This window comes from Microtus pennsylvanicus, chromosome 12 (genome assembly GCF_037038515.1).
Source record: "Microtus pennsylvanicus isolate mMicPen1 chromosome 12, mMicPen1.hap1, whole genome shotgun sequence".
In the NCBI taxonomy this organism is placed as follows: Eukaryota; Metazoa; Chordata; class Mammalia; order Rodentia; family Cricetidae; genus Microtus; species Microtus pennsylvanicus.
This window is the reverse complement of record NC_134590.1, coordinates 26,478,418-26,550,506: the sequence shown is the minus strand read 5'-3', so window position 1 is coordinate 26,550,506 and position 72,089 is coordinate 26,478,418. Positions and strand designations below refer to the sequence as shown.

General features: G+C 44.9%; 1 protein-coding gene across 1 annotated transcript; it reads right to left on the bottom strand.

Annotated features, from left to right (window-relative positions):
• Window positions 1-12,917: 12,917 nt before the first annotated feature.
• Window positions 12,918-56,811, bottom strand: Kdr (kinase insert domain receptor). The gene is made up of 30 exons (XM_075942974.1): window positions 56,406-56,811; window positions 52,632-52,725; window positions 50,551-50,747; window positions 47,164-47,294; window positions 46,759-46,927; window positions 46,056-46,195; window positions 45,200-45,377; window positions 43,768-43,882; window positions 43,518-43,681; window positions 41,734-41,890; window positions 40,675-40,786; window positions 39,698-39,806; window positions 38,554-38,892; window positions 36,096-36,242; window positions 35,382-35,513; window positions 32,575-32,681; window positions 32,014-32,149; window positions 31,549-31,653; window positions 30,021-30,134; window positions 29,432-29,520; window positions 28,705-28,858; window positions 26,798-26,895; window positions 24,288-24,410; window positions 24,037-24,148; window positions 23,689-23,788; window positions 23,177-23,282; window positions 21,682-21,833; window positions 16,955-17,054; window positions 16,406-16,491; window positions 12,918-14,692 (listed from the first exon to the last, which is right to left on the bottom strand). Exons 1-30 carry the CDS (start codon window positions 56,470-56,472, stop codon window positions 14,497-14,499), a joined length of 4,029 nt encoding a protein of 1,342 aa, XP_075799089.1. The 5' UTR covers window positions 56,473-56,811; the 3' UTR covers window positions 12,918-14,496.
• Window positions 56,812-72,089: the final 15,278 nt, after the last annotated feature.

Genomic DNA, 72,089 nt, shown 5'->3' with positions numbered 1-72,089 from the left:
GCTATTCATTGATCAGTAGTTTTATGATCTTGGTATTTGATTTTTGCAGTTTTTAATTTATTTTTGCTATCATACCCCATCTGGGGGACAGCGGGCAAAGATGCTCTCCCCATCTGGGGGTCATTTGCTCATTCCGCTGGTAGTTGCCCCTATTTTGCAGGAATTTTTCAATTCAATTGTCCTGTTTATTGTTTCTTGGGACTGTGCCCCGTGCTGTTGGGGTCCTATTCAGGACTCTTGTCCTATAACCTCAGGCATACCCCTATGCTTTTGAAAGTTTTGATGTCTCTGTTTTTAGGATAACAGGTTTTATCCACTTGGTATATCGTTGCATGCAATGGCAGACTCTATGTCTATGTCGATTCTTCTGCAGCGGGGTACCTGGTTTTGCCAGCACCGTTTGCTGACTAGGCTGTCTGAGCAGTTGGAGAACACCATCTCTTTGCTGCTCCAAGAGCCCCAAATAAGAATGACAAGGTTCACACTGTCTCCAGCCACCTCTGAAGGAGTACAGCGGGGTGGGAAGATGACCGAGCGCCCTCCAGACACAAGCCCTTCCTAGCCACAGCTTTGACGACTGATACTTTCTGTCAGCTGCAAATAAAACATAACACACTGTCCCTGAAAAGTTTAGGGTTGCTGTGGGAAGGCGGCCGAGCAGCCACAGTCCTGACGCCTTCTGTGCCCTTGGACAGCCAGCAAGTTAATAACTGCAATGGTTTATCTCAGCGTCCCCTGCTGCCTTGGGTGCTTAACTCCGCTGCAATGTTCATCAGCTTCTGCCAGTAGGGCAACAGGGAGCCTTTATGGGGTAATGCAAAGATCACTTGGGGACTTTGTTCTGCTGAGTGGAAAGCTACCCCTAAGTGCCTCACACAGCTTCTACGGGGACATCTCTTGAGGGCTCTGGGAATGAGTACCATGGCATTTAGACTACTGTCCATGCCTGCCCTACTCCAAGACACGTTTTTAAAATTTTAATGCTGGGCTGTCTTAAATCACACAAAATGACAATTGATAAGATATGGAGCTAGCTGCCTTTCTCCAACACAGCCTGGCTGAGTTGGGTACCGCCTGCCCCAGCCCTGCCTGCTCTCTGCTGGGCTCTTCTTTTCCTGCAGTCCTCCATTGGCTGCACCAAATATCAGCATCCTATGTGTTAGATCAAGATGGTCAAGCTGCACCTTTGTGCAGACCCAAAGCCATGATTTGGAGCCGAATTCTCACGGGTTGACAACCTCGGCAGGTTTCAGAGGCTATCAGGAGCCTGGCAGGAGCTTTTAATTATCCTGTGGGAGAATCTCTGTCGTTTAAGAGAAGTCATTAAAACTGCTTCTTACAATGATTCATGTTGTCCAAGTTTTCTGTCGCATGCCAATGACCAGAACTGGCCTCTGCAAAAGAACTGTGATGTCCCCGTTTTCATCTGCAGTCCAGGCAAGCCGAAGGTGAAGAGTCGTCCTTTTTAGGGTCCATATTTCTGATTACAGGATGCCAGGAGGGGTTCAGAAGAGGAAGAAAGTGTCAGCTGGAACAAAGTTAGTGTTCTGGCCGGCCACCCGGAAACGTGCTGTGCTGTACAGCTTGCCTGGTGAGCCTTTCTACCGACGGACGTGCTGGCTCGTGCCAAAGGAAGAGCCGTCAAAAGAAGGGAGTCAAACATCCCCAGGGTTCACTTGCAACCATCTCTCTATCATCCCAGTTTAACCCTTGATAGTGGCCAGAGGGAGGTTGGGAGCGAAAGGGGAATGGGAATATCATTAAACATTGTTATATACATATATGAAAATGTCACATCATTTTATTAATACGTAAATACATACATTCTGTCCTGACCTGGTAAGAGAAAGGAGAGGGGGTACTTTATAAAACAAATCCAAAGATCAGATTACAAGGGGTTCTTAGGGCCAGTCACCAGTTCTGGGTTTTGTTTCTGTTTGTTTGCTTGTTTTTTGTTTTGTTTTGTTTTTCCTTTACAAACAGTTCCCAAGCAGGATTGAAGAGATAGTTCAGCGGTTAAGAGCACCGCTGCCCTGGCAGAGGACCTGGGTTTTGTTCCCAGCAATCACATGGTGGCTCACAAACACCTGTGATCGCAGTTCTGTAGGGTCAGACATCCTCTCTGGCCCCCCTGGGCACTGCATGCACATGATACACAGATATACATGCAGGCAGAACACTCATACACGTGAATACAATAAAAATAAATGATTTTTAGGGTTCCCAAGCTACTTACCATTTATATATATATATATATATATATATATATATATATATATATATGGAAATATATATATGTATATATATATATATATGTATGAGTTTCAAAAGATCAAGCAAGAGAGTAAATAGATTAGTTTTTGAAATCTCTGCCAAATAGTCTTCATAGTTGATTCTTGTGGATCCTGATGCCAGTGTGAGCCCGAGGAATGAGAGACGTGATTGATAAGAGCTCAGTTAGTTTGATGAGCATAAATTCTAGAATCGGCATCTAGAGTCTAAACTGAATCCAATATCTAGGAACTCCAACTTTGGATGGATAATGAACCTGCCTAAATCTCCGTTTTCCTATCTGTACATGGGCAATAGCCAAGTTTATAGAGTTCTTCCATCAAAGGTCAGCTGTATGACCCTTAGTACTCAGTACTGAGCACTACCCTGGATGCTTAGTTCTGGTCCTAGGACAGAGTGATCGCTAACAATAGTGATTGTTTTTGTCCTTGTTATTAACATAAAATTAGTGGAAGTAATTTCGAAGCACCATCGGCATGTAAGATGAGGGAGGGCCTTTGAGTATCTTTCCTTCTGGAAGACTTTAATTGTCTTGTGAAACTACACCTTTCACTGACTTGCTTATCACCCACTTGGCAGTTTTTAAGAGGGAAAGCATCCTTTATCAGAATCCCCTGGCCTCCCAGGAAACCTACATCATAATACCAAACCCTGAAGTCCACAGAAAAGACACATAGCCCCTCACCATATTTAGGCATAATACAACCTGCCAAAGCCTCTCTCGCCATGGAAACAAAAGGGCCAAACACGCTTGGTCCTTCACAGCTGAACCCCCCACCCCCCAGTCCCTGCTTCCTTGAGAGCTCAGTGTTTGCTGGAAACACTCCAGGATCCGCTGCCTAATCCATCACCGGGTGCCACTCTAACAATCTAGCAGGAAAAGATACCTGCCCTCCACTTGGTGCCCCTGGGCAGACTCACGGTAATTTATGAGGTCGCAGAACACCCCTTCCTCACGACTTAATAAGCTTAACAGCTAATTCCATCTGTGTAGGGATTACGCTTTACATTGTCCAGCTCTATGGAAACAAACCCGGGCTTCCTCAGAGTCCCCGAAATGGCTTCTTATCTTGGTGAGCGAGATTGTTATCGGCGCCATATGTTCCACAGCCTGGCCAGGTTCCCAATGACCCCAGGAAGGGCTCCTGGGGCCTAATCTGTCTCCAGACTGGAGGACCTAAACAGGGGTCCCAACCTGAAATGAGAGAAGAGGTCACAGCCAAAACTGGGGAATATTCCCTGCCTTCTGTCCGCCATAAACCTGTCAGGGCAGAGGACCACACATCAGCTCTTCCCCAAGTGGCCAGCTCTACCTGGGCCAACCTTCATCACCGTGGAGCTTCAGTCTGAAACTCCAACGGGAGTACGGCACACAGAAACGAAATGAAGTCTTTGCTTTTCCAGGGGCTCCGTGGAAGGATTTTGGTAGCCCTTGTGCTGGAAGAGGGTGGCTTTGGCTTTTTGGCACAAGTCAGCTATGCCTTTCTACCCAGAAAGCCTTTATTATTATTATTATTATTTTATTTTGCCATGTTGGCTGGTGAACCAGCTCACCTCATACATTTTTCTCAAGGGCCGGGAGTTCCCCAGGCTTGGCAGTCACTGAAAGTCCTCTTTCCCTTGGATTCTAGCAATTCAGCCAAGAAACTAGCTTTAAGAGACTCCTGGGGTGGAGGCAGGGTGCAAAGAGCAGGAAATGTCCCCCAGTGTGAGGAGTCTGGATCCGAGGGACATGGCCACTGGGGCCTTCCAGGCTGTGTGTGACTCACAGGTCCACTTTCCTGCTCTCTGCAGCCTGGATTCAGCTCTTGGCCAGGGCGTCTCAACTCCTCTTCCTGTCTCCATTCCAACCCTGACCCCCAAACAAAGCCAAAGTCTGGAGTCCACTGTGAAGACTCAAGTGCTGTGTACATAGTTGGGCGTCATGCGGGGAAACAGCTATTTTGAAAACAAACCCTGACTTCCCTGCCCTCAGAAGAACTCCGTGCACTCTTACAAGCAGGCACTTTGACCATCTGAGGTGGGAATAGTGGTGATCAGGCACTGAGAGACGACAGGTAAACTTGGCACAATTCCTTTTCATTGATGTGCTCATTGAGTGCTTATGTGCTTATTAAGTATGATGCACCGTAGTAAACACTTAAATGTGTCTGTCCCTTTGATCCTCACGACAGCCTCAGGAGAGGCATGCCGCTATTACCTCCGCTTTATGAATGAGGAAGCTGAAGTTAAGAGAATTTGCACGTGATTACACAACTAGTAAACCATGAAGCCAGGATGCAAACACAGGTCTGTCTCCCTCAAGGCAGATTCTTTGGTCTCTGAGATGCTGCTCTAAAAGGCAGCTTGAAGGTCTCCTAATCCAACTCTTCTTCCTAACTCCTCTCCAACAGCGTTCCTGAACAGTCACCTTTTACTTCAGGGAGTGGACGACCTGGAAGGCACAAGGGAGTAATATGGCCCAGGCGCTGACTCCATCATGGCTTCTGTTATCTGACTTTGCCATTTGACAAGACAAAAGAGAGCTAGGAGAGTTCTATAGAAGCTCTTCATACATAAACGAGGGTCCCTGCAGAGCCCTCCGATCTGCCCTGGTCTATTTCTAGTTTCTCAGTCATTTGTTATATTTCAAGGTCCCGCTAGCCCTCGCTGCCTTTGGACTGCAGCTTTTACTAATTCTTTAACGTGGTTACAGTTATTGAGAGTCACAGTCACAGTCCAAGTGGGTCCAATCAGCTTAGAGACAGTAGGACAGTTCCTGCCTCTCTCCACATGCCCATCAGGTGACATAGTGTGGTTTGAAGGTGACTCCCTGGGCTCTTGTGTTGGAACACGTGGTCCCAGCTGGTGGCTCTGTTTTAGAAGACTGTAGACCTTCAGAAGGTGGAGCTTAGTGGGAAGAAATAGGACCCTGGGGCTCAGCCTATCGACTTACAGCCTGGTTTTGTTTCTGCCCTTTTCTCTCCTTCCTGGTCTGCCAAGATGGGAACAAGCAACTCCATACTCTTCTGCAAGAGCATGGATTGTTTCCACTGCCATGCCTTCCCTGCAATGATGGACCTTTCATCCATGAGCACAGGTAAGTCAGCCTTCCCTTAAGTTGTCAAAGATTTTGTCATTGAAATGGGAAAAGTGACGAATACACATAGCTTAAAAATTCCCCCGCTCCCTAGGAAAAGCCATAATGATAGCCATACCCTAAACACAAGGGACAAAAACTACTTTAAAGATTTCTTGTACTTGCCAGTGCCAAGGAAAGCGTATTGAAATGACAGAAATAGATGTGATGAGGGCCAGTTGGCTCCAATTCTATTCACCAAAGGGCTGATTCTGCCACTGATTCCTGTAGATATTTGCTGGGTGCCTATTATTGTCACACACTGTGTTAGATGGCAGGGAGAAAACCCCGATCAACACAGGCAAAAGCATCCCGCTGTGGCGGAAATGCCGTAACCACTTCTGAGTACAGTGCAGTCATTCTGGCTGCTAGTTTGAATGCTTCAATGTTTGGGCACTGGGGCATTCTTTCAAGATGTGTCAGGTACCACATAGGCATCAATTTGGCATTTCTCGCAACTGGTAAAGAAAACGAAATCAACTTTAACGTTGATGTGATTAGTTTGGGTTTTTCACGGAATTTTAAAGTTAATGAAAAATATCTATTATGATATTCTCCTAAAACTGTATTTTAGTGACTCATTAAAATGATTAACTATATTTATAGGAGATGTAAATCCTTCCCTCATCCTTTGAGAAGCTGCTTCTGTCATAAAACCGTGCTATAGAAAAGAATGAGAATTCAGTCTTTCCCAAACCTCCCTGAGGACTATGGCAGTGGCATGCAGGTCTTGGTAATAAGCAACAGCTCTCTAACTGGACCTAAGGCCCACAGAACAAGAGAGAAGCTATGCTGGTAGTAGAAACCTAGCCAACTACTTGGGGCTAGAAAAGTCATGGGACCTTGGGAAAGAACCTACAGCCACCTCTTCACTAAGCCATCATGATTCCTAGCTACATCCCAAATATTTATCCTTATAACCACAGGTGAGTATAGGTTTCATACCGTGTCAAAAACGAAAACAAAACCAACTTCTTTGAACAGATGATGACCGTTGCAAAAAACCCCAATTAATCAAAATGCAGAAAACCAGTGAGTTTGGGATGCCTAGCCCCAACTGATACATTTACAACACAACCCCTGCTCCTAAGGCTTGGGGATCATTTTGGAAGAGGGAACAGAAATTGAAAGAGTCTGAAGTTGGCTGTGAGATTGTATCTCCAAGAAACCTCAGAGAAGTCCCAGCTATGAAGTCTTATCAACATGTTGTTAGAACAAGGATGACACAAACAGACATGCTGATATGGTACACAGACTTACCTGCAAGCAAAGCACCCACATATAAAAATTTAAGACAGAATAAAATATAGAAAAAGGAATACAAGAATGTCTAACGTTTCCTAGTTGGCATACAAAACTGTGGGTTTGTTATCACGTTCATACATTCATACTGTGAACTTGGCTCATATTCTGTCCTCTCCCACTTGCCCTTGTGACATTTTGACACATACCTTTCATATGGTTAGTTGATTCATCATTATAGGGTAAATTGGCTCATCATTTTCCACTAAGAGCAAAGATCCCATCCTGGTTCTTCATGTGTCCCTGAGGTCTTCAGTAGACTGGATTCCTAGTATGGCTTTTTAGTGAGGTTTAAGTCTTAACTGTCAATCTTCACTTGTAACCTGATGATACGCATACCTAATGCAAGGGCTCATGGCCAGGATTTAATGAGCTCATGCATAGGGCTCAATTCCTGGCATATGGTCAATCATCAACATTAGTTCTCTGCCTTTGGAACGCTCAAGTCTGAGTAACTGCATAACTGCTTACACGTCTATGAAATAAACAGAATGGAAGTTAAATCCATAATCTACAGTTATTCAAAAGTTCCATTACATCACAATTAAATTTTCTCTAACAGATATGCTCAGTCACAGTTAATACTAATGGACTACTGCATCTCTATTTATTTATTTATTCTCTGTGTGCATGCATGTGGTCACAGGTGTGGAGGTCAGTTTGTGAGAGTCAGTTCTCTCCTTCCAACATGTGACCACAAGGATGGAATCCAAGGTCATTAGCTTCACTTGCGGGGCAATCACTGGACAACTTTGCTGTAACTTTTCATGTGAGCATTATTAACAAATTCTGTAAGGTCTTATTTAAGAATGGATTCTGGCATGACACCTTTATCTTGATCCTCTGAGCTCTTTGCTGGTACAAAAGGCGACAATCACAGACGCTAGGCAGAGTGCTCACATCTGCTAATGAATTGTGTGACAAAATGAACATTCTCTCTCTCTCTCTCTCTCTCTCTCTCTCTCTCTCTCTCTCTCTCTCAAACAGATCCTCAAGGTAATTTGCCTGACTACACTAGACATGGCAGATGTGGTAGGATCTATAACATTTGAACTGAAGCAAGTTCAAGTCCACTATGGACCCCCAGGTACCTACTGCCTAAAGGACTCCAAAGCAGTGTATGCAGAAATGTGCTTCATTGGGCGAAATAGATGAATGCAGAGAATGTTGCACGCTCCCTGATAAAATACATTGAAGCAATCAAGGAGAAACTATTATTTGAGACCTTGCCCATCGAGTTCCTAGCAAAACTAATGGCAGCAGTAGAATCTATTTTCTCTGTATTCTGGGTTTTCATCTTCTGGAAAGGCTTTGAATACAGACAGTGTATAAAGGGCAGTGCTGCCTTATCCTAACATCAACAATCCCTACTGGGTTGCTGCTCTGCCAACACGGAATTCTTACAAGGTCATCTTGCCTTACAAATGTAATGCGAATTTGTAGCAGAAGGTGAACCAGGCAAGAGGAAACCCAGTTTTCTCAGCCTTCAGTGAGTGATAAATTTCTTACCTTTGTTTCCTGACTCTAAAATCAACTCAGGGCAGCTGCAGTGACTGAATTACAGCCCTTAAGAAAACCCTGAACTCAGATTAAAATGAGAATGGAGAACGGCCGAGCCGACAATGAGACACAAGCTACAAAAAGAGTTCTTGAACTAAACCGGAGTTCTCTGTGGTGCTGTTCCTAAGCCCTAACTCATGCATCTGATGAAACATCGTGGCCCCCTACCTGTAGAATATCTGTTTGCACACTCGGTCCTTGGTAAACACTGTGGAACCTTTCATGAGGGTCCTCTGTGTATCCTGCCCCAGCTTATCCTCCTGATCCACACTATGATGTTAGAGTACCATGATGGCTAGTCTTCTCATTGGTGGAATTTAGAATCACTTAGGAGACCAACCTCTGGGAAAGGTCTCCCTAGAGAGGGACCCATCTTGCATGAGAGCAGCACCGTCCATGAGGTCCCAGACTGGACGAAAAGGAGAAAGTGGGCTGACCACCAGCATTCCTCTCTCTCTGCTTCCCAGCTGCAGAGCCAAAGTGATCAGCTGCCTCTCGTTCCCCTTCCAGGTGGCTGTGTCATCAGACCCCGAACCAAATCCCACTTCCCCCCTCAACTTTCTTCTTCCCAGGTGTTTTGTCACAGCAGTGTGTAAAATAACTGATACAAGGAGCTGTTACCTTAATGAGATAGCAAACTGTAGGCATTGCATAGATAGAGTTGAATATAAGCAAACCAACAAAAGATCACTCATTTAAAGTTTGATGTTAAGGGCTGAGTTTGGAGCCTTTTTATTTCAAGAAGGAACCTTCTTTTTCATCAATAGATGCTCCAGGATACTATGGACAGTATCTTTGTTAACCTGGGAAATACTGTGGGTTCTTACTGCTTCTCTTCAATCTAGCCTCGTCTCGGCTTCCCTTTGATCTAGGCTTGTACTTGAGTTTTCGTTCTCAGTTATATTTTCTCCATGCAGTGTGGGATGCCTTCAATCCCCTGTATCAGGATAAGAGATTTCAGCTTAGAGAGAGCTCCCACACAGCACCAGGATCCTATTACACTTCTGCTGCCCCTGTCGGTTCAGAGGCCACCCGAGCTGAGTTTTTGTTTCATGTTCTCTGAGCTACACGCAGCCCCAGATTAAACATTGTTGTTGTTTGTTTGTTTGTCTTTGGATTTTTTTGAGCAAGATTTCACTTAGCCTTGGCTGACCTGGAACTGGCTTTGTAGATCAGGCTATCCTTGAACTCATAGAGATTCACCACCTCTGTCTCAGGAGTGCTGGGATTTAAGGCATGGGCCACCAGATTCAACACTGTAAGGAAATCTCCAACAGACAAATCCTGCCCACCTTCCTGGATTCATTCATTCCCCTACTATGGTTAATATAGTCTCTTTAAGCTCATGTGTTAAAAACAACGAATAAATAGCACTCAATCCCCAAAGTCACATGGGGTGGTGATAATTGGAAGGGAGCCATTCAGAGGCAATTGGAATTAGGTGGAATCATGAGATTTGGGCTACCAGGTGGATTAGCAAGAGGTGGGAGAAAGGTGTGGGCCAGCATATTTGCTTTCCCCTACCTGGGATGCATCTCCATAACCTTATCACGAAGCAACAAGGCCGTCACCAGAGGCAGCGCTTTGCTATTAGGCTTTCCAGCCCCTGCATCATGTAAACCGTGATGTCTGTGGCATTCAGCTGTGGGAACAGAAGACAGATGGAAGGTCCTCTAACATATCATCTACTAGAAAAAGGGAAAAGACAATAAAATCAAAGCAAACCCAGAAAGGAGGCCAGTTTTCTTGTTCTCCACCATTTATTTATTTATTTATTTATTTATTTATTTATTTGGCAAAGTGTCTAGAATTTGAGCAATCACACAAATAACGTTTAAGAGGACACTGTCACCATCAAGTTCACTCATCTGGTGCTATAAAGTACTTTTTATAAAAAAAGTAAGTTGGAATTAAACATTAAGAAACAAATTGTCTCCATATCTGCTTATATTTAAACTTCAGTAACAAAACCCAGTGACGCTGCTGAGGTTGATGCTTTGAGGTGCGAAGACGCTCAAGGTTCCACACCACAGAGAAGAATCTCAGCCATCACTCAGCGTCTACTAAGGGTATTTACTTGATGTTGCTGGCAGTTTACTGCAACCTTTGTGTTATCAGTAGTTCTGGCGTGAACACTTTCTCCTAACTCCATGCCCTTATCGCTGAGTTGGGCTCCTCCTGGGTTGGTAATTATGTGTCTACCACATCAGCTCCAGAACCTCAGGATGACTTGGTTGGGAAAGAGCTCTAGCTGCTCCTCCCGGATTCTACCACTTTCAAAAACAAAGTAAACCATTTTATTTCACCTTGTTAATTTCTTTACCATGTTGTTCCTTTACATGGGAGAGATTCATTTAAAAGTGCAATTTTAGTGTGTGTATGTGTGTGTTTGTGTGTGAATGTGTGTATGTGTGAGTGTGTATGCATTTGTGTGTTTGTATGTGAATGCGTGTGTATGTCTGTGTGTATTTGTGTGTTTGTGTGTGAATGTGTCTGTGTGTATTTGTGTGTTTGTGTGTGAATGTGTATTTGTGTGTGAATGTCTGTGAATGTGTATGCATTTGTGTGTGTTTGTGTGTGTATGTGTGTTTGTGTGTGAATGCGTGTGTATGTCTGTCTGTATGTGTGTGTATATGTGTGTGTGTGTGTATGTGTGTGTTTGTGTGTGTAGGTATAGGCATATGCCGTGTGTTCAAGTGTCCTCAGAAGCCGGAAGCCATCACGTCTCTATCTGGGAGCTGAAGTTATCAGCCATGGATGCTGTGTCCTCAGACGTTGAGTCATTTGAGAGACCAGCAGCCCTCTCAGCCACCAGGTAGGTGTCCTTCCATTCTAAAAGCATGGTTTTATAAAAGCGGACTCTAAGCCCTTTTGAGCTGTGCTCGCTGCCCATCCAAGAATGCAGACATGCCCGTTACTCATGGGTGTGGACAGCTATGTAGGGGAAGTGCCTTGTTTTCCCAAAGATTTTCTAGCTTTGCCAACATTTCATCACCAGAGGATACTTGTCTGACTTGGAGGCAGAAAGGGAGATGCTAAGAGATGGGAGAGTTGGGTTAAGTTAGCTGCTTAGAGGTTGTCAGCTATGGCTCTGACCTTTCTCTTTCCATTACAAAGGACAAAATAGTGCGTGTTGATGGGGAAGCCCAACAGGGACCAGAAATGAACCTCCCACTCTCTCTCTTCTCCTGTGATGTTGTGGAGTAGACTCGCAGCTGCAGGAGGAATACGGGCAAGAAGGGGGCTGGTGGGCAGAGGAACGGAAGCTGAGCACACAGGGAACATGGTGAAGGACATGAAGGAAGGAGGGCAGAAGCCTTGGAGGTACAGGCAGAGTCTCATTTCAACATACCAAATGTCTCCAATTAAAGTCTGGAACCTAAGACCATGCAAGAAACACTCTCAAACATGACAGCGATTTTCTTTAATAGCAAGACAGGAGAGGAGAAAGAGAGCAGCTAAGATAGAACACACGGAAGACAGCGAGGAGGAAGAGGCCGCAGCTCGCCTGCCTCTAATCATCCTGCACAGGGCGGGAAAAGTGCTGTCCACAGAGTGTGGAGTTCCACTGGAATCCAAACTCCTGACATCAGACACCGTGCCAGGAGCCACCTGTGTGAAATGAAACCTTTCCCCCCCATAGGGAAGAAAGCCCTGTTTTTCTCTGCGGTCTCTCGGCCCTGGCTTGTCTAGGCTCTCTTTCAGTTCCTTTACTGGAAGAGGCTAGATTATGGGGAGGGGGAGAAACTCCCCACAAGGCCCTGGTGCACCGATCCCAGCCCACACCCCTGGTTGGCAGGAGCACACACATGCACAGCCACTTTCATCCGAAAGCTGGGGAGGAGATGGTAAAGGCTGAAGAGCCGTGCAGTACAACATTCCTCCAGCTTCAGGAGGTGAGGGTTATACTTCATGAAGCGCACTGCTATCTTTGACAATCTGCTTGTAACCAAGCTTAGACCTCGTTTCATCCCAGGTATGAAAAGAAACCTCTGGTAAATGAAAATGTAATCAATAAGGGAAAAAAACATTAATTTTGGTGTTACTTTAGATTTGAGGAAGAGTGCTTAAGATAAAACAAACAAAAAAACCCAAAAGCCATCTAAAAAAAAGAGAGCCATGTTTGATTAGATAAATATTTCAAAACCTTTTGTTTACAAAAACACACTGATAAAATCTAGATATGGTGGTGCGTGCCCAGAATCCCAGCTCTGTGAAGGTGGAGGGGCTAGAATCGTAAGTTTTAAACCATTCTTGGCTGCATAGTTAGCTGGAGGCTAGCCTGGGCTACAGATCCTGTCACCACAAAACGCAAGCAAACAACAGCATTCAGCATTACTGAAGGTAACTCTGGGGTGGGGATTTGCTTTGCCCTCTGAATTCAAGCAAAAGCAGTCATTGGATAATGTCAGCCACGGATCTTACACTCTTACCTTACAGCCAGCCAAGCATCAGCTCCTTGCCTCCAGCTCAGTTTCGGAATCTCTCACCCCTGAGTTCCGAGGTTCACCCGGACAGTCCATGTGTTAACAATGTCACCACTGCCAGGGTGTAACAAGGACGAGTTTCTGTATGGATTATGATTGTAATGAAGATGAAGAGAGGAGAGACCACGGAATAGCTGTGATACTAAGATGCCCCTAGATCGTTTTACTCTGAATACGTTTATTGGTTTATAAAGCATTATAAACATTTGATGAAAATAGTCATCTTTATAAGAATAGAGACCCAGGACAAGTGGAACACACTCACATTATATCTGCTGCCCCCTCCTCTGTTCGAGGTGAGGGAAATGACAGGCATAGCGCATATCCCCTGGGAAAGGATTCCTTCGAGCTTCTCGATGTTTTTAATAAAACGACATTAGCTAATGAAAGCCTCATAACCTTTGTCATGCTACATAATCCTGATACAAAATGTGAATAGTACAAAGTTCATTATATATAATATAAAGTTTTAATATATTACATTTGTTCTACATAACAGACTATAAATATGTGTCCATAGCGTGTTCTACAGCCATTGTTCCCAGCTTTTCACACTATGGCACCAGATGGAAAGGACAGCTTCTTTTCTGAAAAACGCCAAGCACAAGGGCAAAAGCCAGTAGACATAGCTTTCTATGTTAAAACTCTAAGTGATACAGTAGATGTTGCTATAACCTCGGCTATAAGGTAATTTTGAAATCTGGCTAGTGCTTATTTATCCGGAGAGTGAACAAGCCAGTTCAGCGTTTCTGCCAGAAAGAGGCCACAAAGCTAAAATTCTGGGGTGTGAGAGTAGAGTGGGGTTGGGGGGAGAACAAGTGGCTACATCCTGCGTGAGCCTTAACCACCACAACTTGACATAGAACCCTCGGTCCTTGGCCCCAGACACTGCCACCGGGACAGACATGTGGGTGTCCATCCAGCAGAACCCTGAGTCGCGAACCTCTCCCGAACGTCCTCACTTTTGGTGTTCCGAATCAAGGCACAGCCTGGGAGATGAGGAGCAAGCTGCATCATTTCCTTCCTGGGGCCAGGCCAGGAGACACGTAAGAGTGAGGAAGGAACTCTCATTAGGAGGAGGAAACAGCACAGGGAACTCGCCTGTAGCCCAACTGCAGAGAGCACGCAACCTTCTAAAACCAGAACCCTTGCCGGTCGCCTTTGCGTTTCCTGACAGCCCACATGTCCGCCTCCGCCAGAGCCAGCACAATGCATCTGCAGGCTCCAGCCGCTCTCCAGGCAAGCTTGCGCCTTCCTTCCTACCAGTCCACAGCCCACACTTAACACTTGGCTCAGAGCCCACATCCTCAACGAAGCCGTTTAGGTAGACTCAGTCTTTCGGCATCTCACCCATCTTCAACACACGAAGCCCTACCATTGCCCATTTCACACAGTTTTACAGAGGTGTCCGTTGCCCTGGTATGGCTACTTCTTGGAGCATAGAGCCACTGTTTGAATGTCTTTTGTTTCAGCTGATTGTGAGACCCACAGCAGGGCACATTATACACAATTTAAAATGAATGGGAAAGAGAGTACAGTCAACACATTCTTGGGTCATGGGCCATCTTCTCCAGAGATGCCCTGAGGAACTAGCTCCTTGCAGTCTGAGGTCCTTCTTCTGTAATGAAAATCAAATGCGGCTACTTCCGGGTGGTAGAAAGAACAGCACTTGAAAATCTAAGCAGCACCTCTCAGGTGATTCCCGGGAGTTGGGGAGCAGGGTGAGAGCGCCTCCTTTTAAACGGGAGGTGAGCACAACGTGGTCCCAGAGTCGGCATGGTCTGCGGCCTCCATCAGCTTTAAAAGTTCCGCCTCCTCGCTGGAGTACACAGCAGTGTCGGTGTCATCTGAGTGGTACCCAGACTGGTAGCCGCTGGTCTGGTTGGAGCCTTCCGAGGCCACAGACTCCCTGCTTTTGCTGGGCATCATCCCGCTGTGGAAGAAATGGTAACCAGATGAGATGAGAAGGAGATGGCCCCTTGGCTCTTCACCCTCACCCCGTCCCCAGCTCCAAGGAGGTGGGATCTCCTCCAGAGACACCAGCCCCTATCTCTCCTTGCCCTAATCAGACTATCAGGCTCACTCAGACAAGGTCTACTTTCAGGTACTAGCCTGAGTTAGTAGTGGCAGATAAGTCCTCTCATTCAGGTCCAAGTCTTTCAAGCCCAAGAGGAGATAAAAGGCAGTTCTGCTGAGGTATGCAGAGCCCCTAACCAGTGGAACATTTTACAGCCTTGATGATTGACAAGTTTGTATACAATGATTGGAGCCAAGGGGTCTCTTTCATGATAATGAATAAAATTAGGATGGTCTAAAAGTTCATTTGCGGTTTTCCTATTCGGTCATTTAGGGGACTACATGGCTTATGAAAGATGTTAATAAATTTGTTGAGAAAAAAAAACCCTGAAAGACTGTGTGCAGGCAAGCCAAACATGTCAAAAACTGCTTTTTACTCATCAAAACCACATTCTTTGGACAAATTGGGGATTCAGTCACTCAGCAGCAACTGGAGAATGTTTTCAATGACACAGTAATCACGTCAAAACTAACAAATGTAGGCTGTGTGGACCGAAAAGCTCAGGGTTTGCCCTTTCAGGGGCCGTAGCCTCATTATTCATAATAAAAACCGCACAGAGAAGAGTTTATTTATTCTGTGTTAAGATATGGTTTAAAGTAGGTTCTCAAAGAGCTAGAAATACATTTTTCCCCTTTCAATCCACTCCTCCCTCCCCAGACCAAAACCAATTCGTGTTTCAAACAATGGCATAATGTTGGCCACTTAATAGTTCTGGATAAATATGGTTTGAGTCAAAGAAAGAAGCATACAATTGGTGCTCACGGTTGCTCGCTGGACTTTACAGGAAACAGCAAAATTTACTGTCACCATTGTTAGTGTTGACAAGCATAGCTCAAAAACATCTGGGGGTTCCCATCTCACACAGCTGTCCCGTCCTAAGTGGAGCACATCTTTTGTATTCCTACCCAGAATGAACCTCCCGGCAAATAAATAACTACTATTATCCCATTATTCTTTTCACTATAGAATTTCATAAATTTTTATGTTGAAATCAGGTATATTTATTCAAAGCAACTATACGTTGCTGCTGAGCCATGAGAGATGAATGACTCAAGATCACATTTAATACTTTCCCACAACTGAGAAGGATTCAAAGGATAATATTTAAATACACTAAATCAGTGACTTTGTATTTATTTACATAGCATCTTTCTTAATTACAGATAAAGTTAATTAGGAACAGGTTTGGCAATTCTTCAGACTGCAAACTTGTAATTCTTCATGATCGTGGCGTCTGCTGATGTCATTGCTGTTTGGCCAGGGCCACAAACACCACGGATCACAGTCGATATGTCGACCTATATCACATGCTCAGACGCTCCAGAGCCTTCAAAAGTTGGGTCATTAGAAATTGACGAAACCCTCTAACTCACTTCAGATTCTTTTTTCAGACCTATCAATTTCAGTGTTGGGTTTATTTCAGTTCTTTATCAAATTGCTTATTTGGGATATTAATGTCATCAACCTTCAAATGCCCTGAAAAGTAAAACTTCATCTACACTGAATGTCTTTATTAGGTCCTTTCAAAAATTCCCGTTGAAAGGTCTTTCTTATTTGGTTGAGTCTTACCCAAAAGATGGAGATAATTTATTCCTGTCTTCCAGGGTTTTCAGCTCTTCTGATGCCAGGACCATGCCACTGTCTGTCTGGCTGTCCTTTTTAGGAGACAATGAGAGGACAGTGAGTATGCACAGGGCCAGCTCCCTTAAACCCATTTCCAGTCCACCTAGCAGACAATACGTTTAAGTGTCCCGCCAAGGAGGGTAAGGGCATGGCAGCCAGAGACTGTGCAAGTCACAAGGGAAGCAAATGCTCCCAGGAAGTAGACTTAGGCCAGGGAGACACGACCGAGGACACTGGGGTCTCCTGCTCTCTGCACAGTGACACTGTGGGCCCTTGAGTGAAACCGAGCACACAGTTGGACTATCTTGACCCTTGGTCCAGGTGCCTTTCCTACGGCAAAACCAAAGACCCATCTCTGTAATGACCCCATGGCACATACCCTCAAGGAGAACCTTCATGAGGTTCCAAGACTCAAACGCTTGAGCTAATATTTATCTAGCTAGCATTTCAGCCTGAGAATTTATTTCTACAACTGTTTATAAAAGATGGACTTACATCTGGGATTACTTTTACTTCTGGTTCTTCCAGTGGAATATCTTCAAATGTTTTCACACTCACTGGCCGGCTCTTTCGCTTGCTGTTCTGCAGATACTGACTGCAAGAGAACAAACATTTATCTGCGTTGGAGTGGTTGGTATATTTGACCGCAGATGCTTCAAGTGATACCTACGTCCATTATCTTTCAACCACAAGTTTAATAGCAACCTTCAAAACAGCCTTTGGGGTGGAGGGAAGAAAAAGAAAAACAAAGTCTTCCTTTACTAGCACACACAGAAGGTTTAATTTCCTGTGGAAGTCCATTTAAAAGTAAAATATAACTGAAAAGAGTAAGGGAGACCCTGTGCCTTTGACTCATGCTTCTGAGGCCCGGGGCTGAACTCAGGTCAATGGAAGCTGACTCAACAGCAGCTGCCTTCTGATGGGCCCTGCCTGCCTGCAAGGGATTCCTCCAGTGAGCTCCGGATATAGAGCCATGGGCTTTCTATTTTTCTAGCCCATAGAAAAGGTGTCCCCCACAGTATTGACAGTCTGGGCAGAGGAAACGCCTTTGGTTTCTCTAAAGGATACTGTGCTAGGCAGTGATCTCAAGTCAACTTCTTCCTTCACCATGAAATACGGATCTAGGGCACAGAGGGAGGTGGGCTGCGTCTTACTCAGCCATGCTTCAGAGTCTCAAGACACTGCCTAACTTTGAGTCTAACATTGACTGTAGAAATGGGAGCATGGCTATGCTGCTCCATTTTAAACAGGCATAAGTAATAGCTATTCTTTCTAGCTTGCAAGGTTGTCAGGAAGGTGAACAGCACAGCAAATGTCAAGTTTGGTGTTCTGAGGATGCACAAAACTCTATCTTTTATTTTCCTCTTTTGGATTCCAAAGACCTTCAAAGAGTGAGACTTGACAGACAACGCATCACTTGTCCCTGGACGTTGCTCTTCCTTGCCACTTGCCACTGGGGGAGTCCAAAATATCCTATCCAAACCTCTTACAGCCCAAAGGGAGATAAGAGAAGGTCCATAGAGACAATAAGAGTATTCTTCACTCTTGTTCCACGATAAGCAGACTGCTGGCACAGGGCATTGTCGGGTCAGAGTTGAAGACTAGAAGCTGAGTGCCTCTTCTCTTCTCCAAGAGGTCGTTTCCTCCCCACACAGAGGACAGAATGAGGTTCCCAGTGACACCCTCCCTCAGGAGACTTCACAGGAAAGAGGACATCCAATTCAGGGGACAAGCAAAGCCCATTTCCTGCTGACTCTGGTCCTTCCTTGAAAGTCGTGACTGTCAGCGAAGGCTGGGATCATGGCTATCCGCTCAGTCAGGAAGACCTTTGGGGTTCTACCGCAGGTCAGGAATTGAGCTGAATGCTCTTCAGACATCGCCTCACGGCGTCTTCATGGTAACCTCTCCAAAATCCACTGGTCCAAAATCACATAACTAGAATCTCAGACTACAGTTGTGAAGGCTACTGAAAGTTTTAAACATAGGATTGGCATGACCAGATAGACTTTTTAGAGAATTGGCTGTGATTGAGAAGGAGAAGGCCAGAGGCAATAATACAGCCAGTTAGGAGACTTCACACTTATCTAGCGGAAAGGCAGGGAATCTGATTAAAGAAAGGGAATGCGCAGGAAGTTTGAAGCAGTGCCTGCATTCCACACAACCCAGCAGAGTGAGGAGGCGTGGATAGCACATAGCCACCTCCAGAGACTCAGATCCTTGACTTCTGATTTCAAAATGGTATGATCCTTCGCAAATGACAAAGCATTTTCCAAGGTCTCCTTGCATCTGCTCCCCGCCATCTCCCAAACAGATCTCTCATTATTTACCATTGGAGATGAAGAAGCCAAGGCTCAATGAGAAAATGGCAGAGGAAGGGTAGAACCAGGCACCAAAGCCCACACGGGGTTGTTTTTCCTCACCCCATGGGTAGCAGGATGGAAAAGAAGCAAGAAAGCCACAGACATCTTGCTCGGGTCTTTATTAAGCACCTACTATGGGCACAGCCTTGCTCTGGCTCCCATGTGTGCACAGACCCTGTGATGAGTGGGTGGGTTGAGTCACTAGGGATCGTTATGTAGATGGAAGGTGGAGAAAGAAGAGCCCCGTTTCAAGCAGTGATGGCCAAACCAAGACGAAGCTAGGAAGCTAGCAGGCTCTCTCAGGGATCACCCCACCTTGGATGTTTAATTACTCGCAATTACTCAGAATGGGAAGAAGAGTGTGTACCGAAGCCTTGCTCTGGGGGAGAGGACTGCAAAGACATCTCTGCTAAACTGCTGGGAATGGGAGGCGGAACTACCAGGGAAAATGACAAAGCAGCCACAGATGGTCCACACGCTGCCCTCCAGGAGAAACAAGACCGGCGAATATTGGGTTTCTTAGGGGAAGCATACACACTCGGGGCCACAGAGGATCCATGGGGAAAACTGGAGACAAAGCTAAGTCTAGACATAAGTGGCCCTCCCTGCCCCCACCCCTCTCCCTCTTCTCCACAGAACTGTTGAACAAATATTTTAAAAATAGTTTAAAGGGGCAACAGATCAAGAGGCTGCCTCCCACAGTGATGCTCATGCCCAGCTCTATTTATAACGCAATGGGGTTGAAACATATAAGGAGGAAGCAAAGCTAGAAAGACTCAGCATCTCTCCTTGCCTGGAAGCATGGGAACAGATAGAACATGCCTGGGGAGGAGCCTTAGCCTCAGCACATTCCCCCAGAGAAGCTGAACCACGCGAGACTCCTGCACTAGTGAGGGCAGTGTGCTCCCAGCTCTAATCCACATTGCCTTCGTTTACATCACTGTAAGGTGATGGCGGGCTTTGTTGTTTATAAAAAGAAAAATAGTGGAGCTGAGAGGGAACGTAAAGAAAAAGCTTCCAATTTCTGTTTTATTTTTCAGTTTGTGGATAGCTAAAAGAGAACCTAGTCTGGGAAGGCTCCTTCAAAACTCAGAGGCAGAAAATCTGAGCCAAACCTGGCTGGGCTGAAAAGCATGGTGTCGCATTTGTCCCAATCCTGGGGATAAATGTTAGCGAGTCCTCTTTTAGCCCCAGCCTCATGTTGGCATGCTTATCTCCCAAATACAGCTCCATCTCCTGCTTAGCACCACATTCCAGGAACCCAGCAAGCCAAATGGCCCAGCTCTGAACTCTCCTCTGTCTTGTCACAGGACATGACGAAGACAGTGAGCCATCAGATGGCTCTTGGACTGAGGAGAAGGCAAGACAGCCTGGCAAGAACAATGGTAAAGCCAGAATGGACTAGGACTTTGCATCCATGCGAGTTTCTCTTTATGACTCTTCTCTCTGAGAACCTCTCCTTGGAAGGAGGGAAAATGGCCCTCTGGCTGGAATCAGAATAGATACATTCTTCTCTGGGGGCAGGATGGGAAGCCACTCTCTTAGCAGCTGTCCTTTATGAAGTCCCTTAAAGTCCCAGGCACTTAGAAATACATTATAGCCATGACAGTGTGCAATCCTCCAAGTGGCCATTCGCAAACAACAGTGACCCTGCCTTCCCTCACACAGAGACTGGGCTGGGGGAGGGGCGAACCATATGGGACTTGTTTCAGGGCTACTAAAAGGCAGACCCAGGCATCGCACCTGGTTCTGCCAAGCTCTCATGTCTACATCTTTATTCATGATATTTTTGCACTGCTTCATGTAGGAGAGCTAAGACCTGTGCCTAGATGATACTTGCCGTCTGGTCTAAATCTAGAGTTCTCGCATAGTCAGAAATCTGATAATATACAGAAAAAAAAATTCTTCGGGGAAAACTGACTGCTCTTGTTATAAAAGCAATGGTAGCGTGTTGGTTGATATCTAACTTTCCCTCCCCCTCCCCCCACTCAGGATTCCTCAGGGCCAAACATCATTTCTAGGCCTCTTTAACCTCCTTGCAGCATGGCCACTGGGCTGGTGCCTCCCCAGCTGCCCAATTCCTTCTACAGCTTGGATTCACTCAGGAAGACAAGCAACACCCATGTTTTCAGGGGGGGTCTGCTCATAGAAGCACAATAATACCCAAAGCAAAGTCAAGTTGTCTTGGGCTTAGGGAAGGCGATGCTAAGGTCATATTGTGGAAAGCCCCACCAGCATTTTCCTCATGCACAGGTATTACCTGACCCCACCAAAAGCTCCCTGCAGAACCCTGCACAGACCAAGACTGGACTGCATGGCATTTGTTTTGAATAAACTTAGGCGCCCCAGCAGGTAAATAGAATGCTGAAACTCAGACAGGGGACAAACTTCTCTAGAGTGCCGCCCTTCTCTAGGACACAGCCTGTGGTGTGCCGTCTCCTCACCCGAGAGCCCTTGGTATGTTTCAGATTTGCACAGAATCCTTCCTTCCTGAGTCTTTCCTAAGCCATTTAATTCACCTTAATAAAAGTGTACACGGGGACGATTTTAATACAGATGTCTCCTTACCATGGCTCTCTCTCTCTCTTTTTTTCCCTGGAGATTAACAAACTGTGGTATTTTAGCTATTTGCTCCCACAAGGCTTAGAATTCTTAACGGCAGAATTGTGCCAGCAATATGGGCCGCAGATGGGAGGTCGTTCAACTCTCCAGATCTCCTTTGGAGAGCACGGCCCTTGTGAATGTCAGAACTCCAGTTAGCTAGAAGTAGTGAGTGACAGACAGGCTGAACAAATGTCTTCCTCCCACCCCCACCTCCTGAGCTGCCCTTGAAGCCCCCCTGAGGGGATGCTGGCCATATACCTGATTCCTGCTGTGTTGTCATAATGGAATTTGGGGTCGCACACTTCCTCTTCCTCCATACAGGAAACAGGTGAGGTGGGCAGGGAGAGTCCAGAGTCCTCTTCCATGCTCAGTGTCTCTGACATGGGAAGAACAATGTAGTCTTTGCCATCCTGAAACAATAAACACAGCATGCTATTGTTATGGCTGCTATCCTTCAAGGGCCTTTTCATGAGAAACAAAGGGCAGGGGGGCGTCTTGGCTGTGCACGCCGCTTTCATATCTGAACCCAAGACTTCAAGACTGTATTGGAAAAGGGTTGACAGAAACAAAAGGCCACTTGAAAGGGGTGTGTGGAAGAAGGTTACTAAAAGGGACTAAGGAAAAACTGGATTAGTGAAGGGACAAGAGGCCATGGTTGCCATGAAGACAAAGCCAGCAATGGCTGTGGAGGAAATGGGTGAGCAAGGAGCCTATGAATCAATTCTCCACAAAGACCTCCACAGGAGTCTGACCTTCAAAGTGAACAGCCTCAAGTCGAGCCTCTACATCCCAAGGCAATGGAAAATCCAAAGGCAGGGAAGAGAAAGGCCTAGGACAGCAGGAGCAGAGGAATTCCCAATAGTGCGATCTGCTGTTATTTCTCAAGAGGCAGAAAAGACAAGGTGATCCAATACATTGAAATGTTTGGAAGGTTTCTTTGGTGAAAATAGACGTGGCCCTCAAGTGTTCAGAAGGAAAAAGGAAGCAACTGGAATAGGGGACACCGAGCAGTAACAAACTCTAACAACAACAAAAAAGGGGGCCCAATCCCATTTTGGAACTGCCACGACAGCCTGACATTTCACCAAGAGGGGCCAGAGTACTGCCTTGGCATGATTTGCATGTTTCTTTTGTTTTGGCCTCGCTTGCAGAATTTACTAAAAATGACTTGAAATTCCTTCCATTTCTGATAATCAGTAAGTCAATCGGATTTTGATTTTGTTTGTTTGTTTGTTTTGTTTTTTGAGGGAGTCTTGCTATGCTGCCCAAGCAGGCCTCAAACTTGTCATTCTCTTGTTCCAGCCTTAAGAATTCTCGGATTACAGACATGCACTATCAGACTCAGCAGACTTTTTTTTTTTTTTAGAATAACATTTGAAGAGATAACACAAAAACAAGTAGGTGCGGACCAGCAAGATGACTCAAAGGGTAACGGCATCTTCAGTCAAGCCTCATGACTTGAGTTTGAGTTCTTGGACCCACATGATAGAGGAAGAGAATAGTTCCTGCAACTTATGACTAGCCCAGAGTTGCCTATTCTCAAGGTATGAATTAGGGTCCTATCAGTCTAAAGAGCAATTATTGCTTTAAGAAATCATTACTGCTCAAAACTGGAAGGCAGAGGCTCCTTTTTCAGTGACCCAGAGAACCACATGGTGCCTCGTGAGTGTTCAGGCAGTAGACTAACTGTTAGACCAGAGACCCTCGACCTGAAGGGTCTTTGTGGAAGCTTCTGGAGCAGAGGGTTACAAACCTGCTGAGCATTCGCTTGCAGGAGATTTCCCAAGTGTTCCACCAACTCTGAAAACGAGGGTCTCTGATTGGGGTCCTCATGCCAGCAGTCCAGCATGGTCTGGTACCTAGACAAGCAAGACACTGGTTTCATTAAAGCATGTCATTCTTCCAAGAACTAAAAGTCAAAATAGTACTCAAATGGGGGAAGTGTTTGTAAAGAGCCTATCAAGAACTGAGATACTAACTAGAGATACGAAACTATAGGAGACACAGATGTCAGCACTCACATGTCCAACTGTCTATAAAAGGGTCTTCTTTAACACACATCTTTATCAACCTTTAATAAAAGCTCTCTGGTATAGATAATACAGTAACGTGATGATGGTGCTTGAGGTAACCAAGGAAGGCATCAGAGAAAGGGCCAAACACAAACTAGGCCATGACGTCGATGCTCACAATGGAAGGCCTTTTCGCCTTCTTAGCGGGGAGAATTTGTGTGAAAAGCAAGAAGGGTGCTTTCCAGAGTCTTACATTTCTGGGGTGGTGTAGTCAGGAGCCCGCATTCTAGTTCCCTCTTTCAGTCTCCTACAGAAGTCTTCATCAATCTTGACCCCAGGATATGGGGAAGCACCTAGAGTAAGGACAGGAGCACCGTGAGCTTTGCAATCACCATAAAAAGCCCGTAATCCTGATTCTTTCGCATCCTTATGGCCTACAGAGTTTTTTTTGTTTGTTTTTATTCTTGATTTTACCATTTAAATCTTCTAAGAAATTCTATTTGATAGAAGGTAAAATACAGAGGAGAAAAGGACTTATTGGGCTCATCCACTATTATCACCTCCTCTGCTCCCAGGAGAGGGTCAAAGAGAAGTGACTCACCTAAGGAAAAGATTTCCCAGAGCAAAACGCCGAAAGACCACACATCGCTCTGAATTGTGTACACTCTGTCAAAAATCGTTTCTGGGGCCATCCACTTCAAAGGGAGTCGGGCCTAAATGGTTGAGAGCAAGACATCAGAACCCAAGTTAGCAGATTTCTAAGGAAAACACTTTCTTCACTTCCCAACACAGATCCACAAAGTTTGAATTTTGCGTTCGAATGGACCACCAGGTTCATCTCTAGATACTTACATCTCCCTTCCTGACATAATCTGGGTCTTTATAAATATCTCGGGCCAGGCCAAAGTCACAGATCTTCACCACATTCTTCTCTGAGAGGAGAATATTCCGCGCTGCCAGGTCCCGGTGGATACACTGTGAAAAGAACAGGATCGTGCTAAGTCTCCACACAGCTAATCTCTTTTACATCTGTTGTGACCTCATGCTTAAAAAAAATCCGACATCAGAGAACCATCTGATTAGCAAGAAGTGGGGTAGAGTTTTAGAGCAACCGGTCAGGAAAGAGGCCCGTGTGTTTCGCTGAGACACATCTGCTTATTCCATAAACAGTCCTGTCCTTTGGCGTTACATGATCTGGTTACAGTCTGATGATGGGCACGGTTTTAAAATGTGTCTCGGATCACATCCACACATCCTTTCCCTTGGCAGCCTCTGTGCCTTGAACTGGGTTATTCTAAGGGGATCCCAGAATAGATTTGCTTTCAATGGCTGTGAGGAAAGGAGAAGTGAGGATTCTCATTGGCTGGGTGTGCTCGGTTGGCTTTCTATTTCATTTGGTACTGAAGCTGGACTGGATCCGGAGGCAGTACACAGCGGTACTCATCCTGCTTCAAAGTGTTCGATATGACAGAAAAGGTCAACCCCGGCAAGGCTGGCCAGCGTGAGTGGACTGGACTCTGTAGAAAGTTCCCCAAAGCTCAGCTTTAAGCCTCGGGATTTGCAGTTCCTACACTGGTCTCTCCTTTCTGTCTTCCAACTTGATCTGACTTTCAGCTATTAAGGGGCCCTGTCACTCTGTGCTCACAGCCCTCAGCAAGCACCTAAGCACCAACTGAGAGGGAAGAAGAGCCTCAAAGAACTTTAGACATGAATGAAAGGCTTGCATAAGAGACCCAATCAGCACAGGGGTGACCGTGGGAGCTGGGAACCACTGCCTCTCCCCTGCCCAGCACCCCAGGTCAATAAGGGCAGTCTCCCTTGCACCAGAATACTCAGGAGAGCATTGTCTAGAGTGAGACAGTAAAATTGGAAAGGCCACAGAACAGATGGCATCTCTACTTGCTCTCAACCAAAGAGCTTCCTTTTTTCAGTTACATATATATCTCAAACCAACAAACCAACAAAACCACCTCGTGGTTACAAGAGAAAATAAAGGATTCTGGCTCCCCACTCACCAATCACTATATCAACTCTTCTTTCTAGTTGACAAAAGAAATTACTTGGCTCAAGAGTGAGTTCTGGCCTTTACAAAAATAATAACCTTTGAAAAAGACTCAAAGTCCTTCCCTTTGGGACGATCCTGTAGGACCCTGGTTCTCTCCCTTCTTGTTGGGAAATAGAGTGCAAGAAATATTCGGCAGAACTATCTAAGATTCCGAGGCTCTAGACGCTGTCAAGAAACTTTAAACTTCAGTGGGGCGAGGGGCAAGGGACCTTATAACGATAAAGAAAACAAACGAATTATTAAGGCCTTCTGTTCCCTCGGGAACCTGCAGCAAATACACTTCACCCACAGAGAGCTTTTCCTGAATATAATGTGAACCTTTCTTACATATCGCCCCCTTCCCAAGGTCACCAGTGACTTCCACCAACCTCCCTCCCACCTCAGTGTTGTTTACAACCTTTGGAATGTTTGTCCCCTGTCACGTCCCACCTCAGCCTTTGTTTGGCCTACTTTCTAATTTTAGCTGTTTTAATCGTCTGCATCTGATGCCTGGCCTTCCTGGCTTCTAATTATACAAATAACAAATAACTTTTTGATGGATGGTGGTGAATGTAAAATAAATTAAAAATAGACCCCACTACACCAAGATACCTACAGGACTCTACTCCCTGCCTCTTCTAGCTGCACAGATCACATCCTTAGTAAAGAGTTCCTCCTTTAGCTTGCATAACGTTGAAGTTCATGCGTGTTAGCATGTGCGCACGCAGACACATAGCATTTTCATATATTCTGTAAGCTTCTTCCCGCTTTGCTTCCTCTCACAACATCTGTTCCTAACCTTCCCCTTGTGCTGCTTGGTTATTGGTTGTTTCATCAGCTACAAGTGTTGAAACCTCGGGAAGAGCTGTCTTGGTTGAGTCACTACGGTGGCACTTAGAAGTCTATGTAGTCAGCCAGGAGGTGTTGGAGCACACCTCTAATCTCAGCACTCGGGAGGCAGAGGCAGGCAGATCTCTGTGAGTTCCAGCCAGCCTGGTTACTAGAGGAAGTCCCAGGACAGCCAGTGCTACACAGAGAAACACTTTCTTGAAGAAAGCAAAACAAAACAAATTACCAACCCCCAAAAAAGATTCAAAACAAAACCTGACGCTTAGTAATTGGTCAATGAGTATTACTGATATGAATGAATTTCATGAATGCTCTAGCCACCTTTTATTCACAGAAAAAGGGCCTCCCCAGAGGAACAAATTTAAGAATCCTAAAAGTGATGTATGACTTTCCAACCAGAGCAAGCGCTGTCTCATTCCCAAGCCTGTGATCTGAACACAAAGCTTACTGTCCCCTTGACCTGTCATACCTTCCTTGATGCCAGGAACTCCATGCCCTTAGCCACTTGGAAGCTGTAGCAGATGAGATGCTCCAAGGTCAGGAAGTCCTTGTACAAGTCTTCAGAAGCTGTGGGAAGAGCAAGAGGACACAGCTGAGTGTTCCCATCAGTTAGTAGCCCTGTGATCTCAAGATTCGAGAGTCAGTTTCAGGAGACAGAAGCAGAAGACCTGCCCATTTGCGAAACCCCAAACCATTAGCCTTCATCATACTCCTTGGGGAAAAGAATGCTTTCTCCATTTTGGTCAAACTGAGTCACTAAATCCAGAAGGGAGAAGAGAGATGAAATCGGTGAAGACAACAAGAAGAGAAAAAGGACCTTTTAAAGTCTGCTATCTCAAGCTGTTTTTGTTTTCCCATGAATTCAGAGGGGAAAACAATAGCTCCTATGAAGAAACTCTAAAAATAAAAGAACAATATTGAGGGTCATCAAATCTTTTTTCTCTAGGCTTTTGTCTCCTGGGACAAAGACCAAAGTTCAAACTGCAGTCCACAACAGATAACTAAAAATAACAGAAAGAGATTTATTTCTCTCACTTTCAAACTTAAGACGAGAAGCAAACATATTAAGTCTGTCCTGGAAAGGAGACTTTCCTCCACGGAGAGGAGTGAGTGACCACAGGCGTGGAAGAAAGATGGATTTGCATAAGTTGGTAGCGTTTATTACAGCACAACCGATACACATAAACACTGAGGCACTCCTGGATGTTTTGAAATGCTCTCCTAACTTATCAGATAAGATATGGCTACTGTCTCTTTCCTGGACACAAGACCAGAGTAAACACAAACTCAATTGCCATAACAGACTTGTTAGTATTGAGAAAGCTGAGACTTCTTTCTTGATGACTTCTTATGCTAATGGCTAGGAACAGTGAAACTCTCTTCATTCTCCAGATAAAGAAATAGAGGCAAAGTCCTGGCCTGCAATTCCAAGCCATTTACACTTCAGCCCTCCACCCCTAACTCCTTGCATTTCCAACTTACTGGCTACCAACTGTGATCAAGAGGGTGCTCGACCCACTTACTGGTAGACCTCATGAGGAGAGGCCTAACAGCTTCCCCATGCCCTCTAGCCCAAGTCCTAACCACCAGCTGCCTGTATGGTTTCCAAGAGAAAGAAATTGGATCCAGTTCTATCAGTCAGCCTGGGGCAGGGGAAACAGAAGTGGGGTTGGGTTTGTCTACACTCACATCCCAAGACCACCAGGCATCAGGCATCCTTGTCTCTTTCATCACACAGCGGTGCCTGCTACTAATGATGAAGGCAGACCTACAGTGTGTCCTGGCGCTGACTGAAGTAGTGGAGAGGCCGAGGTCCAGCTCCACCCATACGTACCACTAAAGCATCATTGGGATCACAACCAAGTGAGGCAAGACTAAGGCATGTGACTGGAGATGGAGAAGCTAGCTAGGGTGGAGTGAAGACAATGGCCATGTCCTCACCCATCTTGGAGAAGGTCGGGAAGAGATGCCCAAAGGGCTTCTGTGTGCTGCTAACGCATGTTACCTATTGGATCTGAGCCACCTACGGCAACGAAGACTAGCCAGACCCCATAAAGCTCCCTTGCCCTTTCCAAACACGGAATTGAACCTTTACTTCCAATAAATTCTCATCCAGTATTGGACCAGAGTGTTGATTTGATTGCTAGTGACAGCTTAGCCCACTGAGCTACCTAGACTTCTCAGGATAACCCTGCTTTCACTCCCAGTAGAGTTCACTGTCTGTTTGGGGCTTCCATACTTTCGTTAAGTTTGACTGGACGCTACCTAGGAATTTAGATTTCTTTCGTACGTGAAGCTTTCCCCCATGGCTGAATATCTTGTCACCATCCCTTTCTACAAGAGTGTGCTTTAGGGACAGGCTGCAAGGGCAGGTACCTTCTTCTTCCTCCACATCACTGAGGGATTTCTCCTCAACAAATCCAGAGCTGGCCGAGCTCTGGCTGCTGGTGATGCTGTCCAAGCGACGCTTCAGATCCACAGAGAGCTCCCCGACATAGTCTTTCCCCTGGCGGAACCGGGCGCCTTTGCTCTGGAAAAGAAGGGACTGTGCAAATTCCTCGAATACAAGATGGGTCTCTCATGCATGGCGAGGTTACACACAGTTGAGACTATTAAAAGCAAAAAAGAGAGACAAGTCTAGAATCCTACAGAGATGAAACGCAGGGCAAGTTTTACCAGTGTTCCTTCTCCAACGCCCATGCTCCTTCTCTTTGGTGTCAAGTGGTAAGTGCTACATTTCCAAACATACTCAGACACACTGTCATTAGTGCCCCCTTGACAGGGGGACGCACCCTCCATGGCGCCAAATATGGCTGAGGTGACAGACTATCATTCAGAGCCAATGTTCCGTCTGCCCTACCCTTTCTTTAATCAAATCTAGCACCATCATAATGGGTCAGGAGATTAAAGTCCTAAAAATAAAATATGAGAAGCACACAATCCCCTTAAGTGGATGCTAAGATAACCAGGAAAACATGCAAAGAATTTCAACGAAAAGACACATGTGAAGCTGCTTTGAGTTTTTCTCCGCTTTCATGTATGGCCATGCTCAGGTGGATGGAGATATACATGTGTGACCATGCTCAGGTAGACGGCAACATACCTTATAAGGAACAAATTCATTTCTCTTGCCCCGTAAGTAAGTTGATAGGTTTCCAAACTTGCAGAACTCCACAATCACCATGAGAGGCCCTGCAAATGATACCGCCAGTTACGACAGGAAAATGCACTTCACGAACACGTCTCGCTAAGAACTTAGCATACTGATAAGCTCAAAACTGCCCTGGAAGAAGTCTTATATGGGAACTCTCTCATGGGAACAGAAATCAGCTGACCCCAATCCCTCCTGCTGTAACTTTTCTTTTTCAAGCTGATTCTACAGGCATAATCGAAACATCAGCAATCAGCTGAGATGTCACAGTGGGAAAAAAGGGAGCTGACTTGAGGTTCTTTTCTTCCGAGGTCTGGGGTGTTCATCTTGCCCATCGAACACTCACTGTATAAGTAGCAAACATCTCCCTGTGAGGAGAACATTCTTCAATTCAAAGGATGCTGCAGAATCCTTTGATTAGAGAGTCCACTGAATCTCTCTGGAGCCTAGCACATCTAGGGCTCTGCAAAGGACTGCTCCCTGGAACACCACCAGCACTGTTAGTCCCACGCAGGTGGGCGGAGCCACAGCAGTTACTCACCTCCGGGCTTGGTGCAGGCGCCTAGAAGGTTGACCACATTGAGATGGTGGCCAATGTGGATGAGGATCTTGAGTTCAGACATGAGGGCTCGGTGCTCGCTGTGTGTTGCTCCTTCTACGAATTCAGAACAAAGACAGACACCGTTAGGTGTGGCCGTTGCTGCAGGATGATGGACGCACTTAGCTGTGTGACTGGCACTCCCGGCGGAGCTCAGTTACAGCTAACGGGGCAACTGCCAAGTGCAAACTCTGTTTTCTAATTAGAAAGCAAGGCTTTACTTTAAGCAAACCCTGAATGATTGGTATTTAAAGACATCTAAGGCAAGGTTTCTTGTAAAGTTAGGAACATATCTGCAACAGAATCACATTTAGATTCTCTTTCTGTACAAAACTGGAATTTTCTATTTCAGCTTTAGTAGGCTGCTTAGGGCCTGGTCATTTCAATACCTCCTCATAGGGAAGCACATTAAATATTCTCAGATCTAGGGACCAGTGAGTTGGCTGGGTGGGTAAAGGCCCTTGCCACTGATTTTAACGATCTGAGTTCAAACACTGGGACCTACACGGTGGAAGGAAAGAACTGACTCTTGCAATTTGTCCTCTGACAACTCATATTCTCCCTCTCTCTCTCTCTCTCTCTCTCTCTCTCTCTCTCTCTCTCTCTCTCTCTCTCTCCACCTTCTCCCTTCTTTCCACACACACACATAAACGAATGTGGTAAATCGGCTCAGGTCCATGCTGATATTCCAATTGATCTGCACCAAATAAATAAGTTAACAGGACCAGCACACAGCAAAAATATTTGCTCATGGGTCTAATGGGCAAATGCTCTCTCACCCACAGACATGGGTTCCATCTCAGGGCCTAATGACCCATCTACACACACACACACACACACACACACACACACACACACACACACACACCCTAAGCCTCTAGATAAAAAATGCAAATGGAGGAAACGGCCTTTAAAAGGCACAAGAACCTTCTAGCAAAGGGCAAGCTTCTCCCTCCACCGAAACAGTCACAAATTGAGCAGAGGCTTCCCTCCCCTCCCCTCATCAGAATGTCCAGGCGGCAGGTCCTTTACAGTGGAAAGATGCCGGTGTCTAAAAGAACACCCACGTCCTCCTCTGTCTGAACAGCCACTCTTACTTTGCAGTGCACCTTCAGAAAGTTCTTTGGAATGTTCTAATTCTAAAAGAACATGATGGTTTTGCATTATACTATTTTTTACTGATTATAAAGGGTTTATAATCAGTTTGCATCATAATACTTTGAGGAACAATTTTAATAGAACCAGAGAGTTTTCCCTCACAAAACCAGGACCACTAAACAGAATTGTGTAAGTTGATCCTTGCTCCCCCCCAGACATGTGCCCTTGCATGAGGCTCCAAAGGAGGAACCTGTCTCTAATTTGTGCAAAGGCACTATCAGCCAGGGGCTTTCTGTCCCACCTATCCACAGAGCCATGCTTAACGAAGGGCGAAATAAAGAGAACCACATCACAATGTCATTGTGCTTTTTACCTTTCAACATTTTGACAGCCACTGTTTTGCAGGTCGCTGTCTTGTCAATTCCAAAGGCGTCTGCCTCAATCACTTGGCCAAAGGCACCACGGCCGAGAGGCTTCCCTGGAACCGGTGATAATGGCAATTACAAAATCTGGTTGTCTCGACACACTACCAGAGGGTTATGTGAAGATTCTGATTGGTTAAAGGGATGTTGTATTCCATTTAGACCCACATTCCGCTTTACTCCCTCAGCCTGCTTTCCCCTGCACCTTCCAAAGTGCCCTGCTTTGGATGGTTATACAGGTTCCTCATCACCAAAAGGCTATAAGGGTGATTACCCAAAATCAGGAGATACAATTAATATTTACAAATAAGAATACATCATTTGATGTAAGAATAATCTAGACAGGCCATTGCCTCAAAGGAGAGTTAGGTGGGCTGGTAAAACCAATGTCAAGTTAATAGCAGTTGACAACTCACCTAGTTTCAGCCGGTCCCTGGGGAATTCCCATTTGCTGGCATCGTAAGGCAAACGTTCACAGCGCTCATCCAAGGGCAGCTCATCTGGATCCATGACAATGGACAAGTAGCCCGTCTTCAGTTCCCCTTCATTGGCCTGGAAAGCATAAACCCTCCCAGTTACACAATCCTGTTGTTTGCTTGTTGTTTTGTATACTTGTTGCTGTTTAATAGGGGACCCATTCAGAGTGTCTCTTTCCCCAATAAAACTCCCAAAGTTCAAGAGAAGTCCTATTATAACCCTCCTTTTAGTGCCTCTTTAGTTCCCAAAATGAGTTCCGAATAAAGTTTCTAAATCTTAATTACAGTGGACAGCCCAAACCCCTGACCCCTCTAGTGGCTTCCATCAATTAATGCCCGTAGCTCAGCCAAAGAAAATGGACAAGAATGTTATTGTGCTGAAGTGAAAATGTGCCCACTGAGCCACTAACAATGGGAAGAAGCGGCTGAAAGAAGACCAGTCAGGTTCCATTAATCACAGAAACCAATACGCAAGGGGCAGGAGGGACATCGTGTTGTTACCCGCTTAACGGTCCTCAGAACAATGACAAGAAGCAGCCAGAAGAACATGGCAATCACTGCAGTGCCCACAAGAATGATGACTTCCAGGTTGGTCTTTTCCTGGGCACCTGGAAGATACAGGCGAGGGATCACCAGCTGGGAACCCACAGCCTTTGGTAGAAGGCGCCAAGTGTGACATAGAAGGCAAGACCTCAGGCTGATCCGCTTTCAAGACTCCGAGGGACCAACAACCACAGACTCCATCAGTTTGACAGAGTCCACCACACGCTTAAAGGATAACAGCAGCATACCAGTCAGGGAAGCATCCAGGAATAAGATTCCCAAACAACGAACCGTAGGTGTAAGTGTCTTCAGAGATGCTTACAGGATGTGTTCGGTGAGGGACCTCTTTTGAGGGAAAAAAAAGTTCTTTCTATTTGTGGGTAATAGCGTCTGATTTTGTGTGTGTGGTGTGATTTAGGAAACTACACAAGGAAAGAAGGGAAGCCCTTTGCCCAGGCAGCAACTTGTGACCACACAGCTACTATGAACTTGTTGCTTTGAATATGTCACTCTCCTTCACTGTTTCAGTAAGTTTTCAGTTTTTTTTTTTTTGGTTTTTCGAGACAGGGTTTCTCTGTAGCTTTGGAACCTGTCCCTTTGTAGACCAGGCTGGCCTCGAACTCACAGAGATCCTCCTGCCTCTGCCTCCCAAGTGCTGGGATTAAAGGCGTGCGCCACCACCGCCCGGCCGAAGTTTTCAGTTTTCAGCTTGAAGAAAGATTTGAAAAATTGAGCTACTTGTCTGAGAAACACAGGAAGTTGGTGGGTTGTTCAAGGGTTGTACCGGGTCTGTGCAAATAGAGCTGACCAATACTTCATCCTGTGGCAGAAGCCTGAAAGAAGAGAAGAAAGGAGAGAGAGAGAGAAAGAGAGAGAGAGAGAGAGAGAGAGAGAGAGAGAGAGAGAGAGAGAGAGAGAGAGAGAGAGAGCGCACTGGCTGTGAAAAGAGGAGAGAGGAAAGACAGCACTAAGCAGGGCAAGGAAAGTCGAGGACTCCTCTCCCGGGTGTGTTCCAAGTGGAGAATTACAGGCAGAAGGCTCTCAGCACCAAGTGATTAGTGGGGAGGAGATAAGGATACAACTATCACTTGAGGTCTCTGTCTCTCCACTCATATGGTTTAGTGTGAATTGAAGGAAGCCCTGAGCTGGGGGGATGACCCAGAAGCCAGAAGACAAGCAGTCCATTAGCTGGCAAAATAGGAGTTACCAGTTGGGAGACAAGCTCTGAGTGTGTCTGTAAGAGGATTCGGTTTCTCTGCTATTCCCAGAGAAGCAATTCTCCCTCTATCTTAATGTAAAGATCTAAAAGCTTACCCACATATACAGAAAAAAGGCCAAAGGTTCAACTGCCTCTATCAGTTTATATATGAATATTCTCACAGGAACATCTGAGAGTTGAACATGGTGCTACTCTCCCCAGGTAAATCTCCACGATACCCATGCCACTGTGCCCACTTAGGCTGGGTAACCGAATGCAGAAGGCTAATGAAGAGAGCTGAAGGGAGCATCCTCCCTGGATCGGCACTAAGACACGATGCCTTTGGAAGAGACAGAACCACCATGCCCTCTGGCATCTTCACTAGCCGCTGAAGTTTGCGGAATCCTAACATTCTTACAGATGTGAGAGCATGCTAGTAGTTCCAGAGGCAGTATTCGATGACGTGAGTTGACTAATTAAAGGAACCCACATCTGCACCGTGAGACATTAGAGATCTGCCAAACCCGTCTCTAACCTCCCTCAGTCACCCCTGCACACCACACCTTCAGTCACACAATAGCCTTGTTCTCTTAGTGGGTTACAAAAGAAGATCAAAAAAATTAATCAGTCATGTTCTTCCTAAGTTGAAATAGTCTGTCATAGATTGCTGACTGAAAAATAGGTGGATTTCACATCAATCCAGTGCTCACACACACAGATAGATAGACTAGATAGATAGATAGATAGATAGATAGATAGATAGATAGATAGATAGATAGATAGATAGATAGATAGATGATAGATAGATAGATGATAGATAGATAGATAGATAGATAGATAGATAGATAGATAGATAGATAAGAGGGAAAGAGGTTTCCTTTTATTTTTCAATAATAACCCTCAATTGTTAAAAAAGCAATCATCTTTTGTTAATGAGTGAATCCTGTCTTGGCTCTAGCAAAAATTCTGAACCCGTGTCACTAACTGAATAGCAATGTCAACACCAAATATATTATTTTTTCCCAAGTAGATACTGGAATGCCATTTCTGTAAGTTAACTTGGCCATTAAAACAAAATGAAAACCAGAAGATACACATTGCTTCTGGCTAAACGTTTTCTCACAGTGAGAAGTGTGTGGATAGGAAATATTCTACAGGCAGAAGCACACCGCTAACTTTGCTTTCTGGTTAAAAGAACACATGCCCATTGACGACAGATTATGAAGAACAGGTGGAGAATTCCTAGCTCGGAATTCCCAGAGGACCATGATCTGAAACTTCCTGAGTGCTCATCCCTTCCCTCAAGTGACAAGCCACAGGCAAAGGATAGGTGCACTGAAAATATTGCATGAAATTACCTTTAGATTATGTGTATAGGTTTATATAATGCCTAAATAAGTTTTATGTTTAGATGTAGATCTTTTCCTTAAAATACCTACTAAACTTGTGAAAGAAAATATTCTGAACTCTGGACTACATCTATTCCCAATAATTGACATCTGAGACAATTGACCATCCTGAAGAGCATAGCCACCCACACGCCATGGTTCCATGATGTCACTCTGACCTTCTATGATGAAGAGTGTCTCCGCTCTGGCACAACCTAGGACATTGCAGGCCTGGCAGGTGTAGAGGCCTTCATCCTCCTTCCTCACCCTTCGGATGGTGAGGTTCCGGTTCCCATCTTTCAGTACAATGCCTACAAGTGGAAGGAAATGTTTGCTTTATTTCTGATGATGCCATCTGAGCTTTATCCAAGAAAACGTTTAGAAGAGTTGCTGCCCTTCATCGTGGGCTAGGATCCAACTCTAAAGAGGTGGATGGCTCATTTCGGAGCCAGATGGCTCCTGTACCTAAATACTGCTTTGTGTGTTCATGTAGGGGAGGAGGCATGCATAGAAGTCAGAGGTCAATGTTGGGTGTCTTCTTTATTCTTTTCCACCTCATTCTTTTGAGACAGGGTCTCTCCCAGAATCTGGAGCTCAATGATCCAGCTAGACAGGCAGCCAAATGGTTACAAGAATGCACTTGTCCTCCACCCCCCAACACCCCCTCCCCTTAGCACTGGCATTATAGAAGGATGCTGAATCTAGCTTCCCACATGGGTTCTAGGAATGTGAGCACAGGTCCTGAGGCTTGTTGGCAAGCATTTCACTGACTGAGCTGTCTCATAAGTACTGCTTTCTGCCTGCTTTGAAATAAACCAAGAAATGACAGCGGTCTTACATAGCATCCTTGAAAAAAAAATCTGCCACTAGAGAAATAGACAAGTTTCACTCACCTGAATCTTCCACGAGTGTCTCATTGTCTTTGAACCACGTAATGTGTGGTGTAGGGTTTCCAGATGCTAGGCACGCAACTTCAATAGTTTCACCGATCATCGTCGTCTGATTCTCCAGATTTCCCAGGATCATGGGTGCCATGCGCTCTATACACATAAAAAGAAAGCCATAGAGCCCACGGTTCCAACTATGTGAACAGCTTTGGTGTCCTGTCACTACTGGACAGTCTAAACTTAAGAAGCAGTAGCCCACTGATGAAGTGGACTGAAACCCAATGCTGGTGGATGCGTTGGGTGAACTAAGGAGGGACAGTTCTGACAGACCATGGCAGCCTTTCCGTGTCCACATTAGCCACCTTACATACAAGTCACAAAATAAAGATTTGGGACTCTTGGGAGATGGCGCTTTTCAGATTATAGTATTTCCCCCCTCTAATCACACAAGGCTTTCCCAAAGGGAAAGTGGTAGGCACTAAAAGTACAGTTTCATCATGTTTTCCCCTGGGAAGGGCAAAGATTCAGAAGAAGTACATAGGGAGTGACTTATATTTTTTGGATAACTTTATATCATTTCTAATACTTACTATCCATCATATACGATGAGGGCCAGGCCATTCGCCTTATTTTTAGGTGAGGTGATCGCATCTCAGGGGTTTAAGTATCTCACCCCAATCCCTATAACTAAGCCAGTGGTTGTGCTATTAAAAGAAATCGTGAGCCTGAAAGTCGGTGTAATTCCTGCTAAAGCACAAACAAGCCAAACACAAAACCCATGGGCATTTGTTTACATGCACAGCATAATACCAGCTTTACCCTCCTCTTGCAGGTAATCTATCTGCTGCAGAAAGACCTTTTCCAAATCAAATGGGCATCGAAAGAATTACGGGGAAAGAATCCACGTTAACACTTAGAAACTGCAAGTGTCTCTACAATGCATTACGTCGGAGTTTCAACAAAGGTGCTGGACTCTGGTCAGTTTCTAAAAACAGATTTCGGGGAAAGAGCAGGAGCATCCTTATAGAGCCACACCCACTCACTGTGATCTTGCTCTTCCTGCATGGCTAAGCCAGGAGCCTCCTTCACATCTCTTTCTAAACTCTTCCACCTCTGGACCAGCTACTAATGTTCACATCATACAGCTGCTCCTATGTGCTGTGAGATCTCCAGGGTCTTGGGAATGCCTTGGCTCAAAAGCATCTGTCTTTCTGTTCCCATGTCTTCAGAACAGAAAACCTTACACAGGTGCCTATTTCTAAATTAAGCCAAAACACTAAAAAAAAAAGTTATTTGTGTAAAATTTTGGTGTAGATAAGTTAACCTAGGAAGTTTCTCTTCCTTGTTCTATAAAACAAAAAAGATACACAGCACAAAAACCTTGAAGGGCACACAGCTGGTCCTATGTGGGGTGTGATTTTTAGGGTCTTGGGTATGACTTGGCTCAAAAGCATCTGTCTTTCTGTTCCCATGTCTTCAGAACAGAAAACCTTACACAGGTGCCTATTTCTAAATTAAGCCAAACCACTCAAAAAAATGTTATTCATGTAAAATTTTGGTGTAGATAAGTTAACCTAGGAAGTTTCTCTTCCTTGTTCTATAAAACAGAAAAGATACACATCACAAAAATCTTGAAGAGCACAGCAAAGAAAGGAGGAAATGAAGGGAAAGGAAGAGATACTCCCTAACTTCACCAGATCTCCTTAGAGATAGAGTAGAGATTTCCCTGGTTTTGTGCAAAGTACAAGTTTAGACAGGACATAGAAAACATCCCCATAGGGAATGTAAAAGGCTTGCTAATCACAAGTTTATCTCTCCGAACTTCACCTACCCTAGACCACATGAGATATCACAGACATGCAGGCAACGAGTGTATCACCCTTTCTAGAATCTTCTAGAATCTAGAATCTTCCAGATCTTAAACTCATCCCTCGCCTCACTGTTTGTGAAGCAGGTATCACACTGAGCATCTAGTATATGCCACTGTGTTCTGTGGCTAGAGTTACAACCTAGTGTATACCACCGTGTTCTATGGTTAACGTTACAACAACAAACAAACAGAAACCAATTTTTATCCTTATGATTTGGAGCTCTCACAATGGTATGACCACCTAGTTTTTGCCCATGGTCTCATCCTGTCCTTCTAGGTCCACGCTATGAGCTTCTGGCATGCTCTTTGCTCACAGTATTACACAAACATTCTGATTTTAATCATTGAATGCCCAAAGATGCCATAGGAAGTTTCCTAGTCTGAACTAATCTCTTGCTGGTAGTGACTTCATCAAAAGGCTAGAAAGAGCCAAGCTGTCTTCTAATTTAAATGCATCACCTCACCATTATTAGCTTTGTTCTGGGAGTGAGCCCATCTACTACAAAAGTTCCCAGAATCTGGCACTCTCAACACAACACCCAAATACATTGTGTTTAAGGCATTGCAACCCATCGTCCAGGAATGCCTACATACCTAGAATGATGAGCTGTTTGACTAGGCAATGTCTTTTCTTGGTCTTCCTGTCTTGAGCAGAGCAGACATAGTCTCCTTGGTCCTGCAGGGATACATTCTGGAATGCTACAATCAAGATGTCACTTGTGCTATTAGAAAACATGGTGGCATTCATTTTCCAAAGAGCATCCAAGTTCTTGCAAACTGGCGTGAGTGGTTCGCCCATGTGGACCGATGTCTGTGAGCCAAGCTTGTACCATGTGAGGTTCTCAAATGTATTTCTATCTGCAGTGCACCACAGAGACACATTCTCCTGCTCGGTTGGCTGGGAAGCAGGTTGCACAGTAATTTCTGGACCCTCTGAAATGCAAAGCCAGAGTTAGAAGGTGGTGACTTAAATTGGCATATGACATCACTGTCTTCTTGCTGCTGTGAAGAACTTAGGTCTTGCACCGCCCAGCCATTTCTACAAGGTCAGAGCCAAACAAGACAATTTAGTTCCCAAAGTTTATTCACTGGAAATGAGAAATAACTTTCCCCAGGTTTTTACTGCACTCCACTTTGAGTTCTGGATATGGTCTCCAAGTTGAAAAAAATTAAAACCCAAGGCAAAGCATTTAATCATCATGAAGAAACTTTAACGATGCCCTCTTATTAACACATGGCAATAAAACTACATTTATTATGACTAATTATCTCACACTAAAATATTTAAGCCAGCACAATCAGCTCAAGTTTACCCACAAAACCAGGCTACATAGACAAAACCAGGATCACTGGAAGGCAGAGGACAGTGCTCTCACGCCGTTCCACTCCCTCCAGAAGGCTCAGCCCCGCTGCTGTTCTCTAACAAACCCACAGATAACATCACGAACTCCAGTGAGTCATAAGTCACACTAACTGGGGAACAGGACAAGTCCCACACAGCATCGCGCTAGAGACTTAAAGCACGTGGAAGGATTTCACTCTCAGGCCAGAAGAGGCGCGTGAACTCTGATGCAAGCCCAGAGGCCACCTGAGCAGTCTTCACTTCTGTCTCCTTCAAGTCTTAATTACACACCACGCTCCTCACACAAACCCCAAGGACAGCAGAGGCCTCCACAGCACAGCACCCACTTCCCGAGGGACTCCGCTCCCCCCACTGCCCTCCAAAGGGTCTACTCACTGATCACATGGAAGGAGATCACTCTCTCTCCTCGCCCAGCTCTGTTGACAGCTTCACATTTGTACAGCGCTGATACATTGGCAGCTTGGATGACCAGAGTACTGACAGTCTGTGGATATACAAGTCCCAAGCCATGAACAACGCAGGCTGAATACACACACACACACACACACACACACACACACAGCCCGGATCCATCAGCCCCCAGACGCTAAGACCTGCCTTTGCCTTTCACGCTGCACACCGCCCCCATTTCGAGGTAAGCAGCTCTAACTAGGCAGTTGCACATAGGATGCAGACATGCTTTGGAAACCCTCAAGGATTCGCTTTAATGCGTGTTATGCACACATTTCATTTTTCCCATGTACAGAATCAGAATTACCTTTCAATGGGTGTGTACACTGGATGGCACTGTGTGCTTTGTTTCTCTTCAATAAACTGTGGGTAAGCTATGAGTACTATGTTCTTTTTTTTCTTTTTTTTTAAATTAGTAGGTATCAATTGTAGAAAGTAACAGGCTTCGTCATGACATTTTTGTACAGGTAGAATATAATTTCTCCCAATTACTTTCTCTGGTCCCCCTCCTCAGTACAAATAAGCCCTCTCCTCTTCCCAATAGTACTTTTTACCTTTGTGTCTTTTTTCATCTTGATTTATATGAGAGAAAACATATTTGTACTTCTAAGTCTGACTTATTTTGCTTAATGTGATGATCTCCGTCTTTCTGCAAATGGCATAATTTGTTCTGTGGTGTGTGCGTGTGTGTGTGTGTGTGTGTGTGTGTGTGTGTGTGTGTGTGTAAAACTCACACCTTCTTTTTCTACCAGGCTGATTCTATAACTTCCCTATTGTAGATCGTATCACACAGACTATTTGATTAATAACCTCCAACACACCTTTGCATGTTGTTGTACCACCTCCTATTCAAAATGAGAGCTAGAAAGAAAGATATTCAAAACCAAGAAGATCAAACTCACTTTGTTTTTTCCTTCAATTAGGGCATACTGGTTTTTGGTGACTTCGATCTTATTTCCACCCTGGAAATCCTTCACGTGCCTCCATTCTTTACAAGTGTATGAGTTTGTTTGGCTGTATGAGGGAGAAAGCATAGCGTGTCAGGATTTGGCTTCTCTTCCATTTGAATCAATAGTACCAGAAAGGGTCAGACCTTGGTTATCATGTTCTCAGCGATAACTTTCGATACAGGCTAACGCTTTACAGGGCTTGGCGCCAATTAAAATTAGATGCCACCGACAGTGGAAAGGCCCAAGGTAGCTGGTCGACTGAGGATACAGGAGGGAAGCAGCTATTTTGGGATCAAGTCCCCATTCATAAATCGGATCAACGATTCAGGACTCCATTCATAAATCGGATCAACAGGATAATTCAAGTTAATTCAGTTCAAAGGAAGGTAAGGAAACTTGGAAGCCACTGGGCTCCTGACAGCCACCTCTCTGGGGCTGAGGCTTTTGTTTAGGAAATGGCCAGCAGCTGAGGAAGAAACTAGTGCTTACTCTTTCAAAAACAACAACAGGAAGGAGAATGCTTGGGGTGGTAGGTCGAAGGTGCTGGCTGTTGTTTTCCCTAAGGATGTCTGCACTTGTGGGAGAACTTGATAAGCTGGGCCTGAGGCTCTTGAGGCCTGGGCTAGGTTTATCGCCGCCTCCCATCCATCGGCACTTCCTCTGAGAGATGGACCTTCCCACAGATAAGGATGAGTAACGTGGTAACCCCAGCTCACAGAAAGAAGACGATCCAAAGACTGGCAATTAGCAAATGAAGCAAACACTACTCATTGGGAGAGGCCAACATCAGGGCTAACTAAGAAGAAAGCTGACTCACACAGGGGGATGCCCCAAGCCAAGGTGTCTATTAAAACTCAAGACCCAGAGGAAAACGGGAGGAGAATCCAAGTACCGTTTTAAGGGTGATGTCCTGGGAGATATAGCCTTGTAGATTTAGACGGAATCATGGCATAGATTGGCCAGAAGGGAATGCAAGATGGCAAGTGAAATGGAGCACATGGTTCTGCTCACCTGGGCTTGTAGGAACACTCTTCCTCTAGCTGCCAGTACCAGTGGATGTGGTGCAGGGGAGGGTTGGCATACACTGTACACGTCAGAGTCTGCATGGTACCATACTGGTAGAAATCCGTAGGAGAGATCAAGGCTTTCTCTCCGATCTGGGGTGGGACTGGACACAGAAAAGACAACCCGTGAATTGCCTGATTGCTATGAGGAACAAGGAGAGGACTTCAGCGTCCAGCTCTGCCCTTTGTACTCAGATGATTTCACCTCTGCCTGTTTTCCAAAGGAACATCTACACTTGGAGACAGAGAACCTGAATTCTTATGCTATCATAAAACTAACCGCTGATAAGCTGAGTGAGTTCAGGCAGGCTCCCCACACCCATGCCACACTCGCTCGCTCTGCGTGAACGATATTACTCTCCACGTCCTCCAGCCTAGCAAGAATGGGGTGAGGCTACAGAGAGAAAACCACCAGGGTAACGTTTCTTGTGCACCACGTCTTGCTGAGGTGATTTCCAATGACTGCCAGTTCTCATAACCATGACTCTGGCTCTCTTTCCACACGTGAGAAGAAATGAGGTAAACATTGAAAGACTTGCCCAAGGGCATCAGTTAATCAATGGCAAAATCCAGGACAAAGGTAGACATGCTGACTTCTGAACAGAAGCCAGACTTCACGACTGTGTTTACTGCACACAGCAAGGGACACGCTAAGGTTCGTTGCGTGTGTGACCTCATGAAGCGAGCGATTGGGTTGCGCTCCGTCTGTCTCTCTGTCTTTGTGGTCTGATTATTTTCTTCTTTTTGTACTTATCACATTTTGTCTTCCTCCCCTCTCGCAAATCCCCTCTAAACAACTATCCCAGAGCCTGCTATCTTTTAAATACTCCCTAAAGAAAAAAGAGAAATGAAGCCATGCCCGGCAGACACCCAGAGGAGGAACAAGACACGTGGGAAGTACATTACTGTTGTGAGACAATATCTTGACGTTTTAATGTCTGGTGCCAGTAGGGAACACAAAGAATGACCCTAGAAGCATTTCTCCAACTGGGCTTGAAGCAAAATATTAATGTGTTTCCTGAGGGAGGAAGAGTGCTCTAGTCACATAAGCTAGTTAAACCCTCAGGATTCTCCCTCTCCCACTGGAGAAGGCCATATTCGTGAGCATAGTGACGACTCTAAGAAGCCCTATAAGAAAAAAAGCAAGTCGGCAGATAGCATGGTACCTTCTGCATTCACCCGGCCATGGTACCGTTCTGTCCCCAGCCCCAAATATTCTTTACTTTTGGAAAGTAAAGATGAAATCATCCTTAAATCAAAAGTTTATAATCTTTTCTGGACAGACCCAAAGTATGTCCTCCGATCAGACAGCAGACCAGCCAACGACACTAGCCTCCCCAGGTTTCCTGTGTGGCTGCCACATATTAGGAGCAAAGAAGCTGAAGCTTCAGACGAAAACATCCCAAAGGAGAGTCTTCCAAATCCTCGCTCAGTGTGTCATTTTGTGGGCAGGAGCAATGGGAGCTCACAAAGCTTAGGGTCTAGAGGGTACCATCAACTTTGACCTTGCATGCGGCCACCAACAGCACATTCACATGACTCATCAAGGAGGCATGGTCAGGGCATGCTATGCCACATCTCATTCTAAATCCACCTCCCTGGGTCGTTTTTCATTTTTCATGCATTGGCAAAGTTACTGATGAGGATGATGCAATAGGAGAGAGATGGAGAAAGACCCATCCTCTCTCTTCCTAGTCAACTATGGGCAGAGGAGGCACTGAACGGACTCACCATTCACGACCAGAGAAACCACGTGACTCTGTTTCTCCATTGAAATGGGGTTGGTGAGGACGATCGTGTAGTTTCCTGCATCTCGTTCGCTCACTTCCATGATCATGAGTTCGTCGCCCACTGTCATTGTGTAATTGGACTCAATGGGTCTTCCGTTTCTGTACCTACAGAAGAGAGTCCCCGGAATTACTACAACATAGGGATTTTATTTCTAGCAGACCAATGTTAGGCTTTGATTCGCAGTTGTTACCATTTGATATCAGGAGCCGGGTAACTAAGATGCTTGACAGGGATTCGGACTTGGCTGCCCACTGTGACTTCCACCACAGATTCCATACTGCTATCAAAAGCAATAAAAGGTTTTGCTAGAAGAAAATAAAAGCAACAGTTCTCATAAATGCCAAGTTACCCTCTTGGTTTGACTTTTTAATCAAGTGAAAATTAGACATCGAGGTTAATGGATATACCGCCATTCTGAGAGTCCAACACTGTCTCTCCTGTAGCCCTTGTCAGAACTCTCTCCTCACTCTTGCTCTCTCGTGAACCTGGAGCATCCATTCCTCCACACAACCTCCTCTAAATCCCCCAGTGAGCAGCAGACACACCTTATCCCCTGCTCCTGGGACACCCTCCCCCACACTCTATGAGCTGACCATCCCAGCACTCACTCCTCAGACCTCCTCTCTTTACCTGTCCCCCCTTCTATCTAGTCTCCGATTCAAAACATCTACCATACATACAAATTTTCCACCTCCGCCCTGACTTCTCTGGGTTCCAAGTCTCCATATCAAACATCTCCCCCGGGATGTTTAATGGGCATCTCCAAAGGAACTCAACACCATTCTCCAAACCCCATACCACCCGGTCCTCTTCACTTAGAGACGTCACTGCTTCATTGCTTGTAGTAAGTACAAGCCATCCTTTTGTATTGAAAGCTCAAGTCGTTAACACCGCCAACGAATCAACCAGCAAGTCACGTTGACTATGTCTTAGGAATAGATCCAGGATCTCATCTCTTCTTCTTCCTCCACAGATACCCTAGCCCGAGTCCTCTACCATCTCTCACCTGGATTTGAACAATCAGCCTCCTAAGTGTCCCACCCCCCTTCTGCCTTCGCTTCCCTTAATGGACGTAATGCGAGATCACTTGCCTAGCACCTGCAAGCCCCTGATGTCACAAACAAACTATTCCCAGTAAGCTGCAAAGTAAGCCTGCAAAAGCATAAGCGAGAGCTCTCATATCATAAGTGATCTAAACTGAGAGAGCTATGTAAATAAGAGGGCACAATCGAAAATTCGGGTGATTTACCTAAAACCACAGAGAAAGCAACTGAATCTGGATTTCCCCAGTTGGAGAAGTGCATGCTTCTTAACCTTCCTTGCAGTAAACTGAAATCTTTGACATCATTTGACCATCATTCATACTAACACTCTACATACAATAACAATCGCAGCAACTGCTAGAACGAGCGATGCCTAGTGAGCACGTATCATGGGTCATTTCAAAGTTGAGGTTTTGAACCCAAGTTCCTGACTCCAAAGCTAAGCTGTTGACCTCTAGGTCTTGTGCCCTCATTAACAAGGACTCAAAAGTATCTTGTGAATGAACGAGGTAACCTAGATTGATATAAGTCATCTGACTCTCCCAGGTACGGTGTATTAGCAAGAGAACGGTCGCTTACTATGAACTTGGACAAATGTGCTGTTTTTCTTCGTCATCCGCCCACTAGATGCTATGCAGGTGTACAGCCCTTGGTCATTCCTGGTCACGCTATCTATTATCAAGGTGCTCAAAAATTTCTTCCACTCAGTCCCAGGAAGGGGTTTCACGTCCCTGTTTATAATCTTGTTATGGTGATGCTGAAAAACAAAGAGATTTTAGTAAAAGTTCACAGCCCAGTAGAACACTAACTCTCCAGTAGCTCCTAGAGAGTCGCAGAATCCAGTCCTGACCCTTGGTGGACCCCACTATTGAGGATTTAAACATCACATCGACACATATTTTGGGATTCAGAAGAAATGAGTGGAAGCTGAAATACAGGGAACTGAGCGAGGATTTTGAAGCCTTCTTCACCTAATGAGAATGAGATGTGTGTCAAGTGTAGATACAAATAGAGCTGTCTAAAGAGAAACGGAACTCAGCTCACCTCTTAAAGGGACAAACAGATCGAGGACTTTAGAGAAAAGAGAAATACCGTAATGTCAAAAGATTAATAACTTAGTGGAGACCAATCTGCACAGCCCAGCTGCAGAAGGGTTGGGATTCCTAGTAAGGTGTCTTTTCATGGTTGCTATGTATTCTGCCAGGCTCCTTATATTAAAGTCTGGGTTCATTAGTGTGTGTGTGTGTGTGTGTGTGTGTGTGTGAGAGAGAGAGAGAGAGAGAGAGAGAGAGAGAGAGAGAGAGCTCACATGCACATGTGTTTTAAAGCCTTTATAATTTATCTGACCAGAAGGGATTCTATATCTCTTAAGCAAACTTCATTAGGGTTTATAATCAAAGTATTCAGAGGTCTGGCTTTGGGCAGTTTGTGTTACCTTCAAAGAAGGGACCTGCCAGTTGAAATGAAGCCCCACGTTGAGCTCAGTTCTTGCGGTACAATTTAAGACAAGCTTCTCTCCCGCAGATAGCTCGATTCTATGAGGGGGGCTCAGCGTCACATCATAAATCCTATGTCCTGGAGCAAGGAAATGATAAAAACAGAAAGGGAGATGGAAAAGACATCCAGGGCTCGGCATACATCTTTAAAGTGGTGCGAGCGAGTGACATCACTTCTCTTTGGGGGACTCGCTGCTGCTGGATGGCTTTAAGGAAGAGGGTTTATGGTGACTCACAAATCACTATCTCCAGTGTTTTCACCAATGGAACCTGACGAATAATAAAGTCTAGGCCAATGGGGCCCACATGAGTAAATTGTTGAACTTTCCATTAAATAGATACAATTAAAAGAACTGGTGGAGAGCAGTGATCTGAATATTGCATTTTTCATAAAATGAGCTCTGGTGGTGAGTTTTTTATTCTTGGCCTTGGCAGGAAAGGAGGAATACCCCCTGTCCCCCTGCTGCAACGGTTTGTCTGGTAGGGAAGGGCATTTGTAAGGAGTTGACCAGCACCATATCCTGAGCTAACATCTTCCATATCCCTTGCCCTTCGCCCTACACCTTCCTCTCCAGGATCTTCATGAAGAAAGCCATCTTTATTAATTGTTACTAATGGAACAGAAGGGAAATGCCCACTTACCTACAACCACAACTATGTACATGATAGACTGATAGGTCTCATCATTGATCTTTGCCTCGCAGAAGACCATGCCGGCGTAGCCGATCATGTTACTGGGGATAGTAAAGCCTGTCTCACTGTCCCAGGTGATTCTGTTTCCATCCGGGAAAAACCTCCTTTCTGGATATCTCTGCATAACAACAAAGAAACAACGAACATTTACCCAGTGCTGTCCGAACTTAAAGACCCCTGAAGGATCCATCTTACTTTCAAGAAGGTAAGTTGGTTTTGTTTGTGGTGCGGTTGACCCGCTCTACGGGGTCTTTGCAGTTCACTGTTGACATACATTGGAAGCAGGAAGGGCATCGGCAAAGAGGCTTAACAACTGTGGAAACGTAGGAGGTGACTGAAAAGGAGGCAACTCACTGCACAGAGTGACACGTTGAGGTTTGAAATGGACCCTCGGCACGGAACCACCACGGATTTGTTTTTGTTGTCGGTGATGTACACGATGTCATGCTGGTCACTGACAGAGGCGATGAATGGTGATCTGTAATCTGGAAGGAAAGTGAATTCTCCCAGTGAGGTGTTAGCAGGACAGTTGGAATTCCTGTGTCCATGAACCCTAACCGAATGACTGAATGATTGTCATTGACAGCCGGCATGAGCAAAGATGCCCGTATCTTTGACTAGAGTCTGCGTGGAGATATCTGGCTTCAAAGCTATGGTCAAGGAAGGGGAGAGAAACATATACACACAGACACACATGCAGAGAGAGAGACAGACAGACAGAGAAAGAGACAGATAGACAGACAGAGAGAGAGAGGAAAATCTAAATGTAAACTCCAACAATGATCTTAACTTCCCCACGTGGAGCATTAATAATAGTAGAATTAATTAATAGTAGAATCTATTTTAGAAATTCCATGCTTTAATAAATTATTATAATTTTTATAAAATAAACATTTCAATTTAAATTCATACACTGAAACTATGAGTTTTATGATGCTAAAAATTTGTTTCTTTCAGTAGGCAAATAATATAAATGACCTGAAAAGAAACTGGAATCTTTAAGCTAAGAGAAAAGAGCAATTCCAGCGATTCAAAAGAATGATTTCTATAATACCTAGAGACTGCGAGCTCCAAAAAGTCACCATGCGCCAATGTTTAATAGCCACTGCATTTAGTTCAAGACTTAGAACTTACGGATATCTCTGACAATGAATATTTGGGAGACCACAGTGCCAAAAGATTAAGCCAAAAGCCAGAGTGACTTGCTATCCTTCAGAGATTATTCACACAGAGTCAGTACGTGGCTGGGAATTTTCTCCACCCCCCCCCCCCCGAGACAGGGGACCTGGCCTGGTGTCATCATTTCAAATCTCAGAGATAACATCTCAGTTCCTACCTCCCACACATCTGATCAAGCCTTTTCAGAGGCGAAGAAAGAGTTGATGAAACCAAAGGGCAGAAGAGTAGCTAAGTCCTTTCAACAGCAAAGGTCTGATTCCCCCCCCCCCACACACATGTCATAGCCATTATGGTATGAGGCCAAGGCCAACCTCCTGGCTCCATCCACCGCTAGGTGGGTCAGAGGACGGAGGAAGTGAAGTGGGGATCAGAGGGGGACATTAAGGACCTGTCCATAGGGAATAATACATTCAATGCTTTCTTTCCTGTTGTTAAACTTCATGACCAAACTTTTGGATAACCCAACACAGAAGGCTAAGCTGAGGCGGGAGCAGAATTTCACGGTGTATCCAATGGCACTGAGTACACAGGCAATCAGTGCTAGAGACCACCACTGTTGCTATTGCCTGCCCCCCCCCCCCCCCCCGTGCACATGTTAACAGACAGACTATTTCATGACTTGCTTCATTCGGGGCAAGCCTGGAAATCTAAACTAACCTCTTGACTTAAGGCTAAAGTTATTTGGTGGCTCAATTCTATTTCAGTAGCCCTAAAGGGGAAATAAACAAAGGGACACTAAACAACCACACATCCTCTCAAAATAAAATATTTACTGTAACCCACGAAATGACTTTTTGCATGTCTCCAGGTTTCCTGACTCGGGGAGAAGGAAGTAACGAGATATTGTGGGAGAGGCTCATCTTGTAGCGTTTCCAGACAGTCCGAGAGCAGGAAATCCTTGCAGTCTTCTGAGAGAGCCGCATCTCCCAAGACTGTCAGATCAAAAGGAGCCAGACATTCCCCCAAGGTCCAAGCCTTGTCTCCCTCAGCTCTGTGGAGTGAGGAGGAGGGCACAGAACTCCATTTTAGACTTTCCTCACCCTAGGCAAAAAGAATACCCAACCGCTGAGCATCGCCAGGGCACCCTGGGTCACTGGGCTGTGGTCTTCCATAGACTGTCCCTACTGGAATGGAAGGGCAGATCTGCAAGGGTGCTGCCCTGATGAAGAGCCTTCCTGTCTGGTAATAGTGGCTTCTAGAAAAAAATTTAAAAGTAATTGTCACCTGTCTCAGATCCTCCAGGATGGGAGGTTGCATACAGATGAACAAATAAAATCCTTTGAAGATTCATCCTTCTCTGCAAGAAACACAGTGCAAGATGCTCATGCCAAACATAATGCAACCCGGGCTTGGAGAGATGGCCCAGCAGTTAGGTGCCCTGGCTGCTCCTGTGGAGGATTTGCATTCAGTTCCCAGCACCCATGGTGGCTCACAGCCATCTGTAACTCAAGTTCCAGTGGAGTCCAATGCCCTCTTCTGACTTCCACAGACAGCAGGCACCCACACAGTACACATACATACATGCACAACTCTCATTCACACAAAAATCAAAAAAACAAATACTATATAATGCAACCTTTATATTCCTGAGAAGTGCATGCTATTACAGGCATCCCATAAGTGAAGGCGGGTTTTTCACAAGAAAAGGTGGTGTGCCATTTTTAAAAATATAAAAGAGATCATGGTTCATGCTCTAAACATTGGATACATATTACACTGTAGTTCTCCTTATAAAGATGTTAAGTTACACAACTTGCTCACAGAGCTAAACTAACCGTTTGATGTGAGGCAAAAGCTAAGTTAATCCTTTGACATAAAATGAGGGCTTTTATAAATCAATCCCAAATCATTAGCCCTCAAAGGTGAAGTGTACAAAAAAAGCCCACACAGATATTCATCCTCTCAAAATAAAACACACGCTCTAACTATGAAGTGACTTTCCTATGACTCTCCTTGCATCTCCCTGGAGCTGAGTCTAAAAGCCAAGTCCTCTCAGATCACACAAGCAAAAACAAGTAATGCAGTCCTCGAGGGTTCTTCTGAGGGGGGTTGGGCTTTGCACATGGGTGTGTGAATTTTTTTTCTATAAAGTGTGAGTCTGGAAAGGAAAGATCTTATGGGGGAGGGTAAAGGAAAACAGCCTCCAGAGCCCTCTGCTGTTGCGCTATGCATTCCTGTAGAAAGCTCCTCCCTGCTACAGATAACCTATCTCACCACAGAAACCTTGCCATAATTCACCTCCCATCTCCCTCCATCACTAAGATCCCAGGGGCTCAAACAGCTGAAGGCATTTTACGAGTCCCTATAGCCCACAGCGGCTCACAGAGAACCTCCGAGCACCACAGAAAAGGGACCTAACTGAAGAAGAGAAACGCAGCTCAGACCGAAGCTCAGACTGTCATAGAGTCCTTTCTCAGAGGAAGCCTGGGAGAGAAGCTTTTATATTCCTTCTTGGCAAGCAGCCTTTCAACAAGCCTCCTGTTGGATTCAACTTTTCTTGGGCCTCTTGTGTTGTAGACCTGGTGAGTGGATGTGGAAAGTACATTCCGGTCCACTGCTTACCTTGAACGTAGACGTAAACGACGGAGGCCATGTCGACGTCCTGGTAGAAGCACTTGTAGGCTCCGGTATCGTTTCCAATCACTTTTGAAACTGTGAGTGTCTTGCAGAAGACACTGTCGCTGCACTCAGTCACCAACACCCTTTCCCCAGAACCAAGCTGGTTGTTGGGCCAAAGCCAATCCAGGTCCCTCTCTCCCCTGAGAAAAATATCCCAGGAAAGTATTAATGTGACTCTCCATGGCACGAGGTTATGATGAAGAGAATGGGAGGTTTGGTTCTCACATGTATATAAACGCTCAGCAGACACTCTCAAGTTGACAGACACCGATTACAGTCTGCATGGACATGCCACCGAAGACCACATACTCCATCTCAGAAGTCACCCACACGGTCACGTGTTTTCTGTTAGTTGACACATTCATCTTTCAGTAAATATTTTAAAGGCATATATGGTGGCTGAGCACCATTAAGGACAAAAAAACGGATGCTTTAAGGGACCAGGCATATAATGCTCTGTGCTAGAACACTTGCCCAGTGCACACCAAGAAGAAATAAGTCAATTCCTTTATGGGTCCTCACTCTAATCGTGGGAGAAAGACGACGAGAGAGCGCAAGTGCTTGTATAAAGGGTGGTGATTTCGGGCTTGAAGAAAAGTATGAAAGAAGCAAAGACCAGGGAGGAACTTGGCCAAGCTGGCCCTACGCACATCAGGAGGCACCGCATTTCAAGCAGAACAGTAAGTGGGAAGGACAGGGACCAGTGCACATGTGGCATGTTGGGGACACAGCAGAGAAGCCAGAGTCATCATGGAGGTATGGGGGCGATGGAGCAAAGAGGGCACAGAGAGAAGAGACTCGTGGTACCTCTCAAGGGTCACATTAGATAGACAATACTTGTATTGCTTTGTAGTCAATATGAATAAAAGAGTGTGACCCACTGAGCCTTCCTTCAAAGAGCTTGAAACTCTCATGACGTCACCTGTTCACTCTAGGGTTTGCCAAGAACATAAGAAGTGTTTCTGTCATTTCTAAAGGGAGGTGGGAACCTTTGCAGATCTTAAGTAACCTTTGTGTCTGAGAATAGGTAGAGGGAAATCTCTGGAAATGCCATGATTTATCGATGATAAACAGCTCCTGTTACAGCTTTCTGTTTCTGTTTTACCCCTAAAGGCGGGGTATTGCTGGTGACTTTGCAGACCTTAGATAAGAGGCCTAGGCCACATGCAACAACCTAAATCAGACCTGAGTTATTCTGTGGACCACTTGGTATTCTTCAGATATAAAGCAATGGCTACAAGCTGTGAGGGCTCTTTGCGGGACCAAGCACTCTTCTTAGATGCCTGAATCTATCACCATCTCCACCAAAACCAGGCAGCTCTGCAGAGACCTCCAGGTCTCTCATGACCACATCCACCTACACTTCCTCTAGGTTTCCTTTCTTGCCTCTTGGCTGAAACACAAATTTCAAAGGCCTCTTGTCAAAGAGTGCTGTTGCCCTGCTTATCCAGATGAACAGCATGGCTTCTTGCTGGCAAGCGGAAAAGGGGCCCCAAACATCAAGACAGAATATGAGGCTCACGTTTTCAACAGGACATATGGTCAGGAATAGTATTGGCTAGAGACTAAATTGCTGCTATAGACAGAATTTCATTTGTAAAATACAGTTCTTATAAAGGGCTAAAAAGTTGTCCAAAAGCCATTCTAACTGACATGAACATGGCTCAAACTTCAACTCTATGTCATAACAATATGTCCTTAACTTGACTGACTTATCAATAGACATAAATGTCTGTCACATGTCAGTTTGGCATACATTTACATGTATGCATGCTTGTGTGTACGTGTGTGTGTTGCATTTGTGTAAAAATGCTTGTACGTGTTGAAAAGGCCCAGCAAAATAGTACAAAAGTTTGAAAAGACCTTTCTCATTGTTTCATTATTACATGAGTTCTTAGAAGTCTCATGACTTATAAACAATTACAACAATACTATTATAATTCTTGAGTAATGGAAATTATTGTGACCTCAGTAAACAATGCATCCTTTCACACAGGAAATCTGAATCTAAAGTGGATCCTTACCTGCAAGTAATCCGAAGGGTTCTATTTGCCAAGATTGTAAGTACGTCCTTTTGTGTGCTGAGCTTCGGCGGATGGAGGGAATCGCCCGGCAAAACTAGAAACAAATTAGATAAGAGTCGGACCCAATAGGAAACACCTTCCATAAACAAAGAACACTCCAAATTTTAAATGGCCTCTTCAGCAATTCATTGTATAAAAGTGGAATTTGCTGCATGCCCCATTCCCAGTAAAAGTTCACAAGCTCTGTCATAACAGGAAGAATGGGCAGATGGTCACAAACCAACATAACAGTTCTGCAGTGCACGGCGCTAGGGTGGAGTTCCTGTTTTCCCTCCCTGCCAACTTCAAGGTCTTACCAAAGGATATGGGACATTGAAACCCGGTGAACCCCCATCTGATGATCTCAGGCCCTTGGGAAAGGACTCACTGACATTTCTTGTAAAGCATAGGATATACACATCTGACTAAACTGCTGATTAATGCAAACTCCCCAGAGAGATCTCTATACAGCTCATCCCCCTACCCACCCCCCAAGAAGGACAGGAGCCACTGTGACCTTGTCCCATTGTCTTTTATCATGCTGTGTAGCAGATTTCCTTTGGTGACTGAGCTGCAAACGCTGAGGTAGCGGCTCCTAGAGACAGCACATTTAGATGAAGGAAAATAAACTGAGGAAGAGAAACGTTTCTCAAGTTCATGTATGCATGCATATTAATATAATTTTTCTCTGAGCAGAACTATAAATAGTGTAGCTCTAATGAGCTACAAGGGGGGGCTCTCAACTCCTTAATCAAAGCTCTGAGCTCATCCCAACACAAAGCTCCAGACACAAGATGCATGCTACCTACAGATGACAATGCAGAAAGACATCATGAGAGATACACATCACAGCATAACTAGTTTTCAGGCACCTAAATGTAAAGTGTCATCAGGCACGTTAAAAGCATGATTAAAAGCAAAGTTGCCCACCACGCCAAGGGATATCAAAATCTTCCAGCTCTCAGCATGAAAAGCAACTGACCTGCCTAGCCTGGTGGTGAACACTTGGAAGGCCAGCTTTCAGAGGAACGAAACATGAGGGTCCTAAGTTTGAGGCTAGCCTGGGCCACATAGTGCGACTTGTCTCAAAGGAAAAAAATAACTAATTAATACCAGGCAGCCGTCCAGGCTTTCTAATTCACACCAACCAAGAGCAGATGACTCTTAGGGCCTCAGCTGGCATTGACATTGTTGGGCAAATAAGAGCCTGTGAACAAATACGAGGCCGTGTGAATAGAGAGAGCACGGGCAAATAGCCGGTGCCATGACGCCGTGGCCGCTATGTGGACAACTGGAGGCAGGCGGTTAATCGACAGCACGGCTTCTCGCACACCTACACAGATGTGCGAAGCAATCCATAGCCAAAGCACCCAGAACACACCCAACCTAATCTGATGTACACACGCTGCGGATAGAACTTTAGATGGGTTGATTGATGACATATTTTGAAACACTGGAAATGAAGTGACATGAATAAATCTCAGAAGGTAGTTGACAGTGTTAACGACATGCATTTGGGCAATGGTTCTGAACTTTATGCAGTGTTTGAATGTTCCCAGGTCTGCAAACGATGCTGTTTAACATGACTGTGTCACGAGTGCTCCGTGGAGCACCCTGAGGCAACTGCAGAACTGGGTAGTCACACTCAAACCATCCACGTGACACTTTTCAGTCCAGAAGATGTCATGGCCCTTCACCTAGGCAAGCAATTAAAATGTCCATAAACCAGTCTTCCAATGATGGAACGCTACTTTGTTTGAAAAGCAGAAAATAAAAACAGTTTGTTTGGTAAATAGATTTTAAACGTGACTGAGAAACCTTAGCCCCAAAACAATAACTGAATACAGCTCTCATGATGAGCAAATGAAAAAGAACCCGTCAGTTGGGCAGATGCGTGAGGGAAAACGTGTAGTAAATACCTAGCCATTCAATAATATGTATCCACCCACCTCTGCAGTCAAAGACTTCTATTCTTCAGCACTGGGAAGCAAACCCAGACCGTGAGCGTTATATCACTGATCTACATGCCCCAGCCATGAGAGCCTCTTGACTGTCTCTATAGTAAAGTGTACCCAGAGATTATCTTAGACTGCAGGCATATTAGCTATGTTCATCTTTAAAAGACATCCCATTCATAAAGAAGCCAAAGGCAACACCACGCTATTCTAGGGATCGATCCACAATCACAGCTAGTCAGCAGGGTTATCGATAATAATTGGAGAGTTACATCAATGACTAATACCCCCCCCCCCCATTGGAGCTCATTCATTTTCATTGGCAAGTTTGGCTTCTCTCCCCTAGAAAGTTCATTCTGACTGGAAGAGGTACATATGAGACTGCACAATAAAAGCCCTTTTATGTTCGAAACCCATAACCAGCATTAATTAATTTGTGCACTGTTATCCTTCCCGCTCAACGACGAGAAGGAAAAACAACAGCAGCTCTGTCTCTGGAATTCGATGGCACCAATTATAGTCCAATCCAATTAAGCAAGTCACACACTCCGAAAGGGCAGCCTCCGTTTTATTCAGGGAGCTGGGCTGCTGTTAAACTGCTGCACTAGGAACACCCCAGGCTTCAAAGCAGCTCACTTCTTTGTGGGACGCAGGGCAAGCACATGTTCCAGACTGTCTTTCTCTTCCCAGAAAGGGGAAGAGTGGGGGGTTTGTCAGGGACAAATGAGCACCCATGACAGAACTGGCCTGATGAACTGAGTCATTATGAAGAAAATTCAGTAACTGTGGCCAGATGATCTTGGTACTGTACATCAGCGCCAGTGTTTTTAAGGCACGTAGTTCTCTTCTGGGGCAAGGGAGGTTTGTACAGAATTGAGTTTTTACTTTCTGACCCTCTGTTCTCCAGTGGGTGAGACTGGGAAAACTGCAGACTGAGGCTACGAAGAAGGAAACGAGACAGAAATAGAGGAAGAAGAGTGGGAAGGAAGGGAATGGGAGGGGAGGGAAAAGGAGGGGAGGGAAGGGAATGGATGGGAAGGGAAGTTGTACCAAGAACCCAAGAACATGACTGCTACTAACCTTGAAGCAGAGGGCAAGATTAAGCGACATGAAAAGTGCCAAACCCAAGAGATTTCTGAAATTCGGTTTCTGACTATGAGTTTACCCCGGGACCAAACGCTTTGGGGTATTAAGTAGATAGTTACTTTGAGACCCGGAGTAACTGTCACAAAAGAGGGGAGGAAAGTAGTGTTCTGCACAAAAGAAAGCTGGGGAGGAAAGTTTCGCCATATGAAGAGACCTCGTTTCACTTAGTCGGTGCGCTCAAGCGCGGGAGCTAAAGCCCAGAAAGCAGGGGGCGGGTTCCCTGCTCCACTCCGTGGAGGCTCGGCCGGCCCGGAGTGCAGAATGCCACGCAGGGCGCCCGGTTTGCGCTCGCTTGCAGGCATTTCACTGCCTGTTCTTGCCTGTGGGGGCATCTCTTGCCCCTGCTCAGAGCGCCTTCTCACTCCAGTCTCCCCAGCGTCCTAGGCTGTGTTGGCTCTGCACCACAGATCCCACCAAAACCCTGGGGAGATTAGAGTTCGGGCTAGAGCTGTGGAGACCATCCACTGGCTGGGTCGTTTCGGGCCAGTCTTTGAACCTGTTTTCCCGTTGATAATGAAAGGACACCAAAGGGCAGCTCCCTAGTTCTCTCCGAGTTAGATACTCTTCTCTCACATCCCCGCTCTCCGCCCGCACCCGGTTTCGCCGCCTTACTTTCAGAGAGTAAGTTCCTTACCCACAGAGGCGGCCTGGGTCTCCACGCAGAGCCACAGAGCGACAGCTAGCAGCGCTTTGCTCTCCATCCTGCACCTCGCGCTGGGCACAGAGCCCAGTTCTCAGTCACGGACTCTTTTCTCGGTCCCTGGACCCGCAAAGAAGTCACAGAAGCGATACGCGCCCTGCAGCGCAGGACCGGGGAGAGCGCGGGGCAGGGGCGCCCTGGCTCCGGCCACAACTGCAGAGGTATCTGCGGACACTGGCCAGCCAGGTTATCCTGACTTCGGGACGCAATCTGAGCTTTCTGTTCTGCCAGGTAGCGTCCCGCGCGACCTACACTCTCTTGGGGTCCCGAGGACTCAGGGTAGAGCGCGAGCGCCCGCTAAACTCTAGAGCACAGGGGCGGGGTCACTGCTGGGAGGGGCGGGGACTCCTCGCGTCCGGCAACACCCCTCCCTGGATACCAGGTTTGGATTTCCCGGTTTCCCACGCCCACTCCCCAACTAGCCCGGAACTGTGCCCGTCGGCAAGTCGCCCTTGGGAGAAAAACTGGACGCAGCTCGGTTTCTGGTGGAAGTAAAACGTAGCCAGGGACGGGTTTTTGAGACACTTGCTGTCCCCAGGAACCTGGAAAACATCACCGAAGCACAAGGCCACTGCGCCCTCCTTAGACTCCTCCAAGTGCAGAACTCAGTTGGCTGTAGTAGCTGAGCGGCTCAAGAGACCCAGAATCCGCCGCAGGTTGGAGCATAGGAACACTGGACCTAGAAGTATTTAGGGCACCAACTTGGCAGTGAGTTGGCCAGAACTTGGGAGTTTTGTTTTTATGGTCCTTTGGCCAGCTGAGCCACAGTTTTAAATTTCCCGTCGGATGCCTTAATTAGATAGGTGCTTATACAGGTTGCCAATGCCCCCACCGTTTTCTCATCCATCGGGCAACTTCAAATCTGAAGTTACCTGCTTAGCTCTAGAAGACATTTCGACTGGGGACTCCCGGGGCAGTTGCAGAGCAATGAGCACTGGTCCTGGTTCTGCAGCTACTAGAATACTTTGTTTGGTCCACCCGGTTCCATGACCACGGTCCCCTAGGGGACCTTTGGCCGAGCCTTTTTCAGAGCTGATCTTTCAGTCAAGATACTCTTCAGCGGAAGAGAAACAGGCATTTCTCTGCTGGAGTATCACTGCAGTACCGAAGGGGTAGGCGGTCTCTGGGAGAACAAACCTACTTTCGCCATCTATGTAGACTTCAAGTAGCGATTGTAGAGAAGCTGTGGCTTTTTCATGACCACTTTCATTCCTACATTTCTTTCCATTCTTTCCACACCTCGGAAGTGACAACAAATATCCTGTAACATCTTTCATTCCCGACTCTAACCAAATGCTCTTATAATGACAGGCTAAAGGACAGTCCTTAGGCAGGATAAAGAGATAAGATTATTATTTCTGTATCTAATTCAAGCTACATTAATGTAACATTAATGCACATTAATGCACAAATATGCAATTAATGTAACATGATACTTTTCTTTTTTAAAGAGGGGAGAAACAGTTGCCCCTTTATATAAATGTGTATTAGCCTGAAGTATTGTACTAGAAGCAGGTGCCAAGACCGGGAGATTTTGTTGTTGTTGTTGTTTCTTTGTTTCCCATGTTCACAGTAAAAAAAAAATGTTTCAACACACAGTTAATTCTTCATGGTGGAATTATGCTAGAAAAACATGATGATGCTTGGTATGGACATCTTCCTTCGGTGGAGACACGCAAATTCTGTGCACGTTTAGTTTGCTATGTATTGCATTCTTTGTTCACAAAGGGAAACTCCATATGAAGGCTGTTTGGAGCCTTCCCTGTTTTCCCTTTACAGTGCACCCACGGAGAACATTTTCAAGGCTCTGGCCCTTTCTTCTTGGTGGTGTTCTGCTGTGTGTGCAGGTGTGCTTTTATCTGAGACATGTGAACAAGGTAGAACACTGAAGGGAACTTCCCTTCCTGGACAGTAAAGCAAAGGAACTAAAACATACCTCAGAAAATGATCAAGGAATGGCTGTGTCAGCTCTGGGTAAAGGAGGTGAAGGTGGATTCTGGCTTGGACAAGGTAGGTTTTCTCCGTCACGGTCCCCAAACAAGACTTCTCTTGAAACCTTATTTGCTATTCTGGATACTTCCTCGTCCATATTTTACATAAGAAGATAGTGTCTTCTCTAATACAAACCAGAACCCGCAGGCCCAAGGTAATAGCCCCCTTTAGAAGTCTTAGAGGAAATGAGGCATCTTTGATGGCTACGGGACCCAAATTTGACAGAACCCTAGTGAAATCAGTCCACCATATTCCCTCCCTCACACACTGAGAAATGTTTTGTGTCCATTAGAAGAAAAGAAAGGAACAAGTTCTGTTTGAAAAGGAAGAAGGAAAGAAAGGGGAAAACACAGAGGGAAGGATAGGGGAATGGTTCGTTTCTGAAGTTGCTGTGCATGCATAAAACCCCAAGTTTGAGTTTCCAGACTCGTGTTTAAAAAGGCAGGCTTGTTATCCCAGTGCCTAGGAAACAGGGATACAAGGAGCCCCGGTTCCCCTTCTCATCCCCCACCCTAAGACTAGATGAGTTAGCTGATGACCCTCAAGCCAGTGGGAGACACTGTCTCAAAGCAGAAACTCTTGAGAAATGATAGTCAAAGTTTCCCTCTGGCAGGATGAGCCACCTCCATCAACACTGGGTCTCCACACGTCATGAGTCGGTACACACGTGCACGTGCACACGCGTGTACACACATATACACACAATTGCCCAATAACACTCCCTATTTGGATACACAATAGGAAACGTCATTAAGCAGTACCCAGAAAACTCACACTGTACAAATTCCAACATTTAGAAAGTGCTTGCCGCAAAGGTAGGTGGGAGAGAAGAAATATTTGCTTGTTACATATTTTTCCAAGAAATCTTTTCCACGACTGAAATGTGACAAGCTATTTTTTTTTCTTGTGTCTGCTGTGGTTTCAAGCATTACCATTAGTCAGTTACATATTTGCATGACACTCCCTTATGTTTACTTCGTTTAATTGCTTTCCCATGTTTTCAAGTGCTTGGACTTAAGGGAGCATAGGACTACCTTGCCAGCTGTCGGCTGGGTTTATAGCCCATCGACGCTCGCAGCTGTTGCACTCTGCAAGTTCTCAAGCACTGTTTTCTTCCCACTATCAGACTTCTGCTTCTCCCAAAGCTGAGTTTACTCCCTGTGCGGCTTCCACTTTTCACTTAAAGCATACACTTTATGTTCGAGGAAAGGAAGACTCAGCTACTTGCCTCACAAGTTTCATCAGAGCTCAGTTCTACTCGTAATACCTTACAGTGTAATAAGCATTTTAAGGACATGCCATCCTTGTGAGACAGACAAAATGTCTCTTCATCACTTGGCTACCTGTAAAGGAAAAATGTTGGCACTAGGGACATAGGCACCCATGTGCCTACCACCAAACACTTTCCTATAGTTACTTGGAACTTTTTCAAAACCAAAACAGATAAATTAGAAATTTTCAAGTAAAGATGGAGAGCTGGCTCAGCATTCAGGGTGCTTGCTGCTCTTCTACGAGACCCTAGTTTTGTTCCCAGCATCCACACCAGGGAGCTCACAGCCCAGGTGTAACCACAACTCCAGGGAATTTGTTGCTCTGATTTCCATGAAAAAACACATACATGCCCCCCGCGCACATATACAAATACAAATAATAAAACAAATGTTTCTTTAAAAATGCATATAAAAGATACGGGGAGCTTAAACAACTGAAAATCCACATAGCACCAGATAAAGATGCCAGAAAATGTAAAGGTAGCCGGCGTTTGGACAGACATAGTTCTGAAAGCTGAGCTTCATTCTTCCCTCATCCTTAAGACAGTCCACAAGGGTAGTAAACACTATTAGCAATCGTGGAGGGAAAGAAAAAGTTATTCTCGATGTAAGAACATGTCCCCCTCCCTTCTCAGTGCTGTGCAAAAGAAAGAAGTGCCACACCAGTTTTTTAACATCAAGTATATATCTTTTCAAATAACTGTTTTAGATGGATTTTTTCTTATGTGTGTATTTTGCCTTCACGTACATATGTGACTGGTGTTCTCAGAGGTCAGAAGAGGGTGTCGGATCCCCTGGAACTAGAGCTATAGATGTGAGCTGCCATGTGGGTGGTGCTGGAAACTGAACCCAGGACTTCTGTAAGGAAAAGTGTCCTTAACAACTGAACCATCTACCTGGCTCCGTCAAGCATCTTTCCTCACTATCAGAATGTTGAAAGTCAAGACACTGTGCGTTTAAAATTAATATCAAAATAAATGCATTTAGGAACAGTCTTTACATGACAGGCATTTTTCTTCATTGATCTTATTTACTGCTCAAACTAACCGAATAGAAAATGCACTGTATAATCTCATAGAATGGGGGAAGGCATTTAGAAGGCCTAAGTAGCTTTCCAATATCCCACCGTTCTAAGTTGCTGAATAAGATTTTTAAAATAGATGTTAAGCATTCAAGACCTTTAAGCTCATAGTTTCTTACAGATGACTGACCTCACACAAGGATAAGGCCAAACGAATTGAATTGGTGCCTCTGACTTCCTCTTGCCTGCCTGTAAGCTTTTCTGTTGTTGCAATAAAGCACCATGACTAAGGGAACCTGCAGAAAAGACTTTGAGTTTACTGTTCCAGAGGGTTGAGAATCTACTAGGGTGGCCAGGCCTGATGTCAGGAGCAGGAATCTGAGGGCTCACCAGGTCAAACACAAGCAGGAAGCAGAGGGAGAATGAGGTAGTAGGTGAAGCTTTATAATCATCAAGCCCCACCCTGGTAACACTTCCTCGAGCAAAACTGCACTCCTATCCTCCTCCCTCCACCCACTGTGGACTAAGCATCCAGCTATCTGAGCCTATGGGGGACGTTCATGTCCAAACCACTACATTTTCCTTAAATGATCCATTTTCCTAGAAAGATAGTGGGCTGGGAATGACTTAAGGGAGGGACTCTGAGATGCTGGACCCAGAAAGAAAGGCGAGTCATCAGGCTGCCTCCACCAGGGAGCTCAGGTCAGCTCTTCCTCTCCTACTTAGCCTTCAGATCACCAGTCTTCTCCAGCAACAGAAGAGCAATCTCTAGCAAACTTTGTGTGTTTCTTTTCTGCAAAAACAAACAAAACAAAACAAAAACAACAACAACAAAAACGTCGTTTGTCCTCCTGGATATCTTTTAACATCCAGCTGAAATGTGAGACTCAAGTAATGTCTTGCCTTTTCTTTTCTTCTTTTCTTTTTTCTTCTCTTCTCTTTTTATTTCTTCTCTTTCTCTCCCTATTTTCTCTTTCTTTCCATTATTTCCTCCTCTCTCCTTCTTCTCTTTTTTCTTTTACACTTTATTATCTTACTTCATATGTGGATCAATCACTCACCTGCATGTATGTCTGTGGACCAAATGGGTTCTTGGTGCTCACAGAGGTCAGAAGACATCATCAGATCCCTTGGAACCGGAGTTACAGATGGTTGTGAGGCACCATGTAACTGCCAGGAACTGAATCTAGGCACTCTGGAAGAACAGTTATTGCTCTTAGCAGCTGAACCATCTCTCCAGAGATCTTCCTGGAACTCTCCCATAAAAATCAGCCAGGGAAGTAATTAAATTTAAAAGGATGATTATTAATATATAGTAAAAAATGGTAAAAGGCATAATAATGAATGTTAATAAAATCTACCTTTATATGTTATAAAACCTATGATAAATGTCTAATTAAACAGAGGTATAAAGATACTATGGAATTTGGGCTAGCATGATGGCTCCACAAATAAAGGCACTTGCCATTACGCCTGGCAGCTTGAGTTGGATCCCAGAGATCCACAAGGCAGAAGGAGGGAACTGACTCTTACAAGCTGTCCCTGACCTCCACGTATGTACGGGGTCATGCATGCATGGACACGCGAATCAAATACAAAAGTGGGAGAGGTGGCTGGTGCGATGTCTCAGCAGTTAAGAACACTTGTTGCTCATGAGAGGACCCAGGTTCGGTTCCCAGCATCCACAAGCTGGCTCACAACTCCAAGGTCCCCTTCTGATCTCTGGAGGCACCAGACACACATGTGATGAACTACATACATTTAGACAAAGCACCCACGCATAAAATAAAATAAATAAACCTTAAACATGCTTCTTGGAAAAGTTTTGAAAATAAATAGAATAAGTAAATGTGCAAAAGAAAAAATGAAGATATTGTGGATCTAAAATCATATGTTCCAGCTATATAAAAATGTACTTCATATAGTGACCTTTGCATTCACATTTAGAAGATAGTTGTGCATAACCAATTATGTACTGAGTTTCCACTTTATCTTAAACACCTTGATATAGACCATTTTATTAGTCACAGAACCAGGGGATGGCTGTCCCCTTCCTACACACCCAGCACTTGTACGATATGTGGTAATGCAGCTGTAGGTTTCGGGAAATTTTCTCTCTCAATAGCAGAGATTAGGCTAGGTCCGTTCCACATTCCTCTTGATGCGTTAGTCAGGACTGTGTTTGTTCTCGCGTTCATTTCTGCTGCCCCCTGATTCTCCTCCATCTCCTACCACTCACAATCACACGGCTCTGGAGCCCCTCGCAGTTGTCTCTGATGACAACAGCCTGCTGATGGATGTGAAGCTATTCAATGTCAACCAAGATAAAGAGCCTTTGTAGCTAGTAGTAAGGGGAGATTGAAATGCCTTTTTATTTTAAGTGAGAAAAACCAGCATTATAGTATTCATAGGGACTATATAAGAAGTACGGTTTGTATCTCAGGTCTCTGCCATTTGCAGACTGCAACCATTTTCCAGTGTATTACCCATCGTCCTTCTTAAAGCTATCAGGTCTTCAAAGGACTAAACATACCCAGAGATAACTTCTATATTCTAAGCAGCAACCAGTTATTAATCTCCGCCCAGCATCCTCCATCTCACCGTTACCTGTAAGGACAGGGTTTGCCACACCCATCTTGCTCACTTCCCTTATAAGCCAGCATACACACTCAGAGATAAATTGCATGCTGTGAGTTGAATATGAAATGTCCCCTCTGAGGCTCAAGTGTTTGAACAATTGGTCCTAAGCTGGTGACACTATTTGGGAACACGTCTGTAGGAGGTGGAGTCTCACTAGAGAAAGTAGATCACTAGCTGTGAGCCTTGTGAGCTCAACCCGGCCCCACTTCCTATTCTTTTCTTCCTGATGCAATGTAGGCAGCCAGGGTCATGCTCCTGCCGCCATGCCTCCCTTGCTATGAAGGACTATATCTCCTCGGCACTGTCAGCCATAATAAACCTTTTCTCCCATAGTTCATGCAGGGGTGTGCAAAAAAGTCAGGTAAAGGACACACAGCAATGTTGAAAGCAACTAAGACACTCTGTTAACCTGCAATAGTATTTACGTTTCTACAGAATAAAGATGATGTTCTGCAGTGACGTTGCTCCCCCTGCATTGTTACTCAGTGGCGGCAGAAAGTTTTATGTTCCTTGTCTCTGAATTCACTTACTCTCCAGAATTTCCAAAATGTTGGCGCATGGTCCCTCGAGGCACAAATAAAACTTCTCTTTGCACGGTGTCTCTGAACATTCATTGCTAACGTCTCACTGCCTTCGTGCACGTGATGAGCCAATCGACTCATCGGGGAAATGCCTCCCAGAGAGACATGCTCGATAGCGAAAAACATGGCTCTGGATGTAGCTGATAATCAGCCAGAAGTAGGTCAGGCTGGGTCTCGGCAGATGAAAAGCCCCAGGGAGTCGTTTCACGCGTCTGACTCCATAACATAAATAGAAGTTCCAGATGCAGCATGCACAAGCCTAGTAGGAAAATGCTGCATCAAAAGTCCTGGACGGGGAAAATGGCCTTTGGCATGTACGTTTCACTCCTCCTAACAAAACTGGACTTGCTTCTCCAGAAAGCTTCCTACTGCCTGGGGAAGGTTTCTGAAGGAGAAGAGGTCATCCTTCAGCCTCTTTCCTCAAATGTGGCTGCCTCTTCTCAGTCTTCACCCCAGCCAGGGTGTCCTCAGCGTCTATCACACCGTCTATCGGCCTTGGAATTGCACCTTAGTTGAGGTGCGTGCAAGAAAGAGCCCCGGTCAGTCGTCCTCATCAGCTTAGACCATAAAACCCAATATGGACAAGTTCAACAGAACCACCATATACGGGCTGCCCATGCATGTTTCAGCATTGCCAGGGCATAAATTTCATTTTTTTTAAGTGTATGTACCCATCCAGCCAGTGTCCCTTGCTGGCTTTGACTTTAGAGTTCAACCATAAGGACGGGATTCACCAGATACGTCTTGCTCATCCACCTTAGGCTTTGCAACTTCTTCAGGGACCACATTTCCGTGTCTTTGTCTTCAGTATGCAGATAGCCTGTAAGTGAAGCTGGCCAACTCCCACAGCTCCAAGTTCTAACCTCCGATCCTTTCTGGACATCTTTGTGGGTGATTCTCTCCAGTTGCTTAAACCCAGAATGTCCAAAGCAGAGTTCTTTGGCTCTTTCTACCTTCACTTTTCCTTCACCCTTCTCCAGCTCAGTGTTCTTCTAGAGCGCCAGGCTTGCTGAGGAAGCAACTTTCCCTACAGAGTGGTCACACCATCCCCTAACTTACTTTTTGTTCTTGTTTTGAGACAGAGTCTCACTATGTAGTTTTGGCTGTTCTGGAACTCGCTCTGTAGACCAGGCTGGCCTTGAACTCACAAAGATCCGCCTGCCTCTGCCTCCAGTGCGGGGATTAAAGGCATAGGTCACCACACCCAGCCCTACTTTACTTTTTTTTAAAGATTATTTATTATGTATACCTGCGTGCCAGAAGAGGGCACCAGATCTCATTACAGACGGTTGTGAGCCACCATGTGGTTGCTGGGAATTGAACTCAGAACCTCTGGAAGAGCAGCCAGTGCTCTTAACCACTGAGCCATCTCTCCAGCCCCGCCGACTTTACTTTTTAAGAGCAAGATACTAGAGATTTATCTACACAAACACCAGAAATTTAGGCTTTAAAAGTCATACTCAGGCACTAGATACACTATTACTCATTTTATATTAGTTCATTAGATAGCTGTTGTGTTGTTGTATTTTAAATGTATTTAATTATTTATGATTTATTGGATGATCTATTTATTAATGTTAATTCAAAGCTTCCTTATTCTGGCTACATGTCAAGATTTCTTAGGTTGTAGAACTTTTTTAAAACACCTGTTCCTGTTACCTTTCTACATTTAAATTAAAATCTCCGGGAAGAAAGCCTGCTCGAGAGGTTTGTTTGTGCCTCTGCTTTCTAACGTGACTCTATGACATCACATAAAATTCTCATTCCCGGGATGATCCTTCTAAAACTTGGGTGTGGAAACACAAGCCTTCCAGGATTGTTTTATTCATTGGTGCTAGAAGCTCAGAGAACATTCTAATAAGTATTAAAAAAAATGAGATGTTTTTCAAATGTAACTCTTATGAACAAAATCATTTATTCTTTGAGTCAGGCAAAATTATTGATTCTTTTAAATAGTGTCCACCCCCTGAAAATCTATTTGATTGGATTTGAGCCCCGAGTGGATCTGAATGTGTCTGCCGGGCTTCAGGACAGCTCTCCAGCAAAACTCACTGCAGTCGGATCGGAAAGCATCTTCAAATGCTTCGCATTCCTGCTCAGCGTCTGACAGCACAGAATGTTCCCAGTTCCCACTAAAAAAATGTTAAGGAAGTACAAGTTGGAAATCAACAGTCTGGAAACACCAATACATTCTTGATAGAAAATTACAGCTTCCCTCACACAGGAGATAAGACTTCCCTGGTTATAAAAGTAACTCCTCTGCTTTTTTTCCCCCTGCTATGTTTCTTATTAAATTCTGTTATGACAGAAAGAACTGCTTGAGAGACGGCGTGGGAGTAAGACACTAAAACTGAGTCTTGGGAAAGATAAATCATGGAAATTGGTTTCTCTGATCCGCAGACAGGGCTGAGCACAGTGTAAGATGTGCGTGTCCCGCCCTCTCTGGCTTTTAACCTCCAGAGTCAAATGCCAATCAAGTGGGGGCAGTAGGCGGAGGCAGCACTCACAGGTAGTTAAGGTTCTTCAGGGTCTATGATAAAGACTCCAAACTATCACCCTCTCTAAAATGAGCTTGCGTTTGAAAAGATTAAAATTGTCATGTTTGCATGAGTATAGACTACACACTAAACATTTACCCATCCCAACCTAACAGTGAAAAAAATATTGACAGCTTAAAGTTTTCGCAAGAATCACTCACTATGTTCAATACATGTAAGAATAGAAAGAAAATCTTAACAAACGTGAAACATAATTACTTGTAAAAACCAGGATAGGAGATGAGAAAGTAGAAAGGATTTTGTTTAATTATCTATACTATTTTATATTTTTAAAGTATTTTCATTGATAATTTAAAATGTATTAAACTTGTAAGGATAAACCTTGAATTTTTAAAAAGGCACAAAAACCCATCCGCTTCCCTCTGGAGGTGTCTTTGTGAGCCTTTCATTTGCACAAGGGGCTGAGGGAGTGTGAAGTGACGAGCTTGCCTGTCCTCTGCAGGTGTGTTTGGCCAACCCACTCACAGATCACATGTATCCACACGTAGCCAATAAAAAAATCATAAACTTTGCTCATAAGCAACACTATGAGGTTTTTTTTTCTTTTTGCAATTTTCACTGTAACTAGAAAATTACATTGTTCTCCAGAAGAACTTTCTGGATGACTAACGTCATGTTGCAGTGCTAAAAGACTAGACTAGACACAGCATCAAAGGGTCTAGACGTGGTTCTGGTGCATGTTTTTGGTTTTACCATAGATTTAATGGCGCTTACAAAGCACAGTCATGACCACAAAGAAGTCCCAACTCCCCAACCCCTTTCTTTTTCTTTCTTCCTTCTTTTCTTCCTTTCTCTCGCTCTCTCTGTCTCTCTCTGTCTCTCTCTGTCTCTCTCTCTCTCTGTCTCTCTCTCTCTGTTTTTCTCTCTCTCTCTCTCTCTGACAGTGTCTTCCAATGTTACCTTGGCTGGCCTAGAATGCTTGGTGAAGACCCTCCTGTTGCTGCTTCCTAAGTGCTGGGATTAAAGGCATGCGTCAGCTCACCTGGCCCACACTAATGAACTTCTAAAGGCAGAACATGATGCTCCTGTGGTACAAACTCATTTCTTACATATTTTTTATTTCTCCTCACAAGAGCACTGTGGGGCTCAGAAACTTCAAGCATCCTTGACAGGAAGCTTTGCTAGTAGGTGGAAGAACCAGAATCGCAGCCCACATTTTCTTGCATTCACAAGCCCAAGCCTTAAGTGGAAATAAAATGCATGGAACGACTGAGAAATCTGAACACTGACTGGCTATCCATCAGAGCTGGTGATATTCCTGCCTACATCATCCTTTGCAAAATTCTGTCATTCTATAATTCCTCTTGAGATTTCATACAGGTAGTCAAGATCCATGCCTGCCAATCTCCTTGAGATAAAGGTATCTGTGTCTTGGACTTCTGCCGAAACTAATGTGGTACAACACCCTTGAGGTTTTACGAGTTCTGCCATTTAATTGAAAGATCTTCTGAGGAGATTGTAGGTGTTCCTGATATACTCTCTGCCTCCGTTGTCCAGTATTTCCCAGATCTTACACCCTCACTGGCAGCCTATCCACTGTTGCAATTCTTTTGCTCACAGTCTCTTCAACGGTCCCTATGACTACCTCAAAGTCTTAGCCTCTTCTGAACATCCCGTTAGAGGGCCAAACCAGCAAGCAAAAGTACTATGACTCACTTGTAGATTCCAAAGCCCGTCTCAGCTCCCTATTACTGATTAACAAGTTACTCCCAAGTTCAGTGGCTTTAACCATACGCGCTCATTCTCTTGGCATTTCTGCGGACCAGTAGGATAGAGCAGTTAGTTTCCTTGGGTGGCTCTGGTTTAGGGGTCACATGGACTAGGCTGTTGTCAGCAAGCAATGCAGTCATGTGACAGCTCAACTGTGTCTGAGTGGGCCTCTAGGGTGACTCACTCACATGGACACCAGCAGGACTCAATCCTCACTGAACGCTGGGAGTGTCCGTTGCATTGCTCATGACCTCATGACTTGAGAGTTGGCTTCCCGAGAGCAAGTGACCCAACCTATCAAGGTAGAAGCTACAATGCCATTTGTGGTCTAGAATGTCAAGTTATACAATGTCTTGTCCACCAGAGCCCCATGGTTCTTCACAGGCAGCGTTCTTCAGAGTAGGAGGATGCTAAGAGCATGGCAAGGGGCTGAAGTCATTGATGGTCATCTTGCACAGTTTCTCATTAGTGTATTATTGTTTTCCACCTCCACATGTTGACCCTTCTCTGAGAGATGTATTCTGAGGTGTTTCTTTTTTTATTTTATAACTTCTTTATTGACTTTTTGGGAGCTTTACATTTTCAACCCAGTTCCCATTTCCCCCATCATCCCCTCAACCCTGCTATGCCCCCCCACCCCCGCATAAGGAAACAAATCAAAGTAAGCAAGCAAGTGATGTGGAATCTCCCTCTGTATACTGTGAATGTTTTATTACCATTGGTTAATAAAGAAACTGCTTTGGCCCATGGCTTAGCAGAGTAAAGCCAGGAGGAAAATCTAAATAGAGATAGAGAGAAAGTAGGTGGAGTCAGGGAGAAGCCATGTAGCTGCCCAAGAAGCAAGAGATAACAAACCAAGAGCCTCATAGTAAAATATAAAATAATAGAAATGGGTTGATTTAAGATTAAAGAGCTGGCTAGAAATACGCCAGAGTCATCTGCCAAACAGTGTTGTAATTAATATAGTTCTGTGTGGTTATCCCGGTCTGGGTGGCTGGGAAATGAACGCGCAGTCCCTGATTACAAGCAAGTGAACAAAAGCAAAAGAAGACAAACCAAAACCAAAAGATAAAAATGCAACACCAGAAAAGTCTCTTTGCTCCTCCTTCGTTCCTGCTTCTCCAATACCTTCTTTGTTTATCCTGGTAGCAATGGAGGCTTCCGTGTGCCGTATAGCATACCTCCTTTTCCCATCAGTTTTACTGGCAAATGTTTATTGTAATGAGCCACTGGTCTGGTTCAAGGCCTTTGGTTTCTGGTACACCACCATCACTGGATCCTCACCGTAACTCCTGAGGGTTATCCTGTGGCTACCACGAATCTTGGAGATCCTGCAGGTATTGTTCCACAGGATCAGTCCCTTCACCAGCTCCAGCAGGTCCTCAGTGGGGTAGATGCTAGGGTGGGTCAGCCCAAGGCCCCACTATGGGCCTGGATAGTAGCCAAGCTGATCAGACCGGGACCCTGAGGTCACCCACCTAGGGCGAGTGGGTGGAGTCAGTTCCCCTACATGCACGCCCTCAAGGTTGGTTCATCCTGGCCTGTGGTGAGGGATGCAGGCCATCTTTCCAATGTGCATATTCGGAGGTATTTTGTTCTTTGAGGCCATTATAAAGAGTTCTATTTTTGTAAACTTCACTTTCCAATTGTTCTTTATTACTATTTAGACATATAATGAAGTTTTATGTCCTTGTCATCTGTACTTTTGATAAACTCAAATGTAGATTCTACTTGGGTGTTTTTGTAGGTTAGTTAAGATTTTTCTATATAGATAATCATGTCAGGAATTGAAAAAAAAAACTTATCCCCTTCCAATCTATGTGTATTTGAGCTGTTGGTTTGTTGATTGTTTACTAGTCTGGAGATGGTGCAACCTGGGGGAATGGAGCCAAAAAAATGAGTCAGGCTAAGGTCTCATGCAATAGCCAACTTTATTCAGAGCATCAGACGATATATATTCTGAGGGTTGAGAGTCACGTGAGTAAAGTGTCCAATCACAAGGACAAGCCACAGGCGGCAAAAACATGCTTTCCCATAGAGACATATAAACAAATATTAATATCCGGTTGTGATGGAAATCTGATAAACTCACTCCTGTCCGATGCACTTGGGAGGGGCCTGAGAGCATAATCCAAGAATCATTCTGTGTTTTGAGGAAACCGAGGAGAAAAGACTATTGTTTGCTTAGCGTTTCTCTGCCAATACTCAGAATTCGCTTTGCACGACTCCATATGGACTGTCTCCCGACAACGGCCTTGCTCTTTCTCTAACATGGCGTTGAAGAGCGGTGATAGGAATGTTGAGCCTTGAAAGGAGGCACATGGCCTCTCTTCATGAAGTGTGCAGTTGGAGGTCTTCACAGATGCTTTCTATTAGACTAGAAAGTTCACTCCTAGTCCTAATTAATCAAGTGTCATGAATTCTAAATTTTACCAAATGCCTTTCTCCACATATTAAAATAACCATAAACACTTACTGTTCTTTTACTGTTGTATCATATTACTATTCTGTCATATTAATATTTTTCATATTAATATTTTAACCACCTAACCTTATATTCCTGTTCTAAGTCACACTTAATTGTGATATTCTTTGTTTTCTATATATGAATATATTTTATCTGCCAATATTTTATAAAGAGTATATTTTAAATCTGTGTTTCTGTGTCTATATACATATATATGTATGTATGTGTATATGTATATATGTGTGTGTATGTATGTATACGTGTATGTATGTATGTATGTATGTATGTATTACAGGATGTCATAATTTGCTTTTCTTCTATTACTGTGATAAAAGACCAGGAGCATAAGCAACTTGGGGAGGAGAGGGGTTTTTGGCTTGCAGGTTACAGTCCATCATCAGGGGAAGCCAGGGCAGGAACTCCAGATGGGATACTCCAGGCAGGAACTGAAGCAGAGAGCCTGGAAGAATCCTTTCTGGCTTGACTCCAGCAGCTCGTTCAGCTTGCTTTGTCTTTACCACCCAGGACCACCTATCTGGGGCTGAGCACTCCCACATCAATCACTAATCACAGAAGTGCCCTGCAGACAATAGGATGGAGGCATGTCGGCAACTGAGGTTCCTATTTCCAAATAACCTAGCTTGGGTCGAACTGACAAAAACCAGCCAGGACAAACAACACGGGTGTCTGAACATTTGCATGTGTGCATGAAAGTGTTCATGTGTCACAGAACACGTGGAGGTCACACAAAGACTTTGATTTTGTCTGGGACAGGACTTCTTGTTGCTCGTCACTGTGGATGCCAGGCTATGGCCCACAGTCCTCTGGGGTGAGTTTGTCTCAGTCTCCCATAGCACCACTGTAGGGACACCCTGGGGTTCCAGATGCATGCCTCTCCTGAGGACCAGACCTCAAATCTTCCTGCTTTCAGAGCAAGAGCTTTACCCGCTGAGCTGCATTCTAGCCCTTATTAAGAATTAGCATCCATTTCACAAGGAAGGTCTCTCTCTCTCTCTCTCTCTCTCTCTCTCTCTCTCTCTCTCTCTCTCTCTCTCTCTCTCTAGTTTTCTGGCTCTGTTTCTGTTATCATGGTACTAGCAGCCTCATACAATGAGATGGAGAGCACCCCACTTCTCTGTGTTCTGATTCATATATGTTTACAGAGAAATTATATTCTTGCCTTGCATCTTCTTCAAAATCATTTTGGATGGAGAAAAGAATATATGTGAATGTAGGTGACATAAGATGGACCTAAATTGATAATTACCCAGGAGAAGCCATAGGTATGCAAAAATTATCATTGTTTTCTCTGTTCTTAATATCTGATATTTTCAATTTTAAAGTATTTTATTTAAAAACAAACAAACAAACCAGCATC

Bases quoted from the DNA above. Each gene is read 5' to 3' on its own strand.
- Kdr (XM_075942974.1), bottom strand. From the start codon at position 56,472: ATGGAGAGCAAAGCGCTGCTAGCTGTCGCTCTGTGGCTCTGCGTGGAG. The intron at 43,682-43,767 runs GTAACAACTGCG...TCTCTTCTGTAG, and splicing joins CCGGCTCCTGATATCAAATG to GTACAGAAACGGAAGACCCA. The intron at 24,411-26,797 runs GTATGACAGGTC...TTCTTTTCACAG, and splicing joins AGTTCCTGGCATCAAGGAAG to TGTATCCACCGGGACCTGGC.